Source organism: Pinus tabuliformis, chromosome 7 (genome assembly GCF_031772625.1).
Source record: "Pinus tabuliformis cultivar Carrire ecotype Pingquan chromosome 7, CPIR1, whole genome shotgun sequence".
Lineage (NCBI taxonomy): Eukaryota > Viridiplantae > Streptophyta > Pinopsida > Pinales > Pinaceae > Pinus > Pinus tabuliformis.
In genome coordinates this window covers 32589351-32661439 of record NC_142293.1, presented here as the reverse complement: position 1 = coordinate 32661439, position 72089 = coordinate 32589351, and the positions used below count along the sequence as shown (strand labels likewise).

Genomic DNA, 72089 nt, shown 5'->3' with positions numbered 1-72089 from the left:
GCAGCTCATAGCAATGGTGAGAGCTTAAATAGGAGAAGGAGTCCCCATGACTGGTGGGAGGATGAGCTTATCTCCAAGGAGGGTAGCACAAATGATGGAACAGCCACACAAGAGAAAGGAGGGTGTTACACAGTAATTTTCCACTGCCTTCATCCCAGTCTTCCTACTGTGTCATGAATCCAAATCATTCATGCTCATGCTCTCTGATGTTGCCAAATGACCCACTTTGCCAAAGTTTCTGCATCATCGCGACTGTTGTCAAAATAAATGCGCTGATGAGTGCTCCAAAACAGACCATACGCGCTGCCATCGCGGAAGTACACGTGATTCCCGCGATGGTTGGATTTCATGAGACAGCGCGACTGTTGCTTATATTTGATCGCGATGACATGACCTTCTCCATTATGCAGTAGCGATGTCAGCACTCCAGTACAGTTATGTACCCATGATGATCCAGTCTGGGTGAGTTTGTTCTAACAGTCGGCCTTCCAGATGACTCCAAACCTGGTTGTTGGCCTTGTTTATGTCACCCTCCCTTCTATGGCATGACTGTTCCATCATTTGATCTACCTTCCTTGGAGATAAGCTCATCTTCCCACCATTCATGGAGACTCCTTCTCCTATTTAAGCCTCCACCATTACTATGAGCTGCTAGTTTGGAATTCTTAGTCTTTGGAGTGTTGCTGATAGTGTTGTGATCTTGATAGGTAGCTAGTGTGACAAGTGTGGGTTTGTTTTAGAGCTTGAGGAAGGTTGTGAAGTGTTTTGATCTTGTGTGAACTTGTGAGTGAGAGAGATTTGTTTTGGGAGAACTATCTTCAAGGGTGAATGCTTGAGGAACTTGCTGGCTAGACCCTCTTGAGAAGGATTTGACGTCAAAACTATGGTTGTATTCTTCTTTGTTTATCAATAATAGACGACTATCATTATGGTTCCACTCTTATTGTCTTTGTAATGATGATTGAATTATATCCTTTCTGACCGATATATAGTTGCATCTATTGGATTTTATGCTTGTATTTGTGTCGTTCTTTGCATGTGCAGGTGTCTGTTCACGAAGATCGTGGGGATTGTGACCAGCCGAAGCAAAGGAATGGGAGCGACGACTCTTCTACAAGTACTAGCGTTGGAATCCAGGTAGGCCCTCATCACTAGTCTATTTAATTTGCAATTAGGAACCTACATGATAGCGTTGTTTGATTGTTGCTAGACCCGGTCTAGGCTAGTAGGGATCGCCTCTGTCCGCAGAGGGGATTTACCTCCACAACAATTTGGCGACTCCACTAGGGAATTAGCTTGTTGTTTGATTTGTAAACTTTAGACGGAGCCTGAAGTACGGCCAGATAGCCTTCGAAACCCTATTGCTCTGCATTAGCGAAGTAGATCAACGCCACTTCAGTCAATCTCCGTTTTGGTTTACGAACTAAACAGCTTGGAGCTGGCCTTTGTCCCTTTTTGTTCATCCTTCCCTTGAGTTTTTGTTTCGGTCTCTTTTCAAAAATTTGGGGATTAGTTCTCTGTTTCTTGGTTTCCTAGTTTGGTCTGGGAGATGCTTTGTTTGTTTAAAGATTGACTGTCTTGGTTTGGGAGTTTTTGGCTTGATTGTGGTTGTCTTTGAACATCATCGCATTTTATTATTAAACAGTCGCGTTGTCATCACGCGACCCTTTCTGTGATCTCCTGTTCATCGCGTTATCACACCTAACAAAGGCGACGGTTCTGTAAATCAGACCATTGCGGGAAAGGTGTGTACTTCCGCGTTGTCATCGCATTGTTGCTACACGTAGTTCTTTATCAGCGCTTTGTTGTTGTGTATCACCCGCGCTGATTCCTGTAGAATTGAATTTCTTCAATTCTGCCTCCTGAACCTGTTATTCTTGCTATCCCCTGCTGTTCTCACTTGGTTTATGACTTGTTTTTCACTGTCTGGAGGTTGAAGCACTCTCTTGTGGGTTTTGTTAAGCGAATCTTGCCTTTTTGCTTTGTGACCTAGTTTTATTGTTCCAAGTTTGCTGGATCAGCTTTTCTTGGTTACTTGTTTGCAAAGGTTCATTTACTGCTTGCAATTGTTTTGATTGAGCCTTCCCCTTTGCTTGATTTTGGTTGATTGTTTAAGTGATCGTTGTTGAACCAATCTTGACATTGTTTCGATTTCTTTTCACTACCCAGACATAGATCACAATTGTTTGGGGTCAACCGGTTTTCCACATTTGTTTGTTATCGTTTCTCAAAGTTTGTTTAATGCACTTTGCCATCAACAAAAGAAAAAATCTCTTTTGCTTTGTATTAGTTAATGAGAATTAGAAGCTTTTCATTTTGATTAGTGATTAGTGATCTCGAAGAAAAGTTTGTTAATTTCCATTAGCTGCATTAGGGAAGTTATTTTTTGTTTTGTGATCATTTCGTTTGCATGAAAGCCCTAAAACCCTCTCGTAATTAGCATTCATCGAATGAAATGACATATTTTTGCATATAGTTTGCATTTAGGGAATTTTGAGATATCACATACGGTAAGGCCTGAAAACTGAAACCTAATACAAGATCAACTTTAAAATGAATAGAATGAATCTAACAACACATTGGAACATAACGCACACATTTAGAGGTCTAGGCTAGAGATGTGCTCCAGCGTCGTTAAACCTAGTCACTTTTGTTTCACTCAAGGTTGGGTGATTCCTCCTTCTGTGACGCAATAGTGGTCTAGTACGGATTTGAGCTCCCACGTACCGTCGAGTATATGGGGAGACCCCACTAGGTTATCATCATTTATCCATAGGAAGCCGTGTCTGCCACCTTACAAGCCGTAATGCACCGAACACAGCATTCGGGAAGATTGACTGCCGTACGAAAAGTCCTTGGTTTTCATATGACTGCCAAGGTGTATATGCAGTTTTACGGATTTGTTTTGTAAACCATTTTGCCTAGCTCTCCAGAGTAGTCACTTTCGTTCCTTTTTGGACTCCCTAAAAGAAAAGGTCCATCTGAGCACTTGTCACTTCAGGCTCATTAAACATTAGAAGGCGACTAGAGTCATCTTTTTGTCCTTTTCTTGACTCTTAAAAAATGAAAAGGTCAAGTTATGTCCTTGCGTCTTAAAATTTATTCGGCCACGATTCACATTTACCCGGTTAGATCTTGTTTGCGTTAGCTTGAGTAGGGTCCTTTCTCGTTAGTTTCCCTCCGATCTTTTTAAGTTGTCATCCTGGAGGAATCATTGATCCCGTCTCCCGTTCCAAGTGACCAAGGGTCTCCTTCTTCTGTTGCTCCTGAGGTACCGGTTGTGAGTGATACTCTCCCTATTATTCCGAGTATCCAACCGATTAACTCTCGCGCTCCAGACGACGAGGCTTACAAACTTCACTGGAACCCCGTTTGGGAGCCTTACGAAGACGATATTCCTTTTACTCCTACTGGTGTTTCGGTCCCAATGTCTTCTTCTGACATGGATGACACATCTCCTAGAGCGAGTGAGACACCTGTTTTGTCAAGTATCGAAACTCCTATCCCGGCCACATCCCTAGTACCCTCAAGCTATAAGTCTTTGAGGGATAATATGGGTTCTAGGAACCCCTCTTCAGGTACCATGTGGGATCACCACATCACTCCCACTACGGGATCTTTTATTCCACAAGTTCACAATACACACATCACTTCAGTTCTAACTATTCCAACTATTTGTGTAGTGTTTTCGACACCAGTTGTTAGTTTCGTTACGACATCTTCAGCTGTGACTACTGTTGCTTGTCCGTCTAACGGCCTAGTAAATAGTGGCCAGCCGGCACATACACCCAGAGTTGTTCATCCTGCACAAAGTGCCCCACCTTCTTCTTGTCCCACTCCAGCAGGGGGGGAATACGATCGCTAGTTGCAAGCTGTCCAGGATCCGAGCTCGTAAGGTCCGTTCTATTACTATGATTCCACAGGACAGTACCTTTATCTGTCCAAGCCCTTGCCATCTCAGCCTCTTGTTGAGGTCTCGGTGCCATTATCCGTTGCTTGGGGCACCACCACTTATCATGGTGGCCAAGCAACACCTGCACAGCCTCAAGGATCGCCTAATCAAGGCCAACCATCTTACGTGCAAGCCTCTCAAGGACAGCAGTATTACGGGCAGTCTTATCCAGGGCAACCTGGGGGCCCCAAGGACAACCCTTTCAGGGACAACCTTTGGCCTCTGGTGGTCTATCCTTTACTTATTTTGCTCAACCTTCTGGTAATCCGGGACAACCTTACATCCAACAAGGTCAACCCGGTGTCCAGCAAGGTTACCCATTTGGGCAACCGGGACAACCTTACATCCAACAAGGTCAACTTGGTGTCCAGCAAGGTTACCCATCTTGACAAGTGGGACAACCTTATATGCAACAAGGACAACCTGGAATCCAGCAAGGGTACCCTTCTGGGCAGGGTGCTCAACCTTACGTGCAACAAGGCTAACCCACTGCCCAGCCAAGTCATCCATCTGGACAAGTTGGTCGACCTCAGGGTCAACCAACCGTCCAGTCCGCTCAACCATCTGTCCGGCAAGTACAACCCTCGGTTGTACAAGGACAACCTAACACCCAGCAAGGACATCCTTCTGGGTAAATGGGTCCATCCCAAACTCAACTAGGGCAACCTTCCGGCCAGGTGGCCCAATCTCCATCCTTTCAAGGACATCCTTCTGGGCCTGCTCAACCCAGTTTTCAGCCCCAGGCTGGGCCCCAAACTCAAACTGGTCTTTAGATGCAAGGTGGGTTTCAATCCCAACCTTCTTACCAAGCGCAGCCTGGTCCCCAGGCTCAGTATGGAGCTCAGCAACCATATGGTTACTGGCAACCCCAGGGGCAAGCTCAGTTGGCCCCGTACCAAAATTATCAACAAATGCAGTCGCTCCTTATCAGAATTACCAGAAAAAGTATGTTGCTCCTACGAGCCAAGTTGGTAATCAATGGGGTGTTGGGGGGCAGATCCAGAGTCAACCGTCCGGTTATGGCTACAACCCGTATTGACAGAATCCCTACGAACAGAACCCTTATGGGCTAGGCCCGTCTGGACAAAGTCCATGGGGGCAACCACCAACTGGTTGGAACTCTGGTATTACCTCTTATCCACGGCCACAGATGTCCTTCAATCCTCAGTTACCTTTCTTAGCAACATTGGAACTGCCGGATGTGTCCAAATTGACTAATGATCCTATTCTTCATAATCCATACTGGCCACCAGTTCCAACCAAGATACCCGGTGATTGTCCCAAATTCGATGGCAAAGCTGGAGAAGACCCTCAAGCCCACGTTATGACTTATCACCTTTGGTGTTCATCAAATTCGTGGCTTGACGATTCCATCCGGCTCCGCCTTTTCCAAAGGACTCTCACCGGCTCAGTCGCTAAGTGGTACATTGAGTTGAATCACGGATCCTTTCAAGATTTCAACTCGTTGGCAATGGCATTTCTAACTCACTTTCAGGTTCCCATTCGGTATGAGACGGGAACGCATCTCCTCACATCTCTTAAAAAGGACACGGCCACACACATATCCGATCATATATATGAATGGAAACGGCATCGTCGTTTGATCAAGTTCTGGATTCCTGATCAGCTCCTGACCGATTGGTTTACAACCTCCTTTGTCCCTGCAATCGCGGGAGACATTGCTATGGGAGCTTGTGTAACTGAAGAGCAAGCTATCACACGTGCTCAGTACCTCGACTTAGTTTATTCTCAGTCAAGTACCTTATATGACTATTTGCCTGATGCCCCAAGATCCAAAACATCCAAAGCTCCACCAAAGCCATCTGTTGACGGTGTTATTGGCTCTGTAAATCCATCTTCGAAGAAATCATCCGCGAACCCTGGGAAGCAAAAATCGAATGCTTCAAACGAAAACACTTCTCAAGGTGTATCTAATTCTGGAAATACTTCCGAGGTCAACGCCGTCCAGTCCACCACGGCGGATAAAGCCTCGAAAGGAAAGAAGAAGGGGAAAGCGAAGAATAAATCTGAGCAGCCCAGACAGGACTCCCCTAAACCTCCACCCGAGGAAGGAGCCAAACGTAAGCCCAAGTATCCTTGTCTTATCTGTGATGAGGATCACTATACCAAAGACTGCCCGAGGCGGTCTGAAGTTAGTCGATTGTTGAAAGGTGCTCCCGGGACTCCTGCTGTGCTCAAAGAACCTTTCCCCTCACAGCAAACACAAATGGTGGCTGATCCATCTCAACCCTCTTCTTCATTTGGCTCTCAAGTATTTATGGCTGGGACGATCCCCGTCCACATCAGTACTCGGGCAAAAGAGTATCTGTCGCATGCCGAGAAAGAGCCTGAGGTCCCCTCCAGCACTCCTCCGTCCAGTTCTGATCCACTCCATATCGAGAGACCTAGCACTGAGACACCCATCTGACCCCTTCCACAAGGTGTACTCCGAAAATCTTCTTACAACCCTAATGCTCGTGCTGCCCAACACTACAGCATCGTTGAGGACTTAGCTCAGGCTCCGTCTGCTATGTCCACCCTAGAAGTACTCCAGAGCTGCCCCTCCCAGAGGAAGTCCTTGCTATCGGCCATTGGTGGCATAGACTCGGCCGACTCGGATCTGATTAGTTTTGACCTGGAAAGCCATACGTCGAGACTGCCTCACCAAATCGCCTTCCTCATACAGGTCATTATCAACACCAAAACGATTCATCGTACAGTCATTGATGAAGGTGCTTCAACTTGCATCATGTCTGTTGCCTGTTGGAAGGCTATTGGTTCTCTGACGCTGAGCCAGTCTCCTACAACCTTGGAAGCCTTTGACGGAAGAGAGTCTCGCCCTTATGGTATACTCCAACGTTTGCCCATTTCTTTGGAAGGGAAGACGGTCGAAGTGGAAGTTGAAGTTGTTGATGCTAATCTTACCTACAACCTCCTCCTTGGACGTAGCTGGACATATGCCATGCAAGCCATGGCTTCGTCTCTTTTCCGTGTCATTCGTTTCCCTCATCAGGGGAAGATTGTCACCATAGACCAGCTCTCCTTCTTCACCTCCTCTTCCGAAGGCAACGTGCCTTTTGTGGAGCATACCTCCAAATCATGTGAGAGTGTGGGAGCTGGACTTTTTTAAGATTCGGCCCTAATGGGTGTCTTTTCACTCCCACCTCTTAACCTCGCTCCTATTAATATGATTTCCGTTCGCTCTGATCCGTGGGTTCTTCCCCCCGCTAATCAGATAGAATCTTGGGGCGATATGATGTCGTTGAGTCCTGCCGAGCTCAACTACGTTGAAATCGTTGTTACATTGGCTCCGCCTCCTGAACCTGCTCCTTCGAGCAGGGCTCCCGACTCGTATGTTCATTCCCCTTGGCTTGGAGATGACACTTCTTCGGATCCTTTAAAGGAAACATTTCCTTCTGATAAAGCCATTATCGAGACCATGTCTCTCGAGGAACCTCCTTGGTTTGATCATCACCATTGTTCCTCATTTCTCCCTGCCCATCAGGAAATGCTCACTTGTCTCGATCGGTTTGATCCTTGTCTCCAATCTCAACCCCTTCAAACACCTATTCAAGTTTATCAAGTGTCCTTTGAAGGAAATATGGGAAACATCACGCAGACCCAACCCATCGACCTCTCTGCGAAACCAGGGATTGTCAAGCACATTCATATTGGAGTCACTTGCACTCCATGTTATAGACATTTTTGGGCCCTACAACCCCAAGCATGAAATTTCCATAAACCAAGGGCTCCTAAGTCCCTAAAAGTGTTGTTCTAACCCCTAAAGGAACAAGGTCAACAGATTACAGCTTCTCCTAGGAGTTCTCCATGAAAAACTGCTCAGAATTGGTCAAAACAGGATCATTCCGGCTGCTCCACTGGCCAAGTGCGTTTCATCTCACCTAAATACACTGTGTGGGTGCGTTGCATTTCAAAAATCCCTTCTGTGGGGTGCGATGGGCGAGAAATGACAAATGTCAGTGTCATTCCGCGAGGTGGAGAGGCAATGGAAGCTTCCAGAAACTTCTCCTATGACACTTGCCTCACTGAATTCGACCAAGGATGAGTAAGAGATCATCAATCTCCAAGTGGAAGCAAGAACTATCAGAGGGAAGACACTAATCAAATCATGAGCTGACTCATCTCCATTACAGACATCTATATATGGATCCCTCATCCCAAAGATCTAGAGGCTGGAATTTTGCATATTGTAAAGAATTGCTGTTGGTTTCTTGAGACAAACATCATATTGTTGGGTGATCTAATCTTTGTATGAGGTGAAGAGGGGCTTCTTTTGCTGAGAGGTTGATGCTGGGTCAGAACAACTGGTTGTAACTCCTCTTGGCTCTTTCTTGTTTATCAATAAAAGCTATTCTAGTTTTCCTCCATACTCTTGCGTCACTGATATTTGTTGCATTTGTATGGTCAATTTACATCTGATCCTAGATTGTTTATGATTATAGATCCATGTCTTTGTATAGTGCTATGCTACTGTGATCTTACAGGTACTTTGTGAAGTTGGGCGTGCAAGGGAGCAGGTAGCGAAAGACTATCAAAGAAGAGAGGAATCAAATCAGGAGATTAGCGCAAGACAAAGGTTGGTCTTCTTGTTCCTCTCTATTTATAATTCATAAAGGAAAAACAAAAGTAGCTTTACTCTATTTGTTTCTAAAGTAGCTGTCACACCTTAGTGGGATAAAGCAGTTCTATATAGACACTTTTCCCTGTAACAAAATGGCGACTTTGCTGGGGAGATAATTAGTTTGTTTGTTTATCATTCTTTGTTGTCTATTTCATAGACTTACAGGTAGCATTTGAACTGCATTTGCCATAGCAAATGAAAAGTAGATAACTGCTACTTCAATCCATCTACTGGATCTATTTATGATTTAAACAACTGATTCACAAACTATCTGATTGCCCTTGTGATAGCTCTTAGATCCTCCTTAGATCTACCCCTGATTGTTACATTACTGATTGCTTTTTGCTCGGCCAAAACCCAAGAACTGAACTGCAAACTGTGACTCGGAATCCAAATAGAGTCTCGTTTCTGGCCCAGCGCAGGTACTATTCAGAGAATCTGAACTTCAGCACACTTCCCAAGTGGACAAGCTGCGCTGCATTTGAAATTCTCTGTGTTACAGGTGCGCTTATCAGACTAGCTCTATGCAGTTTTGGCTTCTGTGATTCATTCTTTCCAGTTCTATTCCTGAATTTTGCTGCCTGTGATCAGTATATGTCTGTTTGAAACCCCTTTTCCTTGCTTTTATTCCGCCTCTTTTGTACAAAAGAACTGCAGATGTTTTTGTGTGTTTGTTGAGTCATTTACAGTTCTCCTTTGCAAAAGTAGCATAATCATACTATCGTCCTTTGATTTGAAACTGTCGCAAGTGTCGATTTCAATCGTAGGAAAGAGTCTGATTGCTGTTGATGGTCGATTATCCTGTTACTATTGCTTTTGGTCTAAATTTGTAATTTTCTAGTGTCAAGAACAAGTATTCATTTCAAAATCGTAAGGTGTTGTGATCGTCCCCATTTTTTATTTCGAAAAGAAACTTGTTGATATTTGTCGCTTGAAAAGAAATTTAGATTTGTGCATCAACTTTCTTTTTAGCATTCATATACTAAGAAAGTCAAAAACAAATACATGCATGTGAATTTGCATATAGACAGTATGATTGGCTTGATTTAGGAAAGTGCATTTAGAGTGTGCTCTTTGCTCTTTGTGAAAATATTCTGTCTTTCTTTTCCTTAGTAGCTAGGATTTTCATTGCACAAAGAAGATAAAAAGTTTGTTTATCATCTTAGATTGCATTTTAGGAATTACATCTACATCTCGCGGTGAACCTAAAAGGCAAACTTCATAAACAAGATCAACTTAAAATAAATTCAATGAATCTAACAACGCTTTGGAACTTAACGCACAACATTTAGAAGTCTAGGCTAGAGACGTATTCCGGCGTCGTAAAGCCTGGTAACTGTTGTTCTCACTGATGGTTGGGTGATTCCTCCACTTTGAGACGATAAGTGCCAGTACAGACTTGTGCTCCCATGTACCGTCGAGTATATTTTGGGAGACCCCAATAGGCTTAATCCTTTATCCATAGGAAGCCGTGTCTGCCGCCCTATCGATTGCAATGCACTGAACACAGCATTCGGGAAGATTGACTGCCGTACCGTAAAAAGTATTTTGTAGTTTTGCGATTGGTTTGGTCATCCCTCTACCTAGATTTCCAGAACAGTCCCTTTCATTCCTTTTCAGACTCCTTAACAGAAAAGGTCCATCTGAGCACTTATCACTTCAGGCTAATTAAAAATCGAAGGAGACTAGAGTCATCTTTTGTTTTTTCTCGACTCTTAAAAACTGAAAAAACAAGTTGTGTCAAAGCGTCTAAAATTCATTTAATTCGGAAACATACTTCCCCTTTATTTTAGTTGATCGAGTAATCCACAGTCGTGGAAGAAAGTTAATTGAAACCCTGTCATTCGCGGAGGCTTACGAGTCAACCGTCTTTGTCTCCGGAATCGAAGCTAGAACGGACAAAGCGAACTCGTTTAACCGGTTCCAAATCTCCTATTAAAGTTAGAACAAGTGTTCCAACAATATCAGAGACTCTGGTTACTCCAAACATTTCTGGAATCCCTGCCTCTACAGAAGAAGTTCAGCAGCCACAGAAGGACAGTAGTATTGATCCTAGTCTGAGAGTAAACACTTGTGTTACCGAACCAGTTCCATCTACAACCGGTTCGGAGAGTCTTGCTCTTCAAACATCTGTCGCTGCCGATTCCATACCTTCTTCGGCACCAAAAATATTCTATGGACCTGACGGTCTTCCCCTTCCACCTGGTCTGATTTCCATAGAAGAGATTGTGGAAGATCCTCCAACTAGTACTCCATCACAATTTGGAGTCGGGATCACTCTATATCCTTCTTCATCAGAAGTTAGTCTGCCGCCAGTGGAAGCTCCTGTAGAATCGCTAGGTAATCTTTTGGATAGACTTGAAATGTCTGAACAACCGTCAACATCTAGGACTGTGTCATCTGACACAGCGATGGTAGAACTCCCTGCTATCACTCCAACAATGTTCACTGGTATACCATCTGTCCCGACTAGCTCTCAACCGCTAGAAGGAGCCCACTCAGGGGCCATTTCGACAGTATGGTCTGTTCCTATTTGTTCATTCGGAATAATATCCGGAAACTCTTATGTTGAGTCTCAACAAATTGATCCATCTGGAGGTCAATTTGGGCAGTCTGGCCCTCAAGGGCAAACCATTCCCTTGAGTTCTGGATTACCACCGTATGGGGGGCAGTATACCCTTTCATTATCCCCTCTGGGAGGATATCCATACGGGAGTTCACAACAACATTCGGGTTATACTGGAATTACCTCAAGCGGTTGGGTACCGATACTACCTCAACAACCAAGAGTTGTATATTCTATGCAACAATGCTTACCTATGTCAAATATACCAACTACGCCAGCTATTGTGACGGTGTCGCAAGTTCAAGCGCTGCCTGTTGTATGCCAACCTCAGGTCTCTCAGGTTGTAATGCAACAGCCCCTTGACCCTGCGACTCAACCACAATCGCCGACTGGTGGAATGACACAGGTTCAGACGGGTACGATTACCCCTCATCTTGGTCAAACTGTTAGTATCGGACAACAACACATGGCTTCACAACCATGGCTAGTGCAATACCAACAACCGCAATTCCAACAAGTATACCAAGGTTCTGAGCAACAAATCTTTGCCAATAGTGGACAGTCGTACATTCAAAACGGTCAAAATCAACCATTTTACAATGGTCATGCCCACCAACCTTACCAAAGTTACCAGCATCAAATGCATTATGACGGTATGCAAAGACCAACTGCTCAGGCAATCCCATATTATCCTGGGTATGCTTCGCCTAACTTGAATCAACAGTTACCCTTTGTGGCAACTCTAGAGTTACCTGATTTAAATCGGTTAACAAATGATCCAATCGCTTACGCCCCTTGGTGGCCAACGATTCCACATAAACTTCCATCAGATATTCCTAAATTTAATGGAAATCCGGGTGAAGATCCATCGAATCATGTGATGACCTTTCATCTATGGTGTTCATCAAACACCCTAAATGATGATTCGATAAGACTTCGCCTCTTTCAGAGGACGTTAACGGGTCCAGCAGCAAAATGGTACATCAAATTGCCTAGAGCTTCATTCGACAACTTCAGTACCTTAGCCACAACCTTTTTAACCCATTTTCAATTACCAATCAGGTACGAAATGGGAACGGAACTCCTTACCAACTTCAAATAGACGACGGCCACTCACATATCTGATCATATACATGAGTGGCGACGTCGTCGTAGAATGGTAAAAACGTATGTTCCCGATCAGCTCTTAGCTGAATGGTTTATCAAGTCATTACTACCTTCCATCACGGAAGATGTGGTGAAGGGGGGAGTCGTAACAGAAGAGCAAGTTATCGCTCGTGCGCAATATTTGGACTTGATTTACACTCAGTCCGGCACACTCTACGATAAAATACCTGACGCCCCTAGACCGGAATTCTCAATTCATCCTCCTCCTAAATCAAACAATGACTCTCATGCCGGCGATGGCGTGATTGGCATGACAGACACGAAATCGACAAAGGCTACATCTAAAAAGGCCCATAATATTTCAGGTCAAAATGCAAAAGATGAATTTCTTGCCTCGGAAGTAAATGCTGTATCGACAGATAAAGGCAAAGAAACCAAACAACCAGGGGGCAAGAAGAAAGGCAAAGGGAAGAAGAAGAAACACGAAGAATCATCACCTGAAAAATCTTCTACAAACCCTCTTGGAGATAGGAAACCAAAAAATCCATGCCTTATATGCGATGAGGATCATTGGACCGCAAGTTGTCCACATAGAGCTGAGCTTAAAAACTTCTTCAAGAATTCAAAAACCTCCACAGTGTTAACTGATCCGTTTCCAAATCCAAGAACAAATGTGGTTGAAAGTGGAAATGCTTCCCCGTCTCAAGTGCTAATGTTGTCGGTTTCGAAACAGCAAAAAGATGCTTTGATATCGACAAGGAACAAAGATTATGGGAATCCACAGCTGTCGAACAACAAGGATAAAGATCAACCTAGTAGTTCGACAACAACTTCAACAGAAGTTGCACCGCCCATCATTCCTGAATTGACAATAAAACCGCCTGTTGGAGAGGAAAATCCCCTCTACGGATAGAGGCGATCCCTACTAGCCCAGAATGGGACTAGCAACAATCAATCAATGCTACTGTGCAAGTTCCTAATTGCAATTAAAAGAGAGGCAAAGAACACCTACTTGGACTCCAACGCTATGTTTGATGAAGAGATTGCCACTCTCGCTCCTTCGCCTTGGCCGATCACAATCTTCCGCGATCTCCGCGAATAGATACCTGCACACACGAAGGGAAAGACAAACACAAGCGTGAAGTCTAATAAAAGCAATTATACATCAGTCAGAAAGGATGTAATTCACATTAACCATTGCAAGACAAATGAGAATGGAACCATAACGGTAGTCATCTATTATTAAATCAATAACAGAGAAAGGTACAACCAATGTTCTGACGCTGAGTCCTTCTCTTGAGGGTCCAGCCAGCAAGTCTCTTAAGCATTCACCCTTGGAGGTAAGTTCTCCCTGTTATCACTAGAATCTATAGTTCATGTATATGTTAATTATCCATAAGTTTTTATAAAGTCTTGAGGTCTTGTAAATAAGTTTGTTAACTTATGTCAATTTCAAATTTTGAAATTCAAGAGTTATGAATGAAATTCGTGTAAAGGCAAGGGCATTAGTCATCTTCCATCATGGTTAGTTATGTCATGTCATGTCATTGGTACTTGCGCAGTTTCGCAGCACGGGTATGATCTCTTAGGTACTTGCGCAGTTTTGTAGCGCGAGTGTGATTGGTCAGTTCTGCTGCTAAATAATGTTTGCGTGTTTTCGTAGCGGCCCGTTTGCCAGCGATTTCGTAGCGCATTCCTTTAAATTTGAACTGCCCGCGCTACGAAATCGGGGTTTCGGGCTGTTGTCTAGTTTTTTTTTTCCTGAAATGTTTAATCCGAGAAGTGGTGAGTCACGAGTCCGGTTATGATTGTTTCCTCACACCATTTACGTGTCATGATTAGCCATTACTTTGCCATCAGGTCTGATTTCATTGAGTCAGGTGTCAGTTTGGAGGACGTTATAGGAAGTGGTCATTCCATAATGTGTTTTTCATAACATATGAATGTCTTCTACTCTATGAAAAGCGTGAGCTTTATTCTAATCAGACTACTGCAAGCGAGCCTGATTTCTGCAGCCAAGGAGTGTTATTGTGCTGCAAACCACCGGCATTTCCTTGTGTAGAATTGTGCAAAGAAACATGGAGAGAAAGGAGCACCGTTCGGGTAGATGTGTGAGAACAGAGCCGGAGGGATTAGATGTAACCCTCAGTGATGAGGAAGTAGCAAAGGCGTTCAGAGCTGCTGGTTGTTGGCGGTTCTGTGAAAAACTCAAAGGTGGACATGCAGAAGTGACCAAGGCATTTGCAGTGAACTTCACGGGATTAAATTCAAAGGTGGCCATGCTGGAGTTTCCGGTTTCCCCTGAAGTCATTTCTACAGTTACAGAAATCCCAAGAGGTGGCCAAGAATGGTTCAAGAATTTCAAGTTTGATATGGGTCCGTGTAAGGAGTTCTTAAAGGCACCATATGTAGACGAAGATCTTACTAAAGCTGTCCCAAGGAGCTATCTTAAGGAGAATTATGCTACATTATTGACATGCATCCAGAAGTACTTGACATGTGAAGGTCGGTACAACAAAGTCTACTCATATCATTTCAAGCTGCTACTACACTTCACTGGTAAGAGCTCAATAGACATCCCTTTTTACTTATTCAGGAGTATTTCTAAGATGTGTGACAAGATTCAGTTGAAAAAGGAAGCTTATGAAACATCTCTTTTTCATCATGGTCTGGTTAAATTATTGGTGTTGGATAGCCTACATAAAATTGGTAAAGACTGGGATTCGTTTGTATTCATGGCCGGTTTCCCTAGTAAAACGGGCCTCACTCCATTACCTGTAAGAGAAAGAGAAGATAGGAGTGAGGATACTACTTTGGCTGAGATTAGGAAAGAAATAACAGACCATAAGAAGCCCAAAGCTAAAACAAAGAAGCCAGAGAGGTCTGTAACAGTCAAAGAAACACCTGAAGCATCAACAAAGAAGACTCCTAAGTTAGCAGTCAAAGAAACTCCTGAGGCATCAGTAGTCAAAACTTCGAAATCATCCAAAGTGTCTGAAAAAGAAGCCTCTAGGTTGCCGCTTAAAGAAACACCAGAATCATCTAAACAGAAGACTCACAAAAGAAAAGATGAAATTAAGTCTAGTGAAGTTGAAAGAGTTTCAAGAGCAAGAACTAGAGGCCAGCTGAACAAAGAAAAAGGAAAATCTGCTCATGTGGAAGAGAGTCCTGTTTCTAAGGGTAATCTAAATGATTTGCTGGAAGCCATTGAATTAGAACAAGAACATCCAATCCAAGTTGAACCACTTGAAATAGAACCAATCAATTGGTGGCACCTATGCATATTGATCTAACACAATCTTCACCTGAGAGTTCTAAGAAGTCAAAGGCTTCCAAAAGGTTAAAGTTTGAAGAACCAGGTAAAGAGTATGCCTTTAAACCTCGCAGACCAATGACTAGGAGGCAAATAAAGGAAGCAGAAAAGGCTCAAAAAGAGAAAGTCCCTTCAGACATGCCTAGGACAGAGGCACTTGAAATCTTCTCTGGAATAGTCCAAGCAGTTAAAAACAAGAATAAGGACAATAAGGTGGTTATCAGTCAAAGTGGAAATGTGGTTGCCATTACAAAACAAGCTGGAGCAAGTAAGGAGATACCTCAGGTTCATAATATCTTTAAAGAGAAGGCAGTGAGATATACTAGTTATAAGAAAGCTGTGATGAAAGGTAAAACAAGTTTGATCAGTCAAGCTAGTTCGGTATCTGACGCCTATGTATGGACAATACCAGCTCTAAAACAGGCAAAAACTATGAAACAAATGAATGCAAGTCTAAGAGCACAGAACAAGAAGTTGAAGGAGGAAGTCATTAGCCTGAAAGAAAAGCTAGACAAGCTAGCTAAATGATTCAAGGAGGAATGTGTTTTCTCAAATTTTGATATATGTTAGGCCATTGTTCTTTTAAAAAGTTTTTGAGACTTTTTTGTGTCTTCACACCTGTATGGAAAGACTAAAGGAGTCATAGATTTGAAATATTGCTGTTTTGAGGTTCATATATTTAATTTTGATGACCTACAGCAGTTTCGTAGCGCGCTACGAAACTGCTGTAGATGACTGGTTAGGTTTAAAGCTTGAGTTGGAATGCTGAGATCAGCATATATTCAAAGAGATGGTTTAATGTCAGCATGTAGACTATAGAAGATCAGTCAGAAATTTTGAAAAGGAGGTCAGGTGTAAATATTCAAAGAAAAAGTCGAAGTTTTGTCTTTTGCCTAAAAGTCACTTTATCTCCGAAATTTTAGGGTTTGGATAGAGCTGCTGAGGTGTTAAATGATACACTTGTCCAGTTGTGGGATGGCTGGGTTATGAGTTTTCTTCAGTCACACGGGACTATCCAAGGTTTAAATGGCTTAAAGATGGATCATTAATATATGAACACCGAGGGGAGGCAGCAACCAAGAATATAGGCTTCATTTTCTTTTCGGTTGTTGAAGTCATCTATGCATCAAGTATCCGGAGCTGTATGTACATTGAATCTGTTTTAAGCTTGGATATGGTTATTATTGCAGTACTACAGGTGGCAAGCTCAAAGGACACATCAGGGTATACAAGGAAGAAGACTTAAAGTGCCAATATGATGGAATCCTCTGTTTTCGTAGCATCATATCTCTTGTAATAAATTAGTTCGTTTATGTTATTGTTAAGGTCATTTATGTCAAAAGCCCGAGCTCCCTTCATGCTTGATGAGGAGTCTCGTACAGCAGTGTTTTGATAGGCTATATATAGGAATAACTTAGATGTAAAAAAGGTTGGATACTTAATAGAAAAAGTGTGTTGTTTTGGGCCACTGTAAGATCTTTTTTGACAGTAATAGTAAAACAGAGTTATACTCTTCTCAAGATTCTCGAAGGATTGTCATGGTCAAATGAAGTGATGATGTGTTATACCTTATGTTATTTTATGGTTTTGTTGTATGCAATCACTCAGAATTCATACTTATATGCTCTGACTTCCTGTGTATACAGCAAGCTATGTGTGGTGGAATATGTTTGACTTGTAATGCTAAGAGCCTTGATTTCTATGAGTTCACTGTGTTTTTCTTGTTTACTTGATATTATAGACTCCATAGCCCAATGAGATATCTTTTGGTGTGTTTCCAACCAGTTATGCTTACATTAAATCTATTGTACAAGATTTAGCCCTCTTATCAACATTCAAAATCAATAACCTTTTCTTGAGAGAGCCCTCTCAGGCTAGGGAGGCTAATCCTTAGTCAAAAGCTTGGTCTGAAATAGTTACACAGAGTCTGCCTGATCAACAGCCCTTCAGTTGTGATTTTGTGATAACACTCCCAACACAAAAACTCTCTCTCACACAAGCAATACTCACAACCTTCCTTAAGCTTCCTCTAGCAAAACCACACTTGTCACACCAACTACCTATTAGCAGCAGCAAACCAAACACTATGAATGCCACACTATCCAAACTAGCTGCTCATGGTAATGGTGGAGGTTTAAATAGAGAAGGAGTCTCCATGAATGATGGGAGGACAAGCTTATCTTCAAGGAAGGTGGTTCCAAATGACGAACAGACATGCCATAGAAGGGAGGGTGACATTTACAAGGCTAACAACCAGGCCTGGAACCATCTGGAAGGCTGGCTGTTGGAACAAATTCGCCCAAACTGGATCAGCGCGGGTGTAACACTGGACTGACGCGCTGACAGCGCATCACATAAACAGAGAGGACGGTGTCAGCGCAGCTCGATACTTTCATAGGATGCGCTAGCGCATAAAATCCAACCAGCGCAGGAAACCCGTGTTCTTCCACGCTGGCAGCGCACCAGTTAGGCTATAAGCCGCCCGTCAGCGCGGTTATTTTAATAACAGACGCGCTGATGCAATAAACTTAGGCAAAGTGGGTCTTTTGGCCAGTTTAAAGAGCATGAGCATGGTGCATTTGATTTCATGAGCCAGTAGGGAGACTGACAGGGAGATAGTGACAATTTACTGCGTAACACCGCCAAAGGGAGTAGTACACAAGTCGACGTTTAATCCATGTGCTAGAGCAGCACAGCATTATAATATAGTGGAAGATTTGGCCCAATCGCCATCCGCTATGTTGACTCTTGAAGTACTACAAAATTGCCCATCCCAAAGGCAGGCTTTATTATCAGCCATTGGTGGGATAGACCCAAAGGATTCCAATCTTGTATCCTTCAATCATAAAGGATACGATCCTCAATTACCAGCTCAACTAGCTTTCCTTGTTCAAGTGAAAGCCCTTAACAAAACTGTTCATCGAACAATTATTGATGAAGGGGCATCTACATGCATTATGTCGATGAGTTGCTGGAAAACTTTAGGATCTCCGACCTTGTCGCGATCTTCGACGACATTAAAAGCATTCGGCGGAAGGACATATACCCCATATGGTATTCTAAGTAACTTGAAAGTAGAACTAGGAGGGAAAACAGTAGAAATAGATGTTGAAGTAATCGATGGGAATCTTGATTACAACATCCTACTAGGAAGACCATGGATATATGCTATGGTTGCTGTTGTGTCGACCTATTTTAGGAAGATTGCATTTCCCTTTCAAGGAGGTATTACAATCGTCGATCAACAAAACTTCCTACCCAATGGTTCTCAAGTTACAGGAAGCATTCCTATGATCCATGGAAGCCCCCATTCGCTTCAAAATATCAGAGTAGACCTACTAAAAGATCCTATATTAATGGGAACTTTTTCCCTTCCACCTCCAATCAATCTGGCGGAAGTAGCATCAGTAGGAACCTGCAATATGATATCTTCTAAAAAGATCTCAGAAAACGATATCAACATGGATCATGCAATGGTTTTGCCCCCAAGCCCAACAGAAATATTGTAACAATCAATGTTCCTAGCATGGGAGGCAAACCCAAATCAACGCTCATCAAGCATTTGGATAGATAGGTCTAAAGAATATGGTACCCCTTCAGATCCTTGGTCGCGAATGCATGTCACCGACGAAGGAATTGTCCAATCAATGGTAATTGAAGGGGCACCATGGAATGATTCCCACCATCGTTCCCTTCTTCCGGATTGTGGAGAAGATACCCTGATGACCTTTATCATCCTTCAGTTTTTGATTTTCTATCAAATACTGTAAACACGGTGGATTCCGAGCGAAACTTGTCCAACATTGAAGAGACTATCGCCATAAATATCTCGACCAAAACAGATGTTGTAGAGAATATTTATGTTGGCAAATGTTGTTCTCATTCAGAACTTGAAATATACAACGCTTTTTTTTTGCGAATTCAGAGATGTCTTTGCTTGGTCATATAGTGAAATGCCAGGCATTGACTCGAGTATCGTTGAACACAAAATTAATATGTATCCAGATGTCAAACCAGTACGACAACGGCTATGGCAGGTGCACCCCAAGAAAGCCGCTGCCATTAAGGCAGAAGTTGAGAAACTTCTCCATGTTGGTTTCATCTACCCGGTTCCTCTAACTGATTGAGTATCGAATATTGTCCCTGTTATGAAAAAACAAGGAAAAATTAGAGTGTGCGTTGATTATAGGGATGTAAATCAAGCTTGTCCAAAAGACAACTACCCTACACCCTTTATCGACTAGATAATTGACGAATGCGCCGGATGCGAAATCTTTTCATTCATGGATGGATTCTTCGGGTATAATCAAATAAATATCCACCCACAGGACCAGTCGAAGACTGCATTTATTTGTCCGTGGGGCACATTCGCATATCGAAAATTACCCTTTGGTTTAAAGAACGTAAGGGCGACGTTTCAGAGGGCAATGAATTATGCCTTCCATGACATCAAAAACATCGTTCAACCATACCTCGACGACCTTCTGGCTCATTCGCGAAAGCGGACTGATCACCCGCAGCATTTAAGAGTGATATTTCTACGTTGCCGAAATTACAAGATACGACTCAATCCACACAAATGTGTATTTTGCGTCAGTTCTGGTCGTTTGCTTGGCTTTGTAGTCTCAAAGGATGGGATTCGTCTCGACCCATGTAAGGTCCAGGCAATCATAAATTTTCCTCCACCTTCGAATTTGCTTCAGATTCAGAAACTCCAAGGGAAAGCGAATTTTCTGAGGAGGTTCATTCCAAATTACGTCGAACTTGCTAAAGGTTATACACGTCTTTTGAAAAAGGAAGTACCCTTTGTCTGGGATAAGGTTGTGCAAGCTTCCTTTGATGCTTTAAAAGAATCCCTAATAAAAGCATCATTAATGTACACTCCTGATTATCAAAAAGATTTTAACCTGTATCTGGCTGCAGCGAATACGACCATCGCAATGGTTTTAGTTCAAGAAGTCAATGGAATTGAACATCCTATATATTATTTAAGTAAAAACTTAAATGATACAGAAAGAAAATATTCTTACGTTGAAAAGCTAGCACTCGCAGTTGTTCAAGTGATACAGAGATTTTGACACTATGTCCTCTTTCGAAAAACTACCATTCTGTCATATTGCAACCCCATGACTTATATATTGTCACGACAGTTGCTGGGGGGTAAATATTCAAAATGGATAGCAATCCTGCAAGAGTTTGATCTGAGATTTGTAAAATCCAAGTCAAAGAAAGCTCTAGTTTTCGCAGAATTATTGTGCGATCTCCCATCGTCGTCCAACGATGAAACATCCAATGAAACAATCGTGGACGAAAGTTTATTTCTGATATCTTCAAGCAATGAGTGGTATGTGGATATAATCATTTATCTCCAAACCCAAAAATACAGGCCAAACACCTCCCGCTCCGAACAAAAACGTATTCGATACCAAGCAAAAGACTACATGATCGTCGGTGATACACTTTACCGTCGCGGTATCAATACAATTCTGAGAAGGTGCCTCACCCATGAGGAGGCCGAAAAAGTCCTGAAGATTGTCATTTAGGTGCATGTGGGGGGCATCAATCCAGTTATGCTACAACGCAAAAAATCTTACGAGCAGGATACTTCTAGCCAACAATGTTCAAAGATTGCATAACCGCAGTCAGAAGTTGCCATGCTTGTCAAATTTTCGATAGCAAAACCAGAAAACCACCCGCACCTCTACAGCCAATAGTTGCTATTGGGCCATTCGCCAAATGGGGCATCGATTTCATGACATGTAACCCCACCTCGACCGGGGGGCATGGGTATATCATAGTCGCAGTTGACTATTTTACCAAATGGGCCGAGGCGATGCCTATATTAGATAATACTAGTGAAACAGCTGCCCTCTTCTTTTTCAATCATGTAGTCGCCAGATTCGGCGTACCACAGGCTATAGTCACAGATCATGGATCGCATTTTCACAATCACATGATGGTCGAATTAGCTGCCAAACTAGGGTTGTCTCACGACAGCTCTACTCCATATTATCCACAAACCAACGGACAAGTTGAAACAATCAACAAGGTCCTGAAACGCATGCTGCAAAGGATGATTGGAGTTCACAAGAGAAGATGGCACCTAATCCTGTACTCAGCTTTATGGGCTTACCGAACATCGGTAAGGAATGCAACCGGGTTTACACCTTTCCAACTGGTATATGGCCTGGAAGCAGTCTTACCAATCCAGTGCGAAATCTCGTCTCTCAAACTCGCAATTGATCTCCTCCCCGGAACTTCAAAAGAAGAAGCTCGTTTCTTGGAATTAATCCAATTGGATGAAACCTGTCATGATGCCGCTTTGGCTAACGAAGCCCATAAGAAACGAGTCAAGGTGCAGTTCGACAAAAATGTCAAACCCCGTGTCTTCTCAGAAGGTGACTTGGTCTTGCTTTACGACCAAGAATCCGATAACTTGGGAGCAGGTAAATTTAAGCCTTTATGGATGGGCCCCTATATTTTTAAATGGGTGTTAGCAAAAGGAGCCTACAAGTTAATGGATTATGACGGAATTCCACTGGCGCAACCTCGTAACGGGTTGTACCTAAAGCGTTACTATGTGTAATGGTAACCTGTATGCTTTTGTTATGTTTTTGTTTTCGCTAAATTGTTTATTTTGGTCAAGTAATCCACTTTTTACATTTATTGCAGATGTCAAACCTATTGGAGTCATGTGTTGGATATGCCGACAGAGCGAGTCATAGTTCACGGAACCTATCTTCCGCGGCCTGGGCCATTTTTGATCCAAGCGGCGAGTTAGTAAGCTTCAGAGGGGTATGTATTGGTCGATCAACAAATAACATCGCTGAATATAGCGCGTTGATAGAACTTCTCTCTGATGCCATCACACATGGTATACGCCGGCTAATTGTTAGGCTAGACTCACAACTCGTAATACTACAACTCATTGGTATCTATTCTGTCCGCAATCCAGCTATTTATCGCATGTTCCTAAGGGTTAAGATTTTGGAAAGACAATTTGATTTTATTCAATATCAACATATTTCCAGAAACTTAAACACATTAACTGACTCATTGGCAAATTATGTGTTAGATAGACATTTGCAACATTTATAAAAAGAAACATACCATCAATGTTTGCATTTGGATCATGTAACTTAACCAAAATAAAACTTTGAAAATCAAAAATATATATAACTGTTTGTGGTTTACACATAATGTTCTGTAACCAAGACAAAATCTGTCAAATGACCAAAAAACTCAAAATGCTAGGGGGCACCCTAGTCTAATGATGCTCGTGATAGCAAGTCACAGCCTGTGCGATCATGCGTAAGAGACGAGTCCATCGTCTTGGCACACCAGTAGTATGCTGCTGTAACCTCAAAGGTAGCTCGTCAGTCCTCACATCTGGAATACCGAGAGTGAGGCCCTCAACCTGCTCTTGTAATGTTGTGAGAGTCTCGGCCACATCAAGGTCGCGAAGGATAGCCCTTCCCACAGCCTCTCCTGTTGGGGTAGCAGCTGGTACTCTCAGGCGAACTACTAGACGAACAGGACCAACATCTGCATGTACACATGAATTTGATTAAAGTCTTGATAGAATAAAGCACAAGGACATTATAAATGAAAAACGATAAACAGGAATATGGTCAAAGATTTTACCAATGGCGCCCCACTGTTCGCCATCCAGAAGTACTAAATCTGGATCACCCCGGAAGTCCATGCCAACATATGGATACTCGGAATAAACCATCTCCTGACGATCAAACCACCTGAAGAAGGTATCAGAAAATGAAATCTGAGACTGACCAGCATGCCTAGACATATGGTCAACCCATCTCTGCATACGTGGTTTAGTAGGTGAAGGTAAATCGAGTGCAATATACTGCAGCTGCATCAGTGGTATCTTCTCCAAGGCAAAGGTGGTCAAAATAGAACCATACCCAAAGTTCTTCAACCTCCCGCTCTTTATATTGGTCAACTATTCTTTTATCATAAGAAGTACTGCGTCGCACCAGTTGAACACCTTCGGTTGGAGGCATTCCAAGGCATACTGCATATAAGATCGGTTGGCTACATGAAGAGCCGCACCACCGGCCATCCTACCAAAAGTAAACAAAATAGTCCTGAGGGACCTGTCAGTGACATCACGGATGATGATCTTGCCGTCTTTACTTGGCTGAGATCCCTCTCTGCAGTACCGGCGAACATAATCTCTCACAAAGTCACCTCCTCGGTCCGAACCTGATAAAGAGATGGGGGCACCCCGCCTCAACAAGCCAGTCAAGAAATAGATGTCTACTACAGTCAAGGGGATAGATTTTCCCCTGATCTGGAAAACCTGGTTGGTAGGATCCCAAGCATCGAGCAAATACTGCAGTAAGTTGATCTGTTGTCTCATGCTAGAAATGCGGAAAAACTTCAGCAAGCCACAGTTCCGCAGTGTGTTTACTGTAACCGGATCATGTAGGGCAAGCATGTCCTCTTCTTCATGCTCACGTTCTCACCATGTAATGGTCATCTTACTCCAAAGATCTCTGAAAAACAAACAAGAGAAGAGTTAGATCCTGATTTTGGTAAGAAACAGGCAAAATTTCCATCAAAAATTGTGCACAGAATTCCTTCTCTGCGCCCATCGCACCTACAGTAGTGCTCTGGGTGTGTTGCATGTCAGATGGCCTTTAGACAGGCCAACATTCAACGCATCTTTCGATACACAGAGGGTGCGCTGAAGGCAGAACGAGTTTTTCAAACCCCAGAGGCTCAGAAAAACTAGGAATCAAGCTCAGAATGTAAAATGGAAAACATGAAATGAAAGAGCTCAGGTTTAGCTCCTACCTGGTCCAGACGGCGCCGAGAATCGTCCACAGAATCTCCTGAAATCAGCTGATGAAAATCAAAGGGGGAAAGCACCTCCAAAGCTCCAACAAACCAAAGTTCAAATGAAATGGTAAAATGAGAAGTAAAAACACTTTTTCATTACTTTTTACGTAGTTCAAAGTAAAATATTAGTGTTCTAACTCATTTTCAAGCATATATTGTTCATTTCTGACTAGTTTGATGAAGCATTTGAAAATACAGTACAATCTTTGAAAGAACAAAGCTATTTATGGTAAAATCAAAAAGGGACCATTCAATCGAGCAGTTTTAGCACATAGTTCAAGCTCGTTAAAAAATAAACATAAGCCATGAGCAAATGTTTCCCCCCGCGTTTAAGCTCGTTAAAAAATGAACTATTCCCCACTAAATAACCATCGTGAATGTAGTACTTCAGCCATTAAAGCCTTGGTGTTGTTTGCACCGTCACCTCCACTTTTGCATTGGCCGATCATTCACCCCCATTTGATTGTTTATCCATTTTGAGGAACAGCTGCAAAGAGTGATTTCACTAGCCATCCTTGTAACACTGCCATGATTGGAAAATTCCAAACCTTACCTAGAATCAGTTGCTACCCATTTTATCACTCGTTCCTCAAAAGACGAGTCTCCTTTAAGCTCTTTTTAACTGACTCGTAAAATATGAAAAGATTGCCGAGCCATTGGCCTCTCCAGCTCGTTAAAGGGACAGGAAGTGCTATCCCTCCTCTAAATTTATGGTACAATCTTTGAAAGAACAAATCTATTTATGGTAAAATCAAAAAGGGACCATTCAATCGAGCAGTTTTAGCACATAGTTCAAGATCGTTAAAAAAATAAACATAAGCCATGAGAAAATGTTTCCCCCCGCGTTTAATCTTGTTAAAAAATGAACTATTCCCCGGTAAATAACCATCGTGAATGTAGTACTTCAACCATTAAAGCCTTGGTCGTGTTTGCACCGTCACCTCCACTTTTGCATTGGCCGATCATTCACCCCCATTTGATTGTTTACCCATTTTGAGGAACAACTGCGAAGAGTGATTTCACTAGCCATCCTTGTAACACTGCCGTGATTGGAAAATTCCAAACCTTACCTGGAATCAGCTGCTACCCATTTTATCACTCGTTCCTCAAAAGACGAGTCTCCTTTAAGCTCTTTTCAACTGACTCGTAAAATATGAAAAGATTGCCGAGCCATTGGCCTCTCTAGCTCGTTAAAGGGATAGGAAGTGCTATCCCTCCTCTAAATTTTAATCTTTTTGGACCTGAGGGATTATTACACAAAAATATCGAGCGCCTGTTTTGTTCGGCTCGTTAAAAGTATCGAAAATTCATCCCTTCTGTATTGTTTTATACTTTTTCGGACTTAAGGGATTAGATGACAAAAAAGGAATTTTGGAGTTACCTTTACGTTTCTTTTCAGACTCTCTAAAATTGAAAAGTACCGAGTTATCTTTGTCGTTAAACTCGTTAAAATTTTAATAGCGACAAACTTGTCTATAGACGAGAACGAGTTTCACTATCGCTAGGCTCGTTAAAACATAGCGATGGGTTTGCCCGAAGGGAAAATTATAGAACAAGCATATGTTATCCTCCTCAGGCTTGACAAAAATAAAGAGGTACTGGTTAGCAATGACTGGGGAAAATTGGGAAGAAAACTTGAAGAAACTTTGTTGGTAGCAAGTCGCTCTTGAACATGACACTTCCACTCCATGTCCGAGTCAGGTTGGGTTGTTTCATTCATCGGTCACATCACCATGCTCCCATCATACCATCCACATTTGGCGTTAATGCTACCAATCCATCACATCAGTGTCGCCGATATGTTCAAGAGAAGTCATTCAGAGAATTCACCTGTGTCTCACCCACTACCATACATTTATACTCCATTCTTTCATGACCGCCACCCTGAACCTTATATCACCAGATCGTTTTCACCTCCATAAAAAATCATTTGCTCCGTTCCGTGTCATTGATGTGGGATTCATTAAGGCCCTCCTGTGACGGATCACTTCTTGTCGACATCAGCTCATCATCCAAGAAGTTGATCTAGGAACACCCCATTCAGTACTTTGAAGCTTGCATGCCTCAATGGCAAGTTTCTCACTTCCAGCGACAGGGTTACATCAATGGCCTTCGACCAAAATATTTTGCGTGGTGTTCGATGCCAAGTCCCTTATTCACACCATGTGAATTGTACTGTAGTACCTTGAGGGTCATTATCATTATCGGTGATTCCTCTCGCGCTTGTTAACAATTTACATCATTGACTGGTAATCAAGCGATGTCTTTCCATGTTCGACTCCAGAACAGCTTTCACATGGATCGACTTGTACTTCGAGTGAAGATCGAACGAGATTGAAGACCCCAGATCTAGTTTCATCCATCCGGGCTGCGATATATATTCAGGGAAATAAAGACATTAAATGTACATCATTGCTGCACAGATAATCATCCAATCAAAAGGATGATGGCTCTATCAGAATCATCAGTCTACACTCAGACGATTGTCTGTCCTATGTACATGAAAATGAATTTATAAAGCTGAGCATGGGAATGCCCGCCTCAGCTAGATCATGAAAATATTATGAAGATAATGTATTGTATTGTATCTTATTACAGGTCTCCTCCCAGCATTGAAAGAACTTCGGATCCTCATAATAAAGCATTTTACCCGACATCAAAAGATTAACGACCTCATGCTTTAGGGGGCAACTGTTATAGACATTTTTGGGCCCTACAACCCCAATCATGAAATGTCCATAAACCAAGGACTCCTAAGTCCCTAAAAGTGTTGTTCTAACCCCTAAAGGAACAAGGTCAATAGATTACAGCTTCTCCCAAAAGTTCTCCATGAAAAACTGCTCAGAATTGGTCAAAATAGGATCATTTCGGCTGCTCCACTGGCCAAGTGCGTTGCATCTCACCTAAATACATTGTGTGGGTGCGTTTCATTTCAAAAATCCCTTCTATGGGGTGCGATGGGTGAGAAATGACAAATGGCAGTGTCATTTCGCGAGGTGGAGAGGCAATGGAAGCTTCCAGAAACTTCTCCTATGACACTTGCCTCACTGAATTCGACCAAGGATGAGTAAGAGATCATCAATCTCCAAGTGGAAGCAAGAACTATTAGAGGGAAGACACTAATCAAATCATGAGCTGAATCATCTCCATTACAGACATCTATATATGGATCCCTCATCCCAGAGATCCAGAGGCTGGAATTTTGCATATTGTAAGGAATTGTTGTTGGTTTCTTGAGACAAACATCAGATTGTTGGGTGATCTAAGCTTTGTATGAGGTGAAGAGGGGCTTCTTTTGCTGAGAGGTTGATGCTGGGTCAGAACAACTGGTTGTAACTCCTCTTGGCTCTTTCTTGTTTATCAATAAAAGCTATTCTAGTTTTCCTCCATACTCTTGTGTCACTGATATTTGTTGCATTTGTATGGTCAATTTACATTTGATCCTAGATTGTTTATGATTATAGATCCATGTCTTTGTATAGTTCTATGCTATTGTGATCTTACAGGTACTTTGTGAAGCTGGGCGTGCAAGGGAGCAGGTAGCGAAAGACTATCAAAGAAGAGAGGAATCAAATCAGGAGATTAGTGCAAGACAGAGGTTGGTCTTCTTGTTCCTCTCTATTTATAATTCATAAAGGAAAAATGAAAGTAGCTTTACTCTATTTGTTTCTAAGGCAGCTGTCACACCTTAGTGGGATAGAGCAGTTCTATATAGACACTTTTCCCTGTAACACTCCGGAGAAAATTCAGCGCTATACCGATCTTTTTCACAAATTTCGTGATGTCTTCGCTTGGTCCTACGAAGAAATGCCCGGCATCGACCCTATCATAGTGGTGCATGAGATACCTACGTATCTGGGTGCTAAGCCTGTTCGCCAACGTCTACGCCCCGTGCACCCCCGAAAGGCTGCAGCCATTAAAGTGGAAGTTGAAAAGCTTCTCAAGGCTGGTTTTATTTACCCCATTCCACTCACGGATTGGGTCTCCAATATCATCCTTGTGAACAAAAAACAGGGTACCATTCGAGTCTGTGTTGATTACCATGACATTAACCGGGCCTGTCCTAAGGATAACTTCCCCACGCCCTTCAATGATCAGCTCATTAATGAGTGTGCCGGAAGCGAAATGTATTCATTTATGGACGGTTTTTCTGGATATAACAAGATCAATATTGCACCCGCTAATCAGCATAAGACTGCCTTTATCTGTCCTTGGGGCACTTTTGCTTACAAAAAGCTCCCTTTCGGTTTGAAGAATGCCAATGCTACCTTCCAACGTGCAATGTCCTATGCTTTCCATGACATTCGTCACATTGTACAACCGTACCTGGATGATCTACCAGCTCATTCAGTCAAATGCCAAGACCACCCCACCCATCTTTGTGAAATCTTTCTCCGCTATCGACACTACCGCATCAGACTTAATCCTCATAAATGTGTCTTGTGTGTTGAGTCAGGCAGACTGCTCAGGTTTATCGTCTCTCGAGAGGGCATCCGTTTGGATCCCCTTAAAGTCGAGGCTATTCTAAATCTTCCCCCCCTTGCTTCTTTGCAGCAAATGCAGAGCTTGCAGGGCAAAGCAAACTTTTTAAGCCGATTCATTCTGAACTATGCCGAAGTGGCTAAAGGCTTTACACAGTTATTGAATCGAGATACCCCTTTTCATTGGGATGCCATCGCTCAAGAATCTTTCGAGCATCTCAAGGGTCTCCTTGTTTCTGCTCCATTATTGCGTCCCCCGAATTACCATCACGATTATACTCTGTATTTGGCCGCTGCCGATACCACTATCGGCATGGTTCTCGTTCAAGACGACGATGATGACACTGAGCATGTCATATATTACCTCAGCCGCAATCTTTTAGATACAGAAACTCGATATGCTTATGTCGAGAAGTTTGCATTGGCCGTCGTTTGCACCGTCCAACGTTTCCAGCATTATATCTTGTTGCGTACTACGATCGTGATTTCTGATTGCAACCCGATGACGTACATTTTGTCACGTTAGTTGCTGGGGGGAAAGTACTCAAAGTGGATCATCATCCTCCAAGAGTTTGACTTGGAATTCACCACTGCCAAGTCTAAGAAGTCCCTGGTCTTTGTTGAGTTACTTTGCTCTTTGCCATCCCCTACCGTGCCCTCTCGGTCAGAGGACCATATCCCAGACGAAAGTCTATTCCTAATTAGCACCCTCGATCCCTGGTACAGGGATATCATTATATATCTGCAGACGTCCTCTTTCTGTCTTGCTGTGTCCAAGGATGCTCGGCGATGGATCCGTCATCAGTCTCAACCCTACCGTATTATCGGGGACACCCTGTACCATCTCGATGCTGACTCCATCCTTCGCCGATGTCTAACTCTCGAGGAAGCTGAGCGAGTCCTGAATGACTGCCATTCTGACGCCTGTGGTGGTCACATGTCCGGATATGACACTGCTCAAAAAATCCTCTGTGCCGGTTATTTCTGGCCCTCCATCTTTAAGGATTGCATTCTTGCCGTCCACTCCTGTCACGAGTGCCAGATATACCAGTGGAAGATGCGTGCGCCTCCAACTCCGTTGCACCCTGTTGTCACTGTTGCCCCTTTTGAAAAATGGGGCATTGATTATACGACCTATAACCCTCGCTCGGCCGAGGGGCATGGGTATATTATCGTTGCTATCGATTACTTTACAAAATGGGCCGAGGCAATGCCCACATTAACTGAAGACGGTCACACATCGGCACAATTTTTGTTCAACCATGTTATTTCACAGTTCGGAGTTCCTTAGGCCATTGTCACAGATCACGGGAAGCATTTCCGTAATCACATGATGACCAAACTAACAACTCAACTAGGCTTACGACATGATAGTTCGACTCCATACTATCCTCAGTCCAATGGACAGGTTGAAGCCGTCAACAAGGTTTTGGTTATGATGCTTCAACGTACCGTTGGCATGCATAAGTCTAATTGGCATTTGATGTTGTTCCCCATCTTGTGGGCCTACCAAACCTCTGTGAAGGATGCCACCGGTTTCACTCCATTTCAATTAGTTTACGGACTGGAGGCTACCCTTCCTATCGAATGTGAGATCCCTTCGTTAAAATTTGTCGTCGAGTTGCTTCCCAACACTACCCCAGTAGAGGAATGCCTTCTTTACCTAGAACGGCTGGACGAGACCCATCAGCTAGCCTCTCTAGCTATTGAAGCACAGAAGAAGAGAGTGAAAACTCACTTCGACCATACCATCCACCCCCGTTCCTTTGTTGAGGGAGATTTAGTCCTGCTATATGATCAAGCGAATGATAAGTTGGGGGCAGGCAAACTCGAGCCCATGTGGCTAGGCCCTTATATTGTAAAGAGAGTTTTGCAGAAAGGGGCATATGAGCTAATTGACTACGAAGGTAATCCTCTCGATAAGCCCCGAAACGAGCTGTACTTGAAAAAGTACTATGCATGAATTCCATGCACTTCGGTTTGTACATGCGTGTGTTTTAGCAGGTGTGTTGTGTGTGTGTGTTTTCATGTTTTTGGCTTGGTGTGAAGGCGTGATTGCCGCTTATTGTGTCTTTTGCTTCTTGTGCAGATGTCTGGTGCACCTTACATTGGTTTCGCTGATGGTGCCTGCCGCAACACTCGCAATTTGTCTTCTGCGGCATGGGTGATCTACGATCCTCACGGGGAGTTGATAGATCTTCAAGGTGTGTGTTTAGGTTGTACCACGAACAATGTCGCTGAATATAGTGTTGTGATTGAATTACTGGCCGAGGCAATTAATCTCAATAGTCGTACATTGGTTGTGAACCTGGACTCTCAACTTGTCATCCACCAGCTCAATGGGCGATATTCCGTCAGAGACCATCGCATTTTAAGGTTGTATTTATGTGTTAAATTGTTAGAGAGAAATTTTGATTTCATTACATATCAGCATATTCCACGACGATTGAACACGTTATCCGATGCATTGGCTAATCATGTATTGGACAGACATTTGCGTAACATATAAGCAAAACATCATACAAGCAAGCACATAAAGCACAATAACAGACCATAGGGTATATATATATATATATATATATATATATATATATATCGTGTGGTGCACCGAGGCGCTCAAAAATAGTGTACATGTCTAAATAGAGTCTGTGTTCTCTGTACATCTTAGACACATGTCTCTCAAAAAAATCACCAGTAGGAAATAAAGACCTAGATATCTACTGCGGCGGGTTGTGCTCCCTATACTGCACAGCCGCTCGTGCCACCTGCCTCAACAGGCGGTGCATCCTGGGTTCTACTCCTACTGTATGGATTTGGGACGCTATGGGGACCTCCTCTATCCCCATGTAGTCTGGAATCCCTGTTAGTAGGCCCTCAAGGTTCTGGATCACTGTCTCCATCGTGTCATCTCCCGGAGGAGCCAGGGCTAGAGCTCCAATGCCCTGCGCGTCCCTCCGCGCCTTTGGAGCCAGTCCAAGGGGTCTCGCTAGTCCTACATCTGCATACCATAGCATTCGTCATTAGGACATGTACATGAAAAAATCAAAAACATCATAAAAATAAAAATAAAAAAAACCAAAAAATGAGATCAAGTGTCTTACCACCGTCATCCCACTGCTCTCTAGTGAGCACCTGCATGTCAGGATCTCCGCGGAAGTCCAGGCTGGCATACGGCCAATCCTCCATGAAGATCGTCTGTCGCTCCAACCACTCTCGGAAATATGTCCCCCATGCCACTGGTCGGCCGCCACCTCCTCGTGGCATGACGTGGGCCCATCGTGTGGCCCTCGTCTCGCGTGGCCTGGGTGGGTCCAAAACCATGTCCTGCAACTGCAGTGCCGGCACCCACTCCAGCATGAGCGGGAGTAAGATCGATCCATAACCAAACTGTTTCGTCTCACCGCGACGACAGTTGGTCAGTTGCCTCTTCATGTTTGCCGCTACTGCCCCTGCCCAGTTAAACATGGTGGGATTTAGGCATTCGAGGGCCAGTCGGAGATGAGTCTTCGAGGCCTCATGTTGGGCCTGGGAGCCCGCTACCCGTGTCACCATGAAAAGCATCGCACGAAGGATTATGTCCTCCACCGTTGGGATTGCCACCTTTCCGCTCCTCGACTTGCGTGCCTGTGGGCACACTTGAGCCATCAGCATATCTAAAGTATCACCCCCGGGTCACTGCCCCTCCAAAATAGGCATCTCACCTCGACGAGACAGCCTGGTCAAAAAATAGATGTTTGTATAATCAAACTCAATATCCTGGCCTCGGATAACAAATTTCCCATTCGTGGGATTCTAGGCCCTGATCAGTAGCTCTAGAAGGTCAGGTTGTGCCCGTAAGTGTGGAGTTAAGAAAAATTTCAGTAATCCGCACCCCCGTAATGCGTTCTGGCACCCGGCATCAGCAAAAGCCGTTATATCATTGTTATCATGAGCGCGTTCTTGCCAGGCGAATGCCATTATAACCCTGCATGACCAAAAATCTCATTAGTGCCCTTCTTGCAAAGTTTCAAATGTAAATTTTATCAAAAATTTGTCGTGCGGCATCATCGCGACTGTTTTTAAAACAGTCGTGCTAACAATGGGCACTTATGTTATTTTTCCCGGGTCAGCGCGGAAGTACATCACTTTTCCGCGCTGATCCGGGCGCGGCCTGTGGAAATTTTTATCGGTCATCGCGGACCCGATAGCGAAATCCGCGATGACCGAGAGCGGAATGCAAATTCAAAAACCGCCCAAATAATCACATCCCACCGTCAAAATGTAGTAAAAAGACATCAAAGCAGAGTGTAAGGCAATGTGTGTCTACCTGGAACTGGTTTCGGGATGAATGATGCACGTACGGGGCCGAATTTCGTTCGCCAATGTCAATGCTCCAAGTCGCTCCACAAAGGCTCAATGGTAACAATGGTAAAAAATATGGTTTAACCCACCCTATTTATGGTAATTTTGTAAAATTAAGTATTATTTTCCATAAATGTTGGTATTTATCATGGTTTTTACTATATGCATGGTCAAAATATGATTTTTCACTATGTTTTTATGCGCATTGTTTACATCATCTTGAACGGGTTTACGTGTGCAATGTTCTTTGTGCAGGATCTCAGATGGTGGAATTACGATAGTTTTATACGCACTTGGTCCCGAAAATTCATCTTTAAGCTCTTTTCCGACGTGAAACATGAAAAGATAGCCGAGTCTCCCTCTCAACTTGTTAAAAGAAGCGAGAGGCGGTCACCTTTAAGCTCTTTTTTCGACCGTTTAAACTTAAAAAGATCGTCGGGTTTTTGTCGTTTCAGACTCATTATTGGCTACGAAACGACGTGCTTCTGACCGCTTTTTTACTTTTTCGGGTCGAAGTTACTACTTACGAAAAGTACTCCTCGATCATATTGGTCGGGCGGTTCTTTCGAGCATTGTTTTATACTTTTTCGGGCTCGAGAGACACAACTCTACGAAAAAGGACCCCCCTGGAGTTTACTTTTCTGCTGTCTTTTCAGACTCTCTAAACATGAAAATACGCCGAGTTCTTCCTTTGTCAAACTCGTTAAAACTTAATGACATCGGATTCCGTTGAAATGACGCCTTTCAAGCATATGCTATCCCCGTCAAGCTTGTCATTAAAAAATAACCAGGGTACTCGCGAGCAATGGTGGGGAAAATGGAACCACAATCATTGTCATGTCGGCAGTATGTCGCTCTTGAACGTGGCACTTGTCTGCATTCGTGTCTGGGTGGGGACATCTCATCTTGTTTTTACACTTGCCTCCGTGGGTTTGGGTTATCCTGTTTGACCTCTCATTTGCGCATTGCCCTGTCGCCCTAACCCCTAATCATTTAATGTCAAATACTACCAAGTCCACTGTCATGCCGCCAATATGTCCAAGAGAGGTTGACCTCTGCAGAATACTCAACCTCCCTCTGATACCTCACACGAAATATCTTATCCTTCTCTGTCTCATGTCGATGATGTGGGAAACATTATGGCCCACCTTCGATCAAGGTCACTTCCTGTCGATATCAGCTCATTATCCAGGAAGTTGACCTAGAGACTCCCTTCAGGTGCCTTGGAGCCTGCATGCCTCAATGGCAGGTTCTTTGTGTTCGACGCGAGGTTTTCATCATTGGCCTCCGATCGAATGATTCTACAGGTGTTCAATGCCAGCTCACTGATTCGCACGCCGTAGATTGTACCTATAGTACCTTGAGGGCCATTGTCATTATTGGTGGTACCTCTCGCGTTTGTTAACAGTTTTCATCATTGACTGGTAATCAGACGATGTTCTTGCATGTTCGACTTCGACTCCCATATTCGCATGCTTGAACTTGTACTTTGTTCGGGTCGAGATGGAGTGCAAGACCCTGGATTTTGTCTGTTGAGATCCAGGTTGCGATTTTGTGGATTATTATGATCATTACATGACTCATTGATGGATGGCTGCGACCATACCTGAGTCTTCATGGATGGCTGCGACCATACCTTTGTTATCATCATGGTCTCATTAGCTGGGTGGTTGCGTCCATACCACAGACCTATTTCGTATGTCTTTTGGATGGCTGCGCCCATGCCTAGACTACATGTAATTCATTATCAGAGATATCAGTTGTACTTGCATGCAGGTTCTTCCCGGTGGTGTTCCAATTCAGTGAGTTTCGTAAAGCATTTCACCCCTCCCACTCTCTCGGGCTTCATACTTTAGGGGGGATCTGTTACACAGTAATTTGCCACTGCCTTCATCCCAGTCTTCGTACTGTGTCATGAATCCAAATCATTCATGCTCATGCTCTCTGATGTTGCCAAATGACCCACTTTGCCAAAGTTTCTGCATCATCGCGACTGTTGTCAAAATAAATGCGCTGATGAGCACTCCAAAATAGACCATACGCGCTACCATCACGGAATTACACGTGATTCCCATGACGGTCGGATTTCATGAGACAGCACAACTATTGCTTATATTTGATTGCGATGACATGACCTTCTCCATTATGCAGTAGCGATGTCAGCTCTCCAGTACAGTTATGTACCCATGATGATCCAGTCTGGGTGAGTTTGTTCTAACAGTCAGCCTTCCAGATGACTCCAGACCTGGTTGTTGGCCTTGTTTATGTCACCCTCCCTTCTCTGGCATGACTGTTCCGTCATTTGAGCTACCTTCCTTGGAGATAAGCTCATCTTCCCACCATTCATGGAGACTTCTTCTCCTATTTAAGCCTCCACCATTGCTATGAGCTGCTAGTTTGGAATTCTTAGTCTTTAGAGTGTTGCTGATAGTGTTGTGAGCTTGATAGGTAGCTGGTGTGACAAGTGTGGGATTGTTTGAGAGCTTGAGGAAGGTTGTGAAGTGTTTTGATCTTGTGTGAACTTGTGAGTGAGAGAGATTTGTTTTGGGAGATCTATATTCAAGGGTGAATGCTTGAGGAACTTGCTGGCTGGACCCTCTTGAGAAGGATTTGATGTCAGAACTATGGTTGTATTCTTCTTTGTTTATCAATAATAGACGACTATCATTATGGTTGCACTCTTATTGTCTTTGTAATGATGATTGAGTTATATCCTTTCTGACTGATATATAGTTGCATCTATTGGATTTTATGCTTGTATTTGTGTCGTTCTTTGCATGTGCAGGTGTCTTTTCACGAGGATCGTGGGGATTGTGACCAGCCAGAGCAAAGGAACGGGAGCGACGACTCTTCTACAAGTACTAGCATTGGAATCCAGGTAGGCCCTCATCACTAGTCTATTTAATTTGCAATTAGGAACCTGCGTGATAGCGTTGTTTGATTGTTGTTAGACCCGGTCTGGGCTAGTAGGGATCGCCTCTATCCGCAGAGGGGATTTACCTCCACAACAGAGGGCGACATAAACAAGGCCAACAACCAGGTCTAGAGTCATCTAGAAGGCCGACTGTTGGAACAAACTCGCCCAAACTGGATCATCGCGGGGACATAACTGGCCTGCCACGCTGACATCACTATTTCATAATGGATATAGTCGTGTCATTGTGGGAAAATACAAGTAACAGTTGCGTTGGCACATGAAATCCGACCATCGCAAGAATCACGTGTACTTCCATGATGGCAGCGCTTCTGGACTGTTTTGGAGTGCCCTTTAGCGCATTTATTTGGCCAACAGACGCGATGAGGCAGAAACTTTGGCAAAGTGGGTCATTTGGCAACATCAGAGAGCATGAGCATGAATGATTTTGGACTCATGACACAGTAGGAAGACTGGGAGGAAGGCAGTGACAAATTACTGTGTAACACCATACTTAAAGGAAGAAAACATATGATGACACATAACAGAGAAGGCACAAAATCATACCCAAAAATGTGTGGAAAACTTCTGATTCTTTCATTAATCAACAGTTTTATCAAGAATACAGTGGCCTAGTCTCCAGGTTCTACAAAGTTCGAACCCTTTCCTTGTAAATTTTCCTCTTTTTATACATTATGAGACAGTTGGTAATCACCAAAACTGTCAAACTACTTAACTATCTACTAACTATCTAAAGTAAAAATCACTACAAAATATTACATTAGAGGGTAAAAGACACCTCATTCTCAAGAAAATAAAATAACAAGAAGTAACAAAATTTAGAATGGTCGTCCGCTATTCAGATTGATGAAGTTTCTCTGTAGATGTTCTGATAATAGTTAAATTGTTTTAACACAACAAACTACATTTTGACAAAACTTCGTGCATGGAATTGGGCCCACATATGTATTGGGAGTGTTCTAACTGGCAGAAACACAAATAAACCCGACAAATTACCGTTGCCTATGAAATTTTAATCGTTCGTCTCTAACTTTGGTTATTTTGCTAAAACAACAAAATCGGTTGATTTACGCGAAATATGGTAAATCACGAAACTGAAAAGGATTTAGACTCTAGTTCATAAACTTATCACGTTTTCCTGAGCTATGCACGATCATCGTCCGATCACCCAGTCAATGGACGGTCCGATCCTTCAGAATTCAACGAAACTTTAAACCTGTTGAACAAAACCTTATCACGTCTGTTTTTTCAGCAACCCTTTGACTCCCACACAGACCCGATAAGAAATAAAACTGCCAGTTAAAGATTTATCGAGTTCGATTTTAAAAATAAAACCTGATTACTTTTCAACATGATATCCATCGGATCTCGTCCCTTTCGATGGACGGCTGCGATTGATCTGGACTTCAACAGATTAAACTGCATTTCATACACCGTGTCCGATTTCCAAAATAAACTTCATTCTAGTTACCCACGCGATTGTCGTCGGATCTATTTCCTTGCAAGCGAACCACTCAGATCTTCTCACAGGTTTCTCACATTCAAAATCCGTCAATAAAATAAAATAAGTTATTTCCTTCAAATTTCCGCTTTTCACCTTATTTTGCTACAACATAATATTTGATTTTTTTTCATTTTTGTAATAAAACTGAAAATAAAATTAAAAGGACAATGGATGCTACAACATTATTCACTACAGAGTTCTAATGAGATCTGGTGCATTAACATTGGTATGATCGCACCCGCAAGGATCGCCAACTCCCCCTCTTCAACGGGCACCACACAAAAAGGGGGCACGGTGCAACACTAGGACTTCCCAGGAGGTCACCCACCCCAGTACTACTCTATTCCAAGAAGAACTTAAATGCAAATTTCTGATGGGATCCAGTGCATTAATGCTGGTATGATCACACCAAAAAGGATCACACCCCCTCCCCCTCTTCACTAAGCACTGCAAAAAAGGGGGGAGGGTGCAACACTAGGAATTCCCGAGAGGTCACCCACCCTAGTACTACTCTAGCCCAAGCACACTTAATTGCGGAGTTCTTATGGGACCTGGTGCATTGACGCTGGTATGATTGCACCCGAAAGGATCTCGCACCCTCGCCCTCTTCAAGGGAGACCGCCGCGCCACAGGGAGTGCATGGGGCCCATCCACAACCCTCGATCCAAAGTGGTTCGACATGATGTTTTCTCCCCTTCCCCCAATGCAGTGCATTCCCTGACCCGATAGAGCCCTTAGCCCCCATGGGGGGATAGCCAACCAGATGAAGAAGAAGAAGAAGGAGTAAGTTTTGTGGCCACCAAAGACGTTGCGTAGAGCTCACCAAGCTTTCCATTGATGATCCATGCAGTTTTCCAAAATTTGAATTCATAAAAAGCACATGATTTAAACCTCTAACCTACTTTCCTCATGACGTATTTGCTACAATGATGTGAATAGTCCTAGGTTCTTCTTCCACTCTCACAATGTGTCACCTTTCTTGCCCTAGAATCCCCACTGTGACTTCCAATTAGGATGATAAATTGACATCTTGTTTCTGAACTCAAACTTCTGTGATTCATCAAGATTAGAGAAAAATATCTTTCGGGTTAATCACACATGATTTCTTTGGCATCAACATTTTGATGAATCAGCGTGGACTACCTCTAGCCCAATACTACTCTATCCAAAGTGCACTTAACTGTGAAATTCTAATGGGATCTGGTTCATTAACGCTAGTATGACTACACCTGCAAGGAACACGCCCCCTCCCCCCTCTTCGACAAGCACCACACAAAAACAAGGGAGGGTGCAACACTAGGAATTCCTGGGAGGTCACCCATCCCAATATTACTCTAGCACAAGCATGCTTAACAATGGAGTTATGGTGTGATCTAGTGCATTAACACTGGTATGATGGAACTAGCAAGGATCTCGTGCCCTCCTCCTCTTCAAGGGAGACCGCGTAGTGTTATCGGGAAATCTAGTGTCTATTCAGAGCTGCTAGTCCCACTAAGATGGGTAGTTGTCTTAGAAACAAACAGATTAAAGTCACTTGTTTTTCCTTTACGAGAGAGAGATGAGAAAGAAGCAGAGAGTACCAACCTCAGTCTTCCATTGGCTCCTTGCTTGTTTCCTTTCCCCTTTGACAGAATCTCGCCACTGCTTCCTTACTTGTGCAGCTTCAAAGAGCACCTTTAGATTCACAGTAGCATAATACCATCAAAGCATAGAGATCTTTCACTGTAAACAATATAGGATCAGATATATATTGACCATATAAATGCATATAACAACACAATATTCAGAGATACACAAGAATATGGAGGAAAACTCAAATAGATTTATTAGTAAAAGTCGTAGAAGAGAGGATTACAACCACTTGGTCTAACCCAATGCCTTCCTCCCAGCTTGAAAGAACTCTTCACCTCACACAAAGCAAGATCACCCAACAATGTCTTCAAAGAGAAACCAGCAGCACCTCTTTGCAAATTACCAAATTCCAACCTTTGGATCTCTGGGATGAGGGATCCATTTATAGATATTTTCAGGGGGGTGAGTCAGCTTCTGGGATTTTGATTAGTGTCATCTCTCTGATAGTTCTTGGTTCCACTTGGAGATTTCATGATCTCTTACTCATCCTTGGGCGAACTCAGGGAGGCAAGTGTCAAATGAGTAGCTTCTAGAAGATTCTCAGGTTCTCCACTTAGCAAACTGCTTGTGCCATTTGTCTGCTCTCACTCATCGCACCCTACAAAAGGGCGTTCCAGTATGCATCGCACTTTTTGCATGTGGTAGGTGAGATGCATCACACCCTTTGCACTGGGTAGTCTGTATGGTCCTGCATTGTTCTGAGTATTTTTTCATGGAAAACTTTTGGGAGATGATGTAATCAACTGACCTTGCTCCTTTATGGTATGAAACAACACTTTTAGGGACTTAGAAGCCCTTGGTTTATGGACATAAGTGATTGGGGTTGCAGTGCCCAAATATGTCTATAACAGTTTCCCCTTAAAGTATGAGGTCGTAAATATTTTGATGTCGGGTGAAATGCTTTATAATGAGGATTCGAGGTTTTTTCACACTGGAAGGTGACCTGTAATAAGATACAATACAATACATTATCTTCATAATATTTTCATGATCTAGCTGAGGCGGGCATTCCCATGCTCTGCTTTGATAAATTCATTTTTATGTACATAGGACAGACAACCGTCTGTGTGCAGACTGATGATTCTAGTAGAGCCATCATCCCTTAGTTTGGATGATTATCTGTGCAACAATGATGTACATATGATTTCTTTATTTTCCTGAATATATCACAGCCTGGATGGATGAAACTAGATCCACGGTCTTCAAAACTCATCCAATCTTCGCCCGAAATTACAAGTCGATCCATGTGAAAAGATGTTCTGATGTCGAACATGGAAGGACATCGCCTGATTACCAACTAATGATGTGAGATATTAACAGACGTGAGAGGAATCACTGATAATGATGATGACCCTCAAGGTACTACAGTACAATTCATGTGGTGCGAATACATGAGTTGATGTCGAACACCACACAAAATCTTTCGGTTGAAGTCCATTAGTGTAAACCTGTCACTGGAAGTGAGAAACATGCCATTGAGGCATGCAAGCTTCAAAGTACTGGAAGGGTTGTCCCTAGGTCAGCTTCTTGGACAATGAGCTGATGTCGACAAGAAGTGACCCGTCGTAGGAGGGCATTAATGGATCCCACATCTACGACACGGAACGGAGCAAATGATTTTGTAGAGGTGAAAACGATCTGATGATACAAGGTTCAGGGTGGTGGTCATGAAAGAATGAAGTGTGAAGATATTGTAGCGGATGAGACACAAGATGGGTAGGTGAATTCTCTGAGCGACTTCTCTTGAAAATATCGACCACACTGAAATGGATTAGTAGTGTTAACCCCAAAATTGGATGGTACGGTGGACCAATGGTGATATGACTGGTGAATGGAATAACCCAACCCAACTCAATCATGGTGATGGAGTGAAAGTGTCATGTTCAAGAGCGACCTGCTACCAATAAAGTTTCTTTAAGTTTTCTTCCCAATTTTCCCCAGTCATTTCTGACCAGTACCTCTTTATTTTTGTCAAGCTTGAGGAGGATAAAATATGCTTGTTCTATAGTTTGCCCTTCGGGCAAACCCGTTGCTATGTTTTCACGAGTCTAGCAATAGTGAAACTCGCTCTTGTTTGAATGGACAAGTTTGTCGCTATTGTTTTAACGAGTTTAACGACGAGGATAACTCGGTCCTTTTCAATTTTAGAGAGTCTGAAAAGAGATGAAAAGAAGACTCCAATATTCCTTTTCTGTAATATAATCCCTTAAGACCGAAAAAGTATAAAACAATATGAAAGGGATGACTTTTCGATAGTTTTAACGAGCCAAACAAGACAAACGCTCGATCTTTTTGTGTAATAATCCCTCATGTCCAAAAGGATTAAAATTTAGAGGAGGGATAGCACTTCCAATCACTTTAACGAGCTGGAGAGGCCAATCACTCGGCAATATTTTCATATTTTACGAGTCAAATGAAAAGAGCTTAAAGGAGACTCGTTTTTTGAGGAACGAGTGATGTTTTCAGATAGTAGCTGGTTCCAGGTAAGGTTTGGAACTTTCCAATCACAGCAGTGTAAAAAGGTGGCTAATAGGATCACTCGTCGCAGCTGTTCCTCAAAAGGGGTAAACAATCAAATGGAGGCGAATGATCGGCAACAACAAAGTGGAGGTGATGGTCAGAACACAACCAAGGCTCAAAAGCTGATGATAATTCATTCACAATGGTTATTTACCAGAGGTGGGTTCATTTTTTAATGAGCTTAAACTCTGGTGGAACATATGCTCATTGCTAGGTTTAATTTTTATCGAGCTTGAACTTTGCGTAAAACTGCTCGTGCCAGTCGTATAATAAGGATGTCTCATCGATAGGTTCATTTTTTAGGGAGATTGCACCATTCGAAATTATGCTCCCACTCCTTTTATTATGTAAGCTATAAACGACCAATCCTACAAGTTTAAAGGGTTAAGAACCTACAAACTAAGAAAATAAACGGTCGTTTTTCACTTTCATGCAAAAATTTTGCATGCCCCCAGGTATAGTGAAGTAGAATTTCCCAGGTTACCCCTCAATTTGCAGACAAAACACTTGTTCTATCGGGAAAGGCCTACCTTCTCCAGGTTACCCCTCAATTTGCAGAAAAAACATTTGTTCTATCGGGAAAGGCCTACCTTCTAACAGAGGTACCTTAGTCCGGTCTAATCCCATTTTCCTAAATGGACGAGTGTGTCAGACCAGTTGTATATCATCTGCGGAAACCTACCCTATACCTGAAGCTTTCATGCCAAAGTAGACTAGGGTGCATGCTCCCTGGGTTTCAGTCTAGACCACCGAATCACTCGCCCTCATCAGGTGGATGGACTGGAGATTGATGAGACATTCCTTGTGCAAAAAGACCTATTAGGGATGGAATTTGACTATTAGCTATGTGTGAACTGAGGAATGAAAGCTGGTCTACGAGCTGGACCACTCTGCCTTCATGTGGAAAACACATTACTCGAAAGAGTGAGGAGACAATGGCTCCCATGCTATAAATGTAGTCGTGCCCAAGGAGTAGATTTTAATCTAAAGGTCCTTGGACTACCATTACGTTCAGATAAACAGTTTTCCTTCTCAAAGTTATAGGCAAACTTGGAAGGATCCCTAATGGTTGACTGGTTCCTTTATCAAATCTTGTCAGATATCACGTCTCAGGCAAAAGCACTGGCGAACCAAGCGCTTCCAAGCAGTTGAGGAAAGGATACTCACAGAAGCCCCTTCATCTATGATAGTACCAACCATGACCATTTTGTAAGTTTGCACTATGATTTGAAATGGTACACTAGATGGTAAATGGGGTCTGCCTAGTAGATTCCAATCGAAGGAAACGACTAGGTTGCTTGGAGGTGGGACCGAATAAACAGCTGGATACAACTCTGATGAATTTCCTTCCTGCAGTAAAGGAATGGGCAGATTGCCCCCATGTTCATCAGAGTCTGTGTTTACAAAAAGAATTTGAACGGTGTCATTCTCATTCTCTTCAGTGACTGTATCATCTGAAGGTAAATCTTCTGAAGTCAAGATGGGGTCGACTGTCATCTCGACCTATTGACTTTGGTCCGATGTGGACTCAGAGGGTCTATCTTCAATGATAGATGCTTCGGCTGACCCCAAAGGTGGGTCAGTCAGATTTTCAACTAGTAATGGGTTCGGCAAGAGTTTCTTGTACGTAGGAGGGAGTCGCTATGGTGATACAGGACGATTATTCAATACTCTTTTAGCTTCGTCCAGGAAGGGGCAACAGTGGAGGGCATGATCACCTTCACACAGTCTGCAGGGAAATTTAGATTTTCCCTTTTGTCTGGTGACTTCACTTTCACTAGTTGACGGTGTACTTTCAACATGATCGTCAGAGGTTGAAAACACTGGGTTGTGCGAGCAGGGAGACCAGTCCCTTAGGATCTGTGCGATGCAAGGACAATCTCGGTGATAGTGGTCTCCTTTGCAGATGACACATGGAGATTTAGGTTTAGACGGTGCAGTGTGTGGATTTTCGCTGGACGATGCCCAATTGCCCCTTTTTTCCTTTGGCTCCTTCTTCTTATTCTCCTTCCCCTTCTCCTTCTTCTCAGTTACTTGGTTTTTAGTTTTACTATCTTTACCAAGCGAAGAGGAAGAAGGAGAGGGAGAGACAAATGAAGTAGAAGGTTGGGGGGGAACTCTGGTATCATCTAGTTGCTGATTTGATTATTCAGGAATCAAGGTGTTTTTAATGACAGAAGTTGAGAAAAGCCATACCAGCAGGCCAATTGTCAGTCCTGGAAGGGACAATGTGGCCATATGAGGTGCACCAACATCTCCCAAGAGGAGAAAGGAATAGGACTTCCCCAAGGGGAAATCCTTGGTTGGTGGACTCCATTTTCTCAACCTAAGACCAATGAGGGAATAGTGACGTTATTCTGATTAAAATAAATTTTAGACACTTTGACACAACTTGCTTTTTCAATTTTTAAGAGTCGAGAAAAAGCTAAAGATGACTCTAGTCGCCTTCGATTTTTAATGAGCCTGAAGTGACAAGTGCTCAGATGGACCTTTTCCTTTAAGGAGTCTGAAAAGGAATGAAAGAGACTACTCTAGAAATCTAGACATAGGGATTACCAAACCAATCGCAAAACTACAAAATACTTTTTACGGTATGGTAGTCAATCTTCTCGAATGATGTGTTCAGTGCATTGCGATCTATAGGGCGGCAGACACAGCTTCCTAAGGATAAAGGATATAACCTATTGTGGTCTCCTAATATATACTCGATGGTGCGTGGGAGTACAAGTCCAAATTGGCACTTGTCGTCTCAAAGAGGAGGAATCACCCATCCTACGATGAAAGCAACAGTTACCAGGCTTTACGACGCCGGAATACGTCTCTAGCCTAGACTTCTAGATGTTGTGCGTTAGGTTCCAAAGCATTTTTATGTTCATTGAATTTATTTTATAGTTGATCTCTCTTAAGAAGTTTTCCTTTCAATTTCACCGCGTGATGTAGATATATAATTCCTAAAATGCAATCTAAGATGATAAACAGTCGTTTAATCTTCTTTTTGCAATGAAAATCCTAGCTACTAAGGAAAGAGAAATGAAATCCTTTCAACATAGAGCAGAGAGCACACACTAGATGCACTGTCCTAAATCAAAATCAACAAGCAGTCTAAATGCAAATGCGCGCACATGTATTTGTTTTCTACTTTCTTAATGTGTGAATGACAAAAAGAATGCTAAATACAAATCTGAATTATTTCTTCTTTCAAAGCGACAGTACTAACGATTTTCTTTTCAAAAAATGACAGGAAGGCAAGATTACACTTTGTGATTTTGAATTGAAAACTGCTTTCGACACTTGAAATACTTATAAATTCATATCAAATACAAGAGTAACAGTATAATCGACTATCAAAAACAATAGGATTCTTTTCTTTTATTGAAAATGACACTTGCGACACTTCCAAATCAAAAGACGACAGTTCGATTAAGCTACTTCTTTGTAAAAGAGAACTGTAAATGGCACACAATACATAAAAACATTCACAATTCTTTGTACAATAGAGGTTGGATGATGCAAAGAAGGGGGTTTCTACAATGGTCTACTGATCATAGACATCAAAACTCCTAAATAAAACTGAAGAGAGTGAAGAAAAAAACCAAAATCTGGAGGCAGATTTAGTCTTGTCTGATCATCGCACCTGTAAAACAGGGAAACAGGGATGCATCCCATCTACTGCACATGGGAGGTGTGATGCATCCATATTGCCAAGAAGACAGGGTGCGATGGTCCAAGGACGAGACTTTAACTTGGTTTTTTGTCACATTTTGTAGTTTAGTTCGGGGATTTAGGCCGAGCAAATGATAGTTAGTAACTACAAAGTATAGGGCTGATCTAATGAGGTTACTCAAGCTACCTCTAGGGCACTTAGGATGTTTGCAAGTCAATTGTTCAGTTCATAAACAAACCCAGAGATTGACTGAAGCAGCGTTGATCTACTTTGCACTTGCATAGCAAATGCAGTTTGAAGGCTAGCTGGCTTAACTTTAGGCTCCGACTGTGGTTTATGAATCAAAAAAATAGAGACAAGCAATCAAACTAATCGCTCCCCAGCGGAGTCGGCATTTTGTTATCGAGAAATCTAGTGTCTACTCAGAGCTGCTAGTCCCACTAAGATGGGTAGCTATCTTAGAAACAAACAGATTAAAGTCACTTGTTTTTCCTTTACGAGAGAGAGATGAGAAAGAAGCAGAGAGTACCAACCTCAGTCTTCCATTTGGCTCCTTGCTTGTTTCTTTTCCCCTTTGACAAAATCTCGCCGCTGCTTCCTTACTTGTCCAGCTTCAAAGAGCACCTGTAGATTCACAGCAGCATAATACCATCAAAGCATAGAGATCTTTCACTGTAAACAATATAGGATCAGATATATATTGACCATACAAATATATCTATATATATATATATATCAACACAATATTCAGAGATACATAAGAATATGGAGGAAAACTCAAATAGCTTTATTAGTAAAAGTAGTAGAAGAGAGGATTACAACCACTTGGTCTGGTACATTAATGCTGCTATGATCACACACGCAAGGATATCGCACCCTCCTCTCTTAAAGGGAGACCGTCGAGCCACGAGGAGTGTGTAGGGCCCATCCATGACTCTAGATCCAAAGCGATTCGACACGATGTTTTCTCACCTTTTCCTGACACATCACATTCCCCAACCGGACAACGCAATCAGCCCCCACTGGGGGCATTCCAACATTTCTTCACATTCGAGACACCGACTTGGTACTTCCACCCTCAGGGTGAGTCCACTGTTGCTTTGTCATCTCTGGTGCCTGCCACCGACTCGATAAGGCCCCGTAAGAACCGAGAGAGTCAGCGCAGCATTCATATGGATCAATCATGCAGCTCTGTGGTGACCACCTCACCATAGAGCTGGGCAGAAAAAGGGGAGGGTGAAAAACTTAGACTTCTCGGGAGGTCACCCATCCCAATACTACCCTAGCCCAAGCACACTTAACTACAGAGTTTTGATGAGATCTGGTGCATTAACATTGGTATGATTTCACCTACAAGGATCATTCCCCCTTCCCCTATTCAACGAGCACCGCACAAAAAGGGGGGAGGGTGTAACACTAGGAATCCCTGAGAGGTCACCCATTATAGTACTACTCTAGCCTAATCGCACTTAATTACGAAGTTCTGATGGGATCCAGTCCATTAACGCTACTATAATGGCACCCACAAGGATCACACCGCCTCCCCCTCTTTAACAGGCATCGCACAAAAAGGTGGGACAATGCAACACTAGGACTTCCCGAGGGTCACCAATCCTAGTACTACTCTAGCCTAAGTGTGCTTAACTTTGGAGTTCTGATGGGATCCGATGCATTAATGCTAGTATGACTGCACTCACAAGGATATCGCCTCCTCCCCCTCTTCAACGAAGACTTGCGATCCATGGGGAGTGCGTGCAGCCCATCCACGACCCTCCATCTGAAGAGGTTCGACTCAATGCTTGCTCCCCTTCCCCCAACACAGTGCATTCGCTGACCTAGCAGGGCCCTCAACCCCCGCAAGGGGGCCAACCAACCGGATGAAGAAGAAGGAGAAGGCGTAAGCTCCGTGGTGATTGACAACGCTACGCAGAGCTTTCCGTGCTTTCCATTGATGGTCCATGCATTTTTCCGAAATCTAAATTCATAAAAAGCATATGATTTGAACCTCTAACATACTTTCCTCATGATGTATTTGCTACAATGATGTGAATAATCTTGGCTTCATCTTCCACTCTCACAATATGTCACCTTTGTTGCCCTAGAATCCCTACTGTGATTTTCAACTAGGATGATAAATTGGCATCTTGTTTCTAAACTCAAACTTATGTGATTAGTCATGATTAGAGAAAAACTCTTACGGGTTAATCACACATGATTTCTTTAACGTCAACGTTTCGATGAATCCATGTGGACTACCTCAACGTGCGAAAAGAGGGGGAGGGTGCATCACTAGGACTTACCGGGTGGTGTTATAGACATTTTTGTGCCTTACAGCTCTAAGCATGAAATGTCCATAAACCAAGGGCTCCTAAGTCCCTAAAATTGTTGTTCTAACTCCTAAAGGAACAAGGTCAACAAATTACAGCTTCTCCCAGAAGTTCTCCACCAGAAACTGCTCGGAATCAGTCAAATCAGGATCATTTCAGCTGCTCCACTAGCTAGCTGTGTTGCATAGCACCCAAATACACTAGCTAGGTGCGTTGCAATGCACCTAAATGCACTACCAGGGTGCGTTGAGCGGGAAATGACAAATGGCAGTGTCATTCCGCGAGGTGGAGAGACAATGGAAGCTTCCAGAATCTTCCCCAATGACACTTGCCTCACTGAATTCGACCAAGGATGAGTAAGAGGCTCTCAGTCTCCAAGTGGAAGCAAGAACTGACAGAGAGAAGACACTAGTCAAATCATAAGCTGACTCATCTTCCTTGCATACATCTATATATGGATCCCTCATCCCAAAGATCTAGAGGCTGGAATTTTGTACATTGCAGAGAATTGTTGTTGGTTTTGAGATAGATATCAGAGTATTGGGTGATTTATGCTTTGTTGGAGGTGAAGAGGGGCTTCTTTGCTGGGAGGTTGATGTTGGATCAGGAATCATCGGTTGTAACTCCTCCTGGATCTTCTTGTTATATCAATAAAACTATTTGAGTTTCTCCTACATGCTTGTGTATCATTGATGTTTGTTACATTTGTATGTTTAGCTTAAATCTGATCCTAAGCTTTTTATGAATATAAACCCATGTCTTTGTATAGTTTCCTTCTTCTGTGATCTTGCAGGTACATGGTGAAGCTTGGCAAGTAAGGGAGCAGGTAGCTGGAAGCTGTCAAAGAGGAGAGAGATTGGATCAAAGGACTAGCGCAAGACAGAGGTTGGTTCATCCTATTTCTCTTTGTTTATAGTTCATAAAGAAGAATACAAAAGTAGTTTTCTCTGTTTGTTTCTAAGGTCACTGTCACACCTTAGTGGGATAGGGTCGTTCTGAATAGACACTTTTCCCGTTAACAAAATGGCGACTCCGTTGGGGACGATTGTCTAGTTAGTTTGTTTGTGTTTCTCTTATTGTTTATTTCATAAACTTAGAAGTAGCAAATCGAACTGCATTTGCCATTAACAAATGCAAAGTAGACATCTGCTGCTTCAATCCATTCACTGGATCTGTTTATGATTTGAACAGCTGATTCAAAAATGATCTGATTGCCCTTTGTGATAGCTCTTAGACCTTCTTTAAATCTACCCTCTGATTGTGCATTACTGATTGCTTTTACTCGGCCAAAAACCATAGATTAAACTGCAAACCGTGACCCAGAACCAGGATAGAATTCTCGTTTCTGCCCTAGCGCAGGTACTGTGAAGAGTTCCTGCATTTCATCGCAGTTCCCAAGAAGGCAACCTACGTTGCAATCCAGTTTCTCTGTGTAACAGGTGCACTAATCAGCCTAGCCTTGTGCAGCTGAGGTTCTTTGCTTCATTTTTTCAGTTTTGTCTCTGATTTTTGCAGCCTGTGATCAGTGTATGTGTCTGTTTAAAAACCCCTTTTCCTTGCTGTAATTCCACCTCAGTTGTATAAAAGAAACTGTAGATGTTTTTTATGTGTTTGTTATGTCATTTACAGTTTTCCATTGCAAAAGTAGAATAGTCATACTGTCGTCCTTTGATTCAAATCTGTCGCAAGTGTCGATTTTGATCATAGGAGAAAGTTTATTTGCTGTTGACAGTCGATTATGCTTTTACTTTTGCCTTTGGCTTGAATTTGTGACTTTCTAGTGTCGAAACGAGTATTTATTTCAAAATCATAAAGTGTCGTAATCATCTCTACCTTTTGATTTCGAAAAGAAGCTTGTTTGTGTTTGTCACTTGAAAGCAAATTCAGATTTGTACAACAAATTTCTTTTTAGGCATAAATATTAAGAAAGTGAAAAACAAAACACATGCATGTGCATTTGCATATTGGCAGTCTGTTTGACTTGATTTAGGAAAAGTGCATTTACAGTGTGCTATTTGCTCTTTGCGAAAAGATTGTGTCTTTCTTTTCCCCTAGTAGCTAGGATTTTCATTGCTGAAAAGAGATAAAAACTTGTTTATCATCTTTAGATTGCATTTTAGGAATTACATCTACATCTCGTGGTGATCCCAAAAGGAAAACTTCATAAGAAAGATCAAATTAAAATAAACTCAATGAACTTAACAATGCTTTGGAACTTAACGCACATCATTTAGAGGTCTAGGCTAGAGACGTATTCCGGCGTCGTAAAGCCTGGTAACTGTTGTCTTCACTGATGGTTGGGTGATTCCTCCACTCTGAGACGATAAGTGCCAGTACGGACTTGTGCTCCCACGTACCGTCGAGTATATATTGGGAGGCCCCTATAGGCTTAAAACCTTTTATCCATAGGAAGCCGTGTCGACCGCCCTACTGATCGCAATGCACCGAACACAGCATTCGGGAAGATTGACTGCCATGCCGTAAAAAGTATTCTGCAGTTTTGCGATTGGTTTGGTACTCCCTCTACCTAGACCCCCAGAGCAGTCCCTTTCGTTCCTTTTCAGACTCCTTAACGGAAAAGGTCCATCTGAGCACTTGTCACTTCAGGCTCATTAAAAATCGAAGGAGACTAGAGTCATCTTTTGTTTTTTCTCGACTCTTAAAAACTGAAAAAACAAGTTGTGTCAAAGCGTGTTAAAATTTATTTTAAATGGAATATTCATACCCTTTTCCTACGTTGATCTTGGGTTGAGAAAATGGAGCCTACCAACCAAGGAATTCCCCTTGGTGGAAATCCTAGTCCCTTCTCCTCTTGGGGAGATGTTGGTGTGCCCCATATGGCCACATTGTCGCTTCCAGGACTGAAAATTGGCTTGCCAGTATGGATCTTCTCAACCAATGTCGTTCAGAACACCACCATTCCTGAACAATCGAATCAGCAATTAAACGAGTCCAGAGCTGCCCACCAGCCTTCTACTTCCTCTAATTCTTCCTCTCCTTCTTCATCTTCGTTTGATGGAACTGGTAAAGCTAAAAGCCAAGTTCCTAAGGAGAAGAAGGAAAAGAAGAAGAAAGAGCAAAAGAGGAAGGAGCCAAAGACGAATGGGGGAAAACGAGTGTCGTCTAACGAAAATCCACACACTGCACCGACCAGGCCTAAATCGCCATGTGTCATTTGCGAAGGAGACCACTTTCACAGAGATTGTCCTTGCATCCCCCGGATACTAAGGGACTGGTCTCCTCGTTTGCACAATCTGGTGTCATCAACCTCTGGTGATCATGTTGAAAGCACACCGTCAACTAGTGAAAGTGAAGCCCTAGGACAAAAAGGGAAAGCTAGATTTCCTTGTAAACTGTGCGAAGGCGATCATGCCCTCCACCGTTGTCCCTTCTTAGACGAAGCTAAAAGAGTTTTGGATGATCGTCCGGTTTCACCGTTACGACTTCCTCCTGGATATAAAAAACTCTTGCCGAGTCCATCACTAGTTGAGAATCCAGCTGGCCCGCTCAGGTGGTCGGCTGAAGCGCCTATCATTGAAGATAAACCAACTGAATCTATACCAGACAAAAGTCAAAAGGTCGAGGTGGCAGTTGACCCGGTCTTGCCTTCAGAGGTTTTATCTTCGGATGATACAGTCACTGAAGAGAACAAGGATGACACCGTCCAAATTCTCTTCATCAACACAGACTTCGACGAACATGGGGGCAATCTACCCATTCCTTTACCGCAGGAAGGAAGTTCATCAGAGCCATACCCGGCCGTCTACTCGGTCCCACCTCCAAGCAACGTAGTTGTCTCCTTCGACTGGAATCAACTAGGCAGACCCCGTTTGCCAACAAGCATACCATTCCGAATTATCGTTCAAATATATAGAATGGTCATGGCTGGTACCATCATAAATGAGGGGGCTTCTGTGAGTATCATTTCCTCTATTGCTTGGAAAACGCTTGGTTCGCCATTGCTTTCGCCTGAGATGAGAAATCTGACAGGCTTTGATAAAGGAACCAGTCGACCTTTAGGGATCCTTCCCGATGTGCCCATAACATTGAGAGGGAAGACAGTTCGCATGACCGTAATGGTAGTTCAAGGACCCTTGGATTATAACCTGCTCCTTGGACGAGACTATATTTATTGCATGGGAGTCATCGTCTCCTCACTCTTTAGAGTAATGTGTTTTCCGCACGAAGGAAGAGTGGTCAAGCTCGTGGACCAGCTTTCATTTCCCGGATCACGCATAGCAAATAGTCATATACCATCCCTAAATGGTCTCTTCATGCAAGAAATGTCTCAATCCCCAGTCCGTCCTCCCGATAAGCGCGAGTAATTCGGAGGGATATGACTAAAACCCAGGGGGCATGCGTCCTGGTCTGCTTCGGCAAGAAAACTTCGGGTATAGGGTAGGTTTCCGTGGGAGAATATGACTAGTCTGTACCCCGTCCATCAGTGGAAGAGGGGTTATTCTAGAATAAGATTCTCTTGTCAAAGTTATGTGAGTTGGCGGACGTCGTCGCTCACCCTTGTTTATCTCGGTAGACATCGCCGAAGAAGTGTTTTGTTTGCACCGTGAATAGAACAATCTTTGGGTGACCTGTAAGAGGTAGGCCTCTCCTGATAGAAGAAATGTTTTGTCTGCAAATTGAGGGGTAACCTTGAAACCATATTTTATACCTAGGGGCATGCAAACCTTTTGGAGTGTAAGGAAAGAGCGATTATTTATCTGTTTTTTGGATTAGTCGTTTCCTAACTTGCATAAAGAAAGGATGTGGGGCAAAAATCTAAAAGTTGCCATTTTTATATGAGACATTCTTATCATATGACTGGATTAATCGAGCAGTTTTAGCACATAGTTCAAGCTCGTTAAAAAATAAACATAAGACATGAGCAAATGTTTCCACCCGCATTTAAGCTCGTTAAAAAATGAACTATTCCCCGGTAAATAACCACTGTGAATGAAGCATTTCAGCCATTAAAGCCTTGGTCGTGTTTGCACCGTCACCTCCACTTTTCCATTGGCCGATCATTCACCTCCATTTGATTGTTTACCCATTTTGAGGAACAGGTGCGAAGAGTGATTTCGATATCCATCCTTGTGACACTGCCGTGATTGGAAAATTCCAACCCTTACCTGGAATCAGCTGCTACCCATTTTATCACTCGTTCCTCAAAAGACGAGTCTTCTTTAAGCTCTTTTCAACTGACTCGTAAAATATGAAAAGATTGCCGAGTTTTGGCCTTCCAGCTCGTTAAAGCGATAGGAAGTGCTATCCCTCCTCTAGATTTTAATCTTTTTGGACCTGAGGGATTATTGCACAAAAAGATCGAGCACTTGTTTTGTTTAGCTCGTTAAAACTATCAAAAATTCATCCCTTCTGTATTGTTTTATACTTTTTCAGACTTAAGGGGTTAGATGACGAAAAACGAATTTTGGAGTTACCTTTACGTACCTTTTCAGACTCTCTAAAAATGAAAAGGACCGAGTTATCTTTGTCGTTAGACTCGTTAAAAAGATTAATAGCGACAAACTTGTCTTTAGACGAGAACGAGTTTCACTATCGCTAGGCTCGTTAAAACATAGCGATGGGTTTGCCCGAAGGGAAAATTATGGAACAAGCATATGTTATCCTCCTCAAGCTTGACAAAAATAAAGAGGTACTGGTCAGCAATGACTGGGGAAAAATTGGGAAGAAAACTCAAAGAATCTTTATTGGTAGCAAGTCGCTCTTGAACATGACACTTCCACTCCGTGCCCGAGTCGGGTTGGGTTGTTTCATTCACCGGTCACATCACCATGGTCACGCCATACCATCCACATTTGGGGTAAATGCTACCAATCCATCACATAAGTGTCGCCGACATGTTCAAGAGAAGTCATCCAGAGAAGTCACCTGTGTCCTATCCACTACCATACATTATACTTCATTCTTTCATGACCGCCATCCTGAACCATATATCATCAGATCGTTTTCACCTCCATCAAAATCATTTGCTCCGTTCCATGTCATTGATGTGGGATTCATTAAGGCCCTCCTTTGACGGATCGCTTCTTGTCGACATCAGCTCATTATCCAAGAAGTTGATCTAGGAACACCCCATTCAGTACTTTGAAGCTTGCATGCCTCAATGGCAAGTTTCTCACTTCCGGCGACAGGTATACATCAATGACCTTCGACCGAAAGATTTTGCATGGTGTTCGACACCAAGTCCTTTATTCACACCACGTGAATTGTACTGCAGTACCTTGAGGGTCATTATCATTATCGGTGATTCCTCTCGCGCTTGTTAACAGTTTACATCATTGACTGGTAATCAAGCGATGTCTTTCCATGTTCGACTTCAAGACATTTCTCACATGGATCGACTTGTACTTCGAGTGAAGATCGGACGAGATTGAAGACCCCGGATCTAGTTTCATCCATCCGGGTTGCGATATATATTTAGGAAAATAAAGACATTGAAATGTACAGCATTGCAGCACAGATAATCATCCTACCAAAAGGATGATGACTCTATCAGAATCATCAGTCTACCATCAGACGATTGCCTGTCCTATGTACATGAAAATGAATTTATAAAGTTGAGCATGGGAATGCCCGCCTCAGCTAGATCATGAAAACAGTATGAAGATAATGTATTGTATTGTATCTTATTACAGGTCTCCTCCTAGCATTGAAAGAACTTCGGATCCTCCTAATAAAGCATTTCACCCGATAAACGACCTCATACTTTAGGGGGCAACTGTTATAGACATTTTTGTGCCTTACAGCTCTAAGCATGAAATGTCCATAAACCAAGGGCTCCTAAGTCCCCAAAAAGTGTCGTTCTAACTCCTAAAGGAACAAGGTCAACAAATTGCAGCTTCTCCCAGAAGTTCTCCACCAGAAACTGCTCGGAATCAGTCAAATCAGGATCATTTCAGCTGCTCCACTAGCTAGCTGCGTTGCATAGCACCCAAATACACTAGCTAGGTGCGTTGCAACGCACCTAAATGCACTACCAGGGTGCGTTGAGCAAGAAATGACAAATGGCAGTGTCATTCCGCGAGGTGGAGAGACAATGGAAGCTTCCAGAATCTTCCCCAATGACACTTGCCTCACTGAATCCGACCAAGGATGAGTAAGAGGCTCTCAGTCTCCAAGTGGAAGCAAGAACTGACAGAGAGAAGACACTAGTCAAATCATAAGCTGACTCATCTTCCTTGCATACATCTATATATGGATCCCTCATCCCAGAGATCTAGAGGCTGGAATTTTGTACATTGCAGAGAATTGTTGTTGGTTTTGAGATAGATATCAAAGTATTGGGTGATTTATGCTTTGTTGGAGGTGAAGAGGGGATTCTTTGCTGTGAGGTTGATGCTAGATCAAGAATCATCGGTTGTAACTCCTCCTGGATCTTGTTGTTATATCAATAAAACTATTTGAGTTTCTCCTACATGCTTGTGTATCATTGATGTTTGTTACATTTGTATGTTTAGCTTAAATCTGATCCTAAGCTTTTTATGAATATAAACCCATGTCTTTGTATAGTTTCCTTCTTCTGTGATCTTGCAGGTACTTGGTGAAGCTGGGCAAGTAAGGGAGCAGGTAGCTGGAAGCTGTCAAAGAGGAGAGAGATTGGATCAAAGGACTAGCGCAAGACAGAGGTTGGTTCATCCTATTTCTCTTTGTTTATAGTTCATAAAGAAGAATACAAAAGTAGTTTTCTCTGTTTGTTTCTAAGGTCACTGTCACACCTTAGTGGGATAGGGTCGTTCTGAATAGACACTTTTCCCGTTAACAGGTGGTCACCCATCCCAATGCTACTCTAGCCCAAGCGTGCTTAACTCGGAGTTTTGATGGGATTCAATGCATTAACAGTGGTATGATCGCACTCACAAGGAAGAATTCCCCTCCCCCTCTTCAACAGGCACCGCACAAAAACGGGAGAGGGTGCAACACTAGGACTTCCCGGGAGGTCACCTATCCTAATATTACTCTAGCCCAAGCACGATTAACTGCAGAGTTTTGATGGGATCTAGTACATTAACGCTGGTATGATCACACCCGAGAGGACCTCACACCCTCCCCCTCTTCAAGGGAGACTATCGAGCCACGAGGAGTGTGTGGGGCCCATCCACGACCCTCGATCTGAAGCAGTTCGACATGATGTTTGCTCCCCTTCCCCCTGTGCAGTGCAGCGCCTCGACCTCCTCCATGACATGGCAGTGCCTTCCGCCCTGCGGGGGGCCAATCAATCGGAAGAAGCACAAGAAAAGAAAAATATGTAAGTTTTTCAGCCACCATCGATGCTACATAGAGATCGCTGGGGGCTTTCCAATGTTCTCCACATTCAAGACATTGACTCGATACTTCCGCCTTCAGGGAAAGTCCACCACTTCTGTGTCCCCTCTGGCACCCGTCACCTACTCGATAAGGTCCTGCAAGAGCCAAGAGAGTCGGTGCAACCTTCGTACGGATCAATCATGCAGCTCCGTGTGGACCACCTCACCATGGAGACTCGCAGAAAAAGGGGGAGGGTGGAACACTAGGACTTCCCGGGAGGTCACCCATCCCAGTACTACTCTAGACCAAGCATGCTTGACTATGGAGTTATGATGGGATCTAGTGCATTAACGCTGATATGATCTCACCCGCAAGGATCATGGCCATCCCCCTCTTCAACGAGCACCGCACAAAAACGGGGGGTGGTGCAACACTAGGACTTCCCGAGGGTCACCAAACCCAGTACTACTCTAGCCCAAGCGTGCTTAACTGCAAAGTTATGATGGGATCCAGTGCATTAATGTTGGTATGATCATGCTCGCAAGGATCTCACCCCCTCCCCCTCTTCAACGGGGACCAACGAGCCACGGGGAGTGTGTGCATCCCATCCACGACCCTCCATCTGAAGCAGTTCGACACGATGTTTGCTCCCCTCCCCCGGTGCAGCGTATTCCTTGACTCGGCAGCTCCCTCAGCTCCCACGGGGGGCCAGTGAACCGTATGAAGAAGAAGAAGAAGAAGATGTAAGTTCTGCAGCCACCGATGACGCTGCGTAGAGCTCGTCAGGCTTTCCATTGATGATCCATGCATTTTTCCAAAATTCAAATTCATAAAAAGCATATGATTTGAATCTCTAACCTACTTTTATCATGACGTATTTGCTACAATGATGTGAATAGCCATGGTTTCATCTTCCACTCTCACAATATGTCACCATTGTTACCCTAGAATCCCCGCTTTGAATTCCAACTAGGATGATAAATTGGCATCTTGTTTCTGAACTCGAACTTTTGTAATTTATCACGATTAGAGAAAAAGATCTTTCGAGTTAATCACATGATTTCTTCAGCGTCAATGTTTTGATGAATCCGTGTGGAATTCCTCACTGCGGAGCCGCACGAAAAAAGGGGGAGGGTGCAACACTAATACTTCCCGGGAGGTCACCCATACCAGTTATATTCTACTAAAAGCGTGCTTAACTGTGAAGTTCTGATGGGATCCAATGCATTAACACTAGTATGATCACACCCGCAAGGAACATGCCCCCTCCCCCTCTTCAACGAGTACCGTATAAAACTGGGGGAGGGTGCAACATTAGGACTTCCCAAGAGGCCACCCATCCCAGTACTACTCTAGCTCAAGCGCACTTAACTACAAAGTTTTGTTGGGATCCAGTGCATTAACGCTGGTATGATCACACCCACAAAGATCTCGCGCCCTCCCGCTCTTCAATGGGCACCACACAAAACGGAGGGATGGTGCAACACTAGGACTTCCCCAGAGGTCACCCATCCTAGTACTACTCTAGCCCAAGTGCGCTTAACTGTAAAGTTTTCTAGGATCCGGTGCATTAACGCTAGCATGATCACACCCGTAACAATCATGCCACCTCCCCATCTTCGATGGGCACCACACAAAAAGGGGGGAGGGTGCAACACTGGGACTTCCTAGGAGGTCACCCATCCCAGTACTACTCTATCCCAAGTGCAATTAACTGCGGAGTTGTGATGGGATCCGATGCATTAACGTTGGTATGATCACACCAACAAGGATCATGCCCCCTCCCTCATTTCAATGGGCACCACACAAAAAGGGGGGAGGGTGCAACATAAGGACTTCTCAAGGGTCACTAATCCTAGTACTAGTCTAGCCCAAGCATGCTTAACTGCGGAGTTCTGATGGGATCTGGTGCATTGACGTTGGTATGATTACACCCGCTAGGATCTTTCCCCTCCCCCGCTTCAACGAAGACCCGCAAGCCACGGGGAGTGCGTGTGGCCCATCCATGACCCTTGATTTGAAGTAGTTTGACATGATGTTTTCTCCCCTTCCCCTGGCGCAGCGCTTTCCCTGACCCGACAATGCCCTTAGTCACTATAAGGGGCCAACCAACCAGATAAAGAAGAAGAAGAAGGCGTAAGTTTTGTGGCCACCAATGATGCTACGTAGAGCTCACCGTAATTTCTATTAATGATCTATGCATTTTCCAAAATACGAATTCATAAAAAAGCATATGATTTGAACCTCTAACCTACTTTCCTCATGACGTATTTGCTACAATGATGTGAATAGTCCTAGGTTCATCTTCCACTCTCACAATATGTCACCTTTGTTGCCCTACAATTCTCACTATGACTTCCGACTAGGATGATAAATTGGCATCTTGTTTCTGAATTCGAACTTCTCTGATTCATCACGATTAGAGAAAAATATCTTTCAGGTTAATCACACACAATTTCTTCGGCGTCAACGTTTCAATGAATCCATGTGGGCTACGTCACCGTGCAAAAAAACAGGGATGGTGCAACACTAGGACTTCCCAGGAGGTCACCCATCCCAATACTATTGTAGCTCAAGTGCGCTTAACTCTGAAGTTTTGATGGGATCCAGTGCATTAACTCTCGTATGATCGCACTCACAAGGAACATGCCCCCTTTCGCTCTTCAACTGGCACCGCAAAAAAACGAGGGAGGGTGCAACACTAGGACTTCTCGTGAGGTCACCCATCCCAGAACTACTCCAACCCAAGTGCTCTTAACTGTATATTTTTGATGGGATTCGTTGCATTAACGTTGGTATAATCACACCTGCAAGGATCTCGCACCCTCCCCCTCTTCAAGGGAGACCGTCAAGACACAGGGAGTGTGTGGGGCCCATCCACGACAGTTGATCCAAAGCTATTCAACACAATGTTTGCTCCGGTGCAGCATAGCGCCTCAAGATCTTCCCTGACCTAGTAGCACCTTCCACCCTGTAGGGGGCCAACCAACTAGAGGAAGCACAAGAAAAAGAAAAAGGCTTAAGTTTTGCGACCACCATTGACGTTGCATGGTGGCTTTCTAGTGTTTCTCCGCATTCAAAACACCGACCTGGTACTTACACCCTGAGGGCGAGTCCACCGCTGCTCTGTCCCTTTCGGTGCCCGCCACCCACCCAATAAGGCCTCGAAAGAACCGAGAGAGTCGGCGCAACATTTGTAAGGATCAATCATGCAGCTCTGCGTGGACCACCTCATTACAGAGCCGCGCAGAAAAAGGGGGAGGGTGTAACACTGGGACTTTACGGGAGGTCACCCATACCAATACTACTTTAGCCCAAGCATGCTTAAATGTGGATTTCTGATGGGATCCTATGCATACATGCTAGTATGATCGCACCCACAATGATCATGCCCCCTCCCCCTCTTCAATGGGCACCGCACAAAAAGGGGGGAGCGTGCAACACTAGGACTTCCTAGGAGGTCACCCATCTAAGTATTACTCTATCCCAAGCGTGCTTAACTGTGGAGTCCTGATAGGATCTGGTGCATTAACGATGATATGATCGCACTCGCAAGGATCACGCCCTATCCCCCTCTTCAACGGGCACCAAACAAAAAGGGGGGAGGGTGCAAATTAGGACTTCTTAGGAGGTCACCCATCCCAGTACTACTTTAGCCCAAAATCTCTTAACTGCGGAGTTCTGATGGGATCCAGTGCATTAACATTGGTATGATTGCACCTGCAAGGATCTCGCACCCTCCCCCTTTTCAACCGAGACCCACGAGCTACGGGGAGTGCGTGTTACCCATCCATGTTCCTTGATCTGAAGCAGTTTGACACAATGTTTGCTCCCCTTCCCTTGGCGCAGCGCATTCCTTGACCCGGCAGCGCCCTTTGCCCTCGTGGGGGAAAACCAACTGGATGAAGAAGAAGAAGAATAAGGTGTAAGTTTTATGGCCACCGATGATGCTGCGTAGAGCTCGTCGGGCTTTCCATTGATGATCCATGCACTTTTCCAAGATCCGAATTCTTAAAAAGAATATGATTTGAACCTCTAACCTTCCTTCCTCATGACGTATTTGCTACAATGACAGTAGTCCTGTGTCCATCTTCCACTCTCACAATATGTCACCTTTGTTGCTCTAAAATCCCCCCTGTGACTTCCAAGTAGGATGATAAATTGGCGTCTTTTTTTTGAACTTGAACTTCTGTGATTCATCACGATTAGGGAAAAATATCTTTCATGTTAATCAGACACAGTTTCTTTGGTGTCAACGTTTCGATGGATCCACGTGGACTACCTCACCACGAAGTCGCACGAAAAAATGGGGAGGGTGCAACACTAGGACTTCCTAAGAGGTCACCATCCCAGTACTACTCTAGCCCAAGCACACTTAACTGTGGAGTTTTATTGGGATCCAACGCATTAATGTTGGTATGATCACACCCACAAGAACACGCCCTCTCCCCTTCTTCAATGGAAACTGCAAAAAAATGGGGAGGGTGGAACACTAGGACTTCACGGGAGGTCACCCATCTTAGTACTACTCTAGCCCAAGCGTGCTTAACTATGTATTTCGCATGGGATTCAGTGCATTAAAACTAGTATGATTGCATCCGCAAGGATCTCACGCCCTCCCCCTTTTCAAGGGTGACAACCACACCAAGGGGAGTGCATGGGGCCCATCCATGACCCTCGATCTGAAGCAGTTCAACATGATCTTTACTCCCGTGCAGTGCAACACCTCAACCACTTCCCCAACCTAGCAATGCCTCGGCCTCTTTCTCGACCTAGAAGCACCTTTGCCCCACTAGGGGCCAACCAACTAGAGGAAGCAAGAGAAAAAGGCACAAGTTTCGCGGCCACTAGTGATGTTGGATAGAGCTCGCTAGGGTCTTTCCAATGTTTCTTCGGATTCAAGACATTGATTTGGTACTTCCGCCCTCAGGGCGATTCCACCGCTGCTCTGCCCCTCCAACACCTACCACCCACCTGATAAGGCCCCGCAAGAACCGAGAGAGTCGGTGCAACGTTCGTACGGACCAATCATGCAGCTCTGCGTGGACCACCTCACCGCAAAGACTCGCAAAAAAAGGGGGAGGGTGCAACACTAGGACTTCCTGAGAGGTCACCCATCCCAGTACTACTCTGGCCCAAGCACACTTAACTACATAGTTCTTATGGGTTCCAGTGCATTAACTCTAATATGATCTCACCCACAAGGATCATGCCCCCTCCCCCTCTTAAACGAGCATCGAACAAAAAGGGGGGAGGGTGCAACACCCGAACTTCCCGGTTGGTCATCCATCCAAGTACTACTCTAGCCCAAGCGCACTTAACTGTGGAGTTCTGATGGGATCTAATGCATTAACACTGGTATGATTGCACCCGCAAGTATCACGCCCCCTCCCCCTCTTCAATGGGCACCACACAAAAAGGGGGGAGGGTGCAACACTAGAACTTCCTGAGAGGTCACTCGTTGCAGTACTATTCTCGCCCAAGTGCGCTTAACTGCAGAGTTCTAATGGGATCCAGTGCGTTAACTTTGTTATGATCACAACCACAAGCATCTCGTCCCCTCCCCTCTTTAACGGAGACCTGCGAGCCACAATGAGTGTGTGCGACCCATCCATGATCCTCGACCCAAAGTAGTTCGACATTATATTTGCTCCCCTTCCCTCGGCGAAGTGCATTCTCCCATTCGGCAACGCCCTCATCCCTTGCGAGGGGCCAACCAACTGGACAAAGAAGAAGAAGAAGAAGTCATAAGTTTTACGGCCACCGATGACACTGTGTAGAGCTCGTCGGGCTTTCCATTGATTATCCAGGCACTTTCCCAAAATATGAATTCATAAAAAGAATATGATTTGAACCTCTAACCTGCCGAGAGCTGTGCAATATGGGTTCGAAGACAATTATTTTTCAACTGTGAGGAAATTGCTACGCAACAGTTGCACAAGTTCTGGAGCTACATAGTCACTACACAATTGTTGTGAAACTGCCTCTAGCTCCTTGCATATGTCTCCCACCGCTTCAAATCGGGTTCTCTTATTGTCTGAGGTAGGAGATATCCCTTTCCAGCAAAAATTTTCTTTCAAAAAATAGTGACGCATCAATTGATAAAGTTTGTATGTGTTGCTGCACAATTGTTGCGTAAACCTTGCCTATAGTTTGGTCTGAGTTTGGATGAGTTTTAAATGCTTAGGGTTTGTGTGTAACTTATATGAGTCAAGGTGTGTTGATCCATAAACATGGTAGTTGAATTTTATGATTTTGTTCCATACACATCGTATACACTGCATGTTAAAAAGGGTTGTCAGAGCACCAACAACAAATCCATTTAACTCTTGTCAAAAAACCTATTAGTCACCTCTTTGCATTGCGCTGTCAGTTTGTCCATTGTGCTGTCAGTTGACCTTTCCTCCACATAATTGGTGTGCCACGAAACATAGTTGAAATTTGTGTTGTAGGTTTCAAAAATCTAGATGGAAAGCCCAGGAATCAGACACAAAAAAAAGGAGGAGAAGTAGTCCTTGTTGAGCCTAAGAGTTTGGAAATGGTGAAATCTAATCCTGCAATCAGAATGGTATTCGGAAGGACCTGGTGCATATCCTTTTGTGATAAATTCTAGACATGTAATGCTCCTCGTGAAGTGATAATGTTGGGTAAAATAGTAAATTTAACTGTGAGCTAAAACTCTGTTTGATAAAACTCTGTTGTTAGTATTGTTAATTATTATGATAATTAATTGTGTCATCACTATTTAATTTGAGTGTATGATTAATTGTGGTTAATAACTGTTGAGGTAGTTAAATAAAAAAAAAAACCTAACTACCTTCAGGAGACAGTTGAGACCCCAAGAGGAAAAAGGGGGAAGAATGCCAAGTCTGGTGGGGATCAGATGGCAGGAATGAGGAGATGCTATGTCTGGTAGTGACCAGATAGCATGTGTTGGAAGGAAAAGACTTCCTGAATCTGCTACGTCTGGTTAGGATCAGATAGCAAGACCTGGCATAGCCAGAGGGATTGCAGACAAGAAGATCTGCAGAAGTGCTTGGGGGTGGAAGATCGAGGAGGATCTTCCTACGGACGGGAGGTTGACAAGCATTACAAGCAGGTTTGCTGCTAAACAGGTATGGCTTGCTAAGCATTTTATCTGTGGAAACCTTTTATAGTCTTTTATAGGTAGAAAAGATAATGGAAAAATAATCTAATCATTTCTTTTTAGAAATCTAGTCTCTGCGCAACTGGCAAAGACAGAATCTGGACCTTTCAATCAAAGAACAGAGGTAAAAGAAAACATATCGAACTGAAATCTCTGTGAAATACTAAACAGAAAACTCTGTGAAATGCTAAACAGAAAAGAATGCGGCTAAACCCTTCTCTGTAACCAGTTAGGAATGAAAACGAAAAGAAATTTAACACTGTGCAGAAGTAAAGGGTTCATACCCCGAATCGAGAACAACATTAAAACATATGAAAACTACTCAAACCTTTTACCAAGGAGAACCGCAGGCCGAGCGACTCGTCGGCGGAACCATGCACACGCTTCGTAGCAACAACATTCAATAGCATCTATATAACAGAACACATTTGGCAGAATATACATATGTATGCGGTTGAAACATAACGCAGTCGAACACATCCTTGTCACTGTGGATTGAAAGAAGAACCATTAACATTATGCATGCAAAACAGTTATTAACAGATTGTCCCGATTCCAAAAGAATCGCCGTGACTGAGCTTATGTATGTACTCGGCCGCAGGGCTTAATGTCTGAACCATTCATATAGAAAGAATTAACCATAAAACGAATTTACACTAAAAAGATACGAACAGAGACTGATAATCAAGCCGTGTTCACAGTAAAGCCACAGAAAAGGCGAGTACGCCAAAAGCATCAAATATAGACTAGAGTCATACAAAGATACCTGTGTCATCGTAATAATTTCTTATTCAAGATTAAACTGAGAAATAGCATCATATAAACCAAAAACAGTGTTCAACAAAAAGTATTGTCTGCGCTCAGGAGCATTAGGTCATATAATGAAAGACCGATTATACAACTTAAGCTCGGCGTACAGCGCCTCTTAGCGGTGGTTTCCGCCTGAGTGTGGACGGTAAAACCCAATATAATACATCCACCAAATATGAGAATGAGACATAGAAATCCCCAAGCGAGGGAACCCCTTGAGTATGGTCGAGGGACTCCAAATATAAGAGAAAACCCTGACATTCCTGTTCAGACGAACAACTGTTCAGCCACTACCTTGGGAAAAGCCAAATGGGTCGATGGTAAACACATAGCTCTTACCTGGTTTGGGATGGCAGCGAAGCGGAGAAGACTCCCAATGTCGCTGGTTAGCCATCGAGCCATCCTCCTGAGAACAACAATCATACCATAACTGAGAGCTCTAATAAAAATGCTGAGAAAAAAAAACGTAAACGAGTTAGCAGAGACTAGAGACCGTAACCGTATCCGAGTTGCGGAAGCTCATGCACCTGTGTAAAACACAAGCAGGAATAGAGAGAAGCGGAACCTGTATAAGAAATAGTCATACCTGAATCCGCGAAGGGTGGCCGAAACATTCCGCTGTGCACTAGTTCACATGGAGGCGAAAGGTTCAGGGTAATGCAAAGCACCATAACGCTGTTCAATATTGAAAATAAGAAACGAGCCGAATGAGTGAATCCCTTCATAAATACTTTAGCAGCTTCCGCTGCTGCGTGGCTTGACAACAGCCCTGGATCTGGGCGAGCTTATCACCATCATCCGATCAGCAGGAAAAGAACCGGGAAAGGCAACCAAGTTTTGGCAAGTTCGAGGTGTCAGGCCGTATGGCGTCTGGAGCGTTCGGCACGCGAAGGCACATGAAGGATTGTTAGCTAGCCGTTCATCGAGCCAAACGAACGATGCAAAATAAGCCAGCTGGATGAGCGCCGGAGCCGGTCAGAACCCACGGCTTCAGCTTCCTCGGAAACGTAAACCAACACATAAATATCGTAAATGCCATAAAGGAACATTTAAGAATGAGTACCGTTCATTGCATCTGTTTTTACCTTTGTAGTTGTATTCCGCATGTTACAAACTCACGATATAATAAGAGTTATCCATTGTCAAATCGATATCGAATAATGGGTATGGGAAGATGTATATAGAAAATATTAATAACCTTTGCATGAGCGGGTGGAAATATATTTATAATATTTGAATGATTTTGTAATAAGTAAACTTTGATTATAATGCTCGGCAACAATAGTATTTATCATTGGTTGGCGGTACAAAGAAAAATCAATGTGACATATATGCAAGATTATATAGTGGTAAAATAAAAAAAATTGAGATCTGTAATTGGTACGTGACAAATTGGTATCAGAGCCCAGGTTACAACTCTGTGACCTCGGGTTAATTTTAATAAAACAGCAATGCATAAATAGTATCATAACAAGCAAGTAAAGAGTATATTGGAATATACAAATACAACTGTTGAATGAACTAATCTTGTACAGGTAACAGCGGAATGAGGAGAATAAGTAGCGCTACTCATGGAAATTTGGATCAACCAGATAGTGTTGCTCGCCCTCAGGGGAATCTTGAGCTATGGGTACAACTGGGAGCCGAAGGCCGTAACACTGATTTGACTATATTGAGGGCAGTCCAGGAGCTGAAGGACGAAATGGACCGTTTGCGTGAGGACAACGCAAGATTAAACATGGAACAAGAGAGGATTCTGAAAAGTTTATCTGATAAACAACATCAACAGCGGTCTCATCCTAGGCCTGAATAGACACGAGTAACAAATGAACAAAGTTATCACACTGAACAGGAGGAAGCAGAGGAAATGGCGGAGACGCGAGGAGAGAAGTCTGTTAACGCTTCTGAATATCAAACTCCAAAAAGACCGCGGATAGAATTGCAAGGGGAGTTTCGGAAGATTAAACCACCTCATTTCGATGGGGAATCAGAAGAAGCCGCAGAGGCATGGCTAATCAATATGAACAAGTATTTCCAAGTGTATGAGTATGATCACCATCTTAAGGCACGGCTGGCTATTTTCCAGCTGCAGGCCAAGGCCACATTATGGTGGGAAGAAGTCAAGATGGTGTGGGGTGTGAGTGAGCAAGATGTGACTTGGGAGACTTTTCAAAAATATTTTAAGGAAAAATACCTGACAGAATGCTTCTATGATGAAAAAGCACGAGAATTTCATGATCTGTGGATTGGACATCAGACCATAGATGAGTTCATAACTAAATTTACATCCCTGCTTCGCTATGTACCGTACATTCGAGAGGAGAAGGCTAAGGTGCAGCGGTTTGTTAGCAGCCTACCCCTGGCGATGCGGGAAAGGATCGAGTTTGATAATCTGAAAACGATGGACGAAGCAATTCGGAAGGCTAGAATATGTTATCAGCAGAGCAAACAAAAAGGAGAAAATTCTGGGAAGCGCTGGGCAGATAGAAAGAGCAGCAGAATGATTGTGGGAGCTAAGGGAACTCGCAGCAGCTTTCACAAGGGATTTTCGAAAGGGGCTAGCACTAGAAACCCATCAAGAAGTCAGATCAGATTTAAGCCACCTGCTGAATCTAAATATAGTGAACAACCGGTTAAAATGGATAATGAGGGCTCAGTTAGGCCACCAGTTCAGTGCTGGGGTTGTGGCGGACCCCATTATATTAAAAATTGTCCTCATCGGAAGGAAAGCGATCAGGTGTCCCAGATCTACAAAGCCTCTACGGTGGGAGATGTGGCCTGGTCCATGCCCAGAATAAATGCAGCACTTGAGGATCGACAAGCTGATTACCATCCAACAATGATAGAGTTTGAAGGTAAGATCTTTGATCGAACTGTTTCCATTTTAGTAGACCCAGGAGCTACTTTAAGCTATGTAAGTCCCAAGGTCGTGGAAAGTTGTAGTTTGCAAACTATTAAGTTTAAAAATCCTTGGTTAGTACAGCTTGCCACTGGGGCAAAAAGACGAGTGCTGACTAAGGTTAGCAACTGTCCACTAAGGTTAGCTGGTCAGACAATAATAACAGAATTGAATGTACTCCCTCTTGGATCATATGATGTGCTGATAGGAATGGACTGGTTGGAAAAGCGATGGTCTGTAATAAACTGCAAGACAAAAACAATCTCTTACCGAGATGAACTGGGAATGGAAAAGGAAATTCAAGGTATCCAAAAATCAGTGCAGATCCGGCCAATTACGGCCTCACAACTAGCTAAAAGTGTCCGGAAGAAATGTAAAATATATGCAATACAAGTAGGGTATGCTGGATCTAAAGATAAAGTTGCGACTGTGGAAAATATACCAGTAGTGCGAGATTTTACAGATGTATTTCTGGAAGAAATACCAGGGCTGCCGCCCAAAAGAGATTTGGACTTCACCATTGAATTGGTACCCGGTGCAGCCCCAGTATCCCGAGCACCCTATCGGATGAGTGTGCCGGAATTAACTGAGTTAAAGATGCAGCTGCAAGAGTTGTTGGACAAGAAGTATATCCGTCCCAGTGTATCCCCTTGGGGAGCCCCTGTATTGTTTGTTAGGAAAAAAGATGGAACTCTCCGAATGTGCATAGATTATAGACAGCTGAACAAATTGACAGTTAAAAACAAATACCCACTACCCCGCATTGATGAACTGTTTGATCAGGTGAAGGGGGCGACAATCTTTTCAAAGATCGACTTGAGGTTGGGCTATCATCAAATCAGAATTAAGGATGAGGACATAGCCAAAACAACTTTTCGTACTCGTTATGGGCACTACGAGTTTGTGGTACTGCCTTTCGGGTTGACCAATGCACCTGCGACATTTATGTGCTTGATGAACAGTGTATTTCATCAGTACCTAGACAAATTCGTGTTAATCTTTATTGATGATATACTTATATACTCCCGGAATATTAAAGAGCATGAGGAGCATCTCAGAATAGTGTTGCAGACACTACGGGAGCATCAGCTATATGGTAAATTTAGCAAATGTGATTTTTATAAAGAACAGATCCAATACTTGGGACATATCATTACAAAAGAAGGTATAGTTGTGGACCCCGAAAAGATCAAAACTATAATAGAATGGCCAATACCCAAGGACGTGGCAGATATCAGATCTTTCATGGGGCTGGCTGGTTATTACCAGTGGTTTGTAGAAGGTTTCTCCAGGGTTGCATACCCTATCACCTCTTTGCAAAAGAAGGGCAAGGTATTCAAGTGGACAGCAGATTGTCAACGGAGCTTTGAACAGCTCAAAAACCTGCTCACTACCGCACCTGTGCTGAGTGTTGCAGATCCGGAAAAGGATTATGTAGTTTGCACCGATGCAAGTAAGGAGGGCGTAGGTGGGGTGTTAATGCAGGAAGGTAAAGTGATCGCGTACGAATCCAGAAAGTTAAAGGAACATGAGCAGAAATATTCTGCCTATGATCTGGAGTTAACCGCGGTTGTTCATGCGCTGAAAATGTGGCGCCATTATTTAGTGGGAAGAAAATTCTTGCTGATGACTGATCACCATAGCTTGACTAGCTACTTTAGTCAACCAACCTTGAACGCTAGACAAGCTAGGTGGGTGGACTTTTTGGGAAATTTCGATTTTGAAATTAAGCACTTGAAAGGAAAAGAGAACAGGGTAGCTGATGCACTGAGCCGAAAAATGCATTGCATTTATGAAATTGGTATTAGTGAAGGACAGTCCACCCTTGACAAAGAAATTGAAGAGGCTTCTGCACAAGATCGAATTTACCTACAAAAGAAGCAGCTGGTGCAGAACTTAAATACCCATATAATACAACAAGGGTACAATTTGAATGCAGCCGGAATTCTGTGTTACCAGAAAAGAATTTATGTACCCAATCAGAGCGGTATTAAAGAAAAGATTCTGGATGAATATCATAAAAGCCCTTATGCGGGACATCCAGGCTACCAAAAATTAATCACCTCGCTTCGGAAGGAGTACCATTGGCCAGGCATGAAAAGAGATGTGGTAGAATATCTGGCGCGATGCTTAGAATGTCAACAGGTTAAGGCTGAACATCAACACCCTGCGGGTTTACTACAGCCATTACCCATACCAGAATGGAAGTGGGAGACCATTACCATGGACTTTATTATGGGATTGCCAAAATCCAAAAAGAACAATGACTCTATAATGGTTGTAGTAGACAAACTCAGTAAGTCAACCCACTTCATACCAGTTCAATCTACATATCGTGCGGCTCAAATCGCAAATGTTTTTATGCAGAATATATTTAAACTTCATGGGCTGCAAAAAACAATAATATCTGATCGCGATGTTAAATTCACTTCAGTTTTTTGGAGGACCTTGTTTGAAGGTCTGGGGACTCAATTGAACTTCAGCACCGCTTATCATCCGCAGACTGACGGGCAGACTGAGCGGGTGAATCAAGTGGTGGAAGACATGCTGAGGTCTTATGTGATGCAACAACCTACCTGATGGGAGGAGTACTTACACCTTGTAGAGTTTGCTTATAACAATGGATATCATGCATCCTTGCGGATGAGTCCATTCGAAGTGCTTTACGGCCGAAGATGCCGTACGCCATCCAGTTGGGGTGGACCGGAGGATAAACTCTTGCTAGGTCCTAAAATGTTGGAGGAGATGGAAGCCATGGTCAAGAGGGTTTGGGCTAATTTAAAAATAGCTCAGGACAGGCAAAAAAAATTTGCTGATCGAAAAAGAACATTTAAAGAATATCAGGTGGGTGAGCATGTATATGTCAGAATCCGGGCAAGGAGAAGTACTCTCCAATGGAATGCTTGTGCCAAATTGGCACCTCGCTTCTGTGGGCCCTTCCAGATTTTAGCACGAGTGGGGCCGGTAGCTTATCAGCTAGCCCTACCCAGTCATATCCGGGTCCATAATGTCTTCCATGTATAAGTTTTAAAGAAATATGTTTATGATCCTAGGCACATAATAAGTTGGCAGGACATTCAGGTAAGAAAAGGCTGTAAATAAACGTAAACCAAAATGGAATTTTAGAAATCAGCTAATCTGAATATTATGTGTTTCAGGTGGAACCGGAAGGAGAGTTCATAGTCAAGCCAGTGAACATACTAGATCGGAGAAGAGTCGAGCTGCGGAAAAGGGTCATCAACCAGGTTAAAGTGCAATGGCAGCACTTTGGACCTGATGAGGCCACCTGGGAGGATGAGCAGAGTATGAAAGAAGCTTATCCCAGACTGTTTTTGGACGAACAGCAACATCGGGACGATGTTGAACTTCAGGAGGGGGAGATGTAATGCTCCTCATGAAGTGATAATGTTGGGTAAAATAGTAAATTTAACTGTGAGCTAAAACTCTGTTTGATAAAACTCTGTTGTTAGTATTGTTAATTATTATGATAATTAATTGTGTCATCACTATTTAATTTGAGTGTATGATTAATTGTGGTTAATAACTGTTGAGGTAGTTAAATAAAAAAAAAACCTAACTACCTTCAGGAGACAGTTGAGACCCCAAGAGGAAAAAGGGGGAAGAATGCCAAGTCTGGTGGGGATCAGATGGCAGGAATGAGGAGATGCTATGTCTGGTAGTGACCAGATAGCATGTGTTGGAAGGAAAAGACTTCCTGAATCCGCTACGTCTGGTTAGGATCAGATAGCGAGACCTGGCATAGCCAGAGGGATTGCAGACAAGAAGATCTGCAGAAGTGCTTGGGGGTGGAAGATCGAGGAGGATCTTCCTACGGACGGGAGGTTGACAAGCATTACAAGCAGGTTTGCTGCTAAACAGGTATGGCTTGCTAAGCATTTTATCTGTGGAAACCTTTTATGGTCTTTTATAGGCAGAAAAGATAATGGAAAAATAATCTAATCATTTCTTTTTAGAAATCTAGTCTCTGCGCAACTGGCAGAGACAGAATCTGGACCTTTCAATCAAAGAACAGAGGTAAAAGAAAACATATCGAACTGAAATCTCTGTGAAATACTAAACAGAAAACTCTGTGAACTGCTAAACAGAAAAGAATGCAGCTAAACCCTTCTCTGTAACCAGTTAGGAATGAAAACGAAAAGAAATTTAACACTGTGCAGAAGTAAAGGGTTCATACCCCGAATCGAGAACAGCATTAAAACATATGAAAACTACTCAAACCTTTTACCAAGGAGAACCGTAGGCCGAGCGACTCGTCGGCGGAACCATGCACACGCTTCGTAGCAACAACATTCAATAGCATCTATATAACAGAACACATTTGGCAGAATATACATATGTATGCGGTTGAAACATAACGCAGTCAGACACATCCTTGTCACTGTGGATTGAAAGAAGAACCATTAACATTATGCATGCAAAACAGTTATTAACAGATTGTCCCGATTCCAAAAGAATCGCCGTGACTGAGCTTATGTATGTACTCGGCCACAGGGCTTAATGTCCGAACCATTCATATAGAAAGAATTAACCATAAAACGAATTTACACTGAAAAGATACGAACAGAGACTGATAATCAAGCCGTGTTCACAGTAAAGCCACAGAAAAGGCGAGTACGCCAAAAGCATCAAATATAGACTAGAGTCATACAAAGATACCTGTGTCATCGTAATAATTTCTTATTCAAGATTAAACTGAGAAATAGAATTATATAAACCAAAAACAGTGTTCAACAAAAAGTATTGTCTGCGCTCAGGAGCGTTAGGTCATATACTGAAAGACTGATTATACAACTTAAGCTCGGCGTACAGCGCCTCTTAGCGGTGGTTTCCGCCTGAGTGTGGACGGTAAAACCCAATATAATACAACCACCAAATATGAGAATGAGACATAGAAATTCCCAAGCGAGGAAACCCCTTGAGTATGGCCGAGGGACTCCAAATACAAGAGCAAACCCTGACATTCCTGTTCAGACGAACAGCTGTTCAGCCACTACCTTGGGAAAAGCCAAACGGGTCGATGGTAAACGCATAGCTCTTACCTGGTTTGGGATGGCAGCGAAGCGGAGAAGACTCCCAATGTCACTGGTTAGCCATCGAGCCA

General features: G+C 43.2%; 10 pseudogenes; all 10 read right to left on the bottom strand.

Moving 5' to 3' along the window:
• Positions 1 to 38169: 38169 nt before the first annotated feature.
• LOC149244973 (5S ribosomal RNA) lies at positions 38170 to 38288 on the bottom strand (annotated as a pseudogene).
• Positions 38289 to 46755: 8467 nt separating this feature from the next.
• LOC149244972 (5S ribosomal RNA) lies at positions 46756 to 46874 on the bottom strand (annotated as a pseudogene).
• Positions 46875 to 47099: 225 nt separating this feature from the next.
• On the bottom strand, positions 47100 to 47217 carry LOC149244971 (5S ribosomal RNA; annotated as a pseudogene).
• Positions 47218 to 55775: 8558 nt separating this feature from the next.
• On the bottom strand, positions 55776 to 55894 carry LOC149244970 (5S ribosomal RNA; annotated as a pseudogene).
• A 468-nt stretch (positions 55895 to 56362) lies between these two features.
• On the bottom strand, positions 56363 to 56481 carry LOC149244969 (5S ribosomal RNA; annotated as a pseudogene).
• A 933-nt stretch (positions 56482 to 57414) lies between these two features.
• On the bottom strand, positions 57415 to 57533 carry LOC149244968 (5S ribosomal RNA; annotated as a pseudogene).
• Positions 57534 to 59371: 1838 nt separating this feature from the next.
• Positions 59372 to 59490, bottom strand: LOC149244967 (5S ribosomal RNA; annotated as a pseudogene).
• A 225-nt stretch (positions 59491 to 59715) lies between these two features.
• On the bottom strand, positions 59716 to 59833 carry LOC149244966 (5S ribosomal RNA; annotated as a pseudogene).
• Positions 59834 to 60423: 590 nt separating this feature from the next.
• On the bottom strand, positions 60424 to 60541 carry LOC149244965 (5S ribosomal RNA; annotated as a pseudogene).
• An 823-nt stretch (positions 60542 to 61364) lies between these two features.
• Positions 61365 to 61483, bottom strand: LOC149244964 (5S ribosomal RNA; annotated as a pseudogene).
• Between the last annotated feature and the right edge of the window lie 10606 nt (positions 61484 to 72089).